Source organism: Carassius auratus, chromosome 1, assembly GCF_003368295.1.
Source record: "Carassius auratus strain Wakin chromosome 1, ASM336829v1, whole genome shotgun sequence".
NCBI lineage: Eukaryota > Metazoa > Chordata > Actinopteri > Cypriniformes > Cyprinidae > Carassius > Carassius auratus.
In genome coordinates, this window is record NC_039243.1 from 34,682,458 (window position 1) to 34,754,546 (window position 72,089).

Consider the following 72,089-nt stretch of genomic DNA (forward strand, 5'->3'; position numbering starts at 1 on the left):
TCACAGATCCCTGAAAGATGCTTCTAAATATTGGTAAAAGAACAGCAAAGGCTAATGTATCCAATCCAGAGAGCTTGTACTTGTTTAAGAGTGTCATGTTGCCATGCATCAGCATTAGTTGTGTTAGGGTGTGATTGAACTGTAGCTGATTTGATCTGCTTGCAATGAAGCCACTGCAATTGGGTCTGACTCCTTTGCAGACAACAAGGGTTCTTTAGTGCTGATATTGACAACGCATCATCTTACTAATTTAGCCTGACAAGTAGGCCGATGTACACTGGTATGACAGGTAATGGAGTCTCCTGGAAATGCTTCACTAAAGATCAGGTTCAAATGGATTTCTGGTTAGTGTCCATTTAATGTGATTTCAAAAAGGAACACGCCACAATAAAGTGCTGCTTAAGGTAGGAAAATGTGTTTAAAGAACAGCAAACTGAGAACAACCTTGAAGCAATGGAATGTAGAATGGGACTCTGAAACACTTTAATGGCCCATTTGTCTGTATTACCTCGAACTAAGCGGAAACTTCCAAATGCGAGATGATGAGAGGGAAAAAATTATGTGGTGGTGGCTTACTTCATAAGGTACATCAAGGTATCATTGAATTATATAAAATAACTTATCAGAACATTACTTCATCTCTTTAAGACCATTCCATTACTCCTTTATTACATTTAATCCATTAATGATATAGGAATATTTTTATATGAATATCCAACATTTCTGACGCAATACAGGGTTACTGTCAGTGGTACTACAGTAAATCCATGGTAAACTTTGGTGATTTGTTGATTGAAAAGCCTTCTAATTGGATCATTGTGGCAGAATGTTTCTGCTGGTTTCTGTATTATTGTTGTTAAGAGGGGCTTTAAATAAGTTTAAACCACCAAGGCAACTATTCTGCAAAATCTTGATGCTCCACTGTTTAGTGTTTCTTAAAAGTGTTCCAGCTCTTTTTAAATCTGCCAAGATGTCAGGGGCTCTGGATTCCGGTAAACATTGGACTATGGTGGCTAGTGTCTCTATTTACATGTTCCATACAATTATAGAATTGCGAGTAACTAGGACACTTTTATCAGGTTTCTCAGTGGCTGCATCAAGTGGGGAGAATCTGTTTAATGTTTTGATCGAAACGGAAGAGCACTCTGCCACCTCACCGTCACCCTGCTGCATTTATAACATTTGAATGTCACCCTGCTGACAGCCTACACTAAATACGTGGCAAGCAATACAAATGACAATAACAGTAGAAGCCAGGACTCACTGTGTTTGTTGAATGATTCCCACTTACCACAGTTGTTTGATGAACTCATTAAAAAAGAGAGAAAACATCAAGCAGTTTAAACTAGATAAAAAAAGTTTGTCAAGACAAACTTTAAGTTGGCTTGAGAAAGCCTGACCAGAAAGTTTGAAAAGTTTAGAAAGTTGAAGAGTTTGAAAATGTGAAAAGTTTAAAAAGGTTTAAAAGTTTAAGAAGTTTAAAAAAGACAATGATTAACATATTGCTAGCATTACAAGCAAGTGACTAATATGTCATTAGCATGATTAACAAAGTTGATAGCATGTTGTTAGCATGATAAGCAAGTGACTAGCCATGTCGCTAGCATGATTAGCAAGTTACTAGCATGTCTCTAGCATGTTTCTAGCATGATTAACATGTGACTAACATGTTGAGATGATTTGCATGTGACTAGCATGTTTCTAGCATGATTTGCATGTTGCTAACAAGTCTCACAATGTCGCTAGCATGATTAGCAAGTTACTAGCATGTCACTAGCATGTTGTTAGCATGGTTTAAGCATCATTAACATGTTGCTAGCATGTTTCTAGCATGATTAGCATGCGACTAACATGTTGCTAGCATGTTTCTAGCATGATTAGCATGTTGCTAACATTTTTCTAGCATGATTAGCATGTTGCTAGCATGTTGCTAGCATGTTTCTAGCATGACTAGCATGCGACTAGCATGTTTCTAGCATGATTTTAGCATGATTTTAGCATGATTATCATGTTGCTATCATGTTTCTAGCATGATTAGCATGCGACTAGAATGTTTCTAGCATGATTAGCATGTTGCTAGAATGTTTCTAGCATGACTAGCATGCGGCTAGCATGTTGCTAGCATGATTTTACCATGATAAGCATGTTGCTAGCATGTTTCTAACATGATTTGCATGTTTGCTAGCATGTTTCTAGCATGATAAGCATGTTGCTACCATGACTAGCATTTAACATGCATGTTTCTAGCATGATTAACATGATTTTAACATGATTAACATGTTGTTAGCATGATTCTAGCATGATTAGCATGCTACTAGCATTTTGATATCATGATTTTAGCATGATTAACATATTTGCTAACATGTTTCTTGCATGATTAGCCTGTTGCTAGCATGTCGCTAGCATGTCTTTAACATGATTAACATTATTAGCATGCGACTAACATGTTGCTAGCATGATTTTAGCGTGATTACCATGTTGTTAGGATAGACATCCTCTGTGATAATTCCAGAGTAAATTATTAAATTACCTCTGAGAAAACTAATCCTGTCCGAATGCGAATGTCTGTGATTGCCAGCGAGATTTTATTTCAATACGCATTTCCTTGTGTGTTTTGGGCAACGCAAATTACCATAGATGCTCTTAACACACTTATATATTTGCTTCTAATAATATAAATAATATATAAATAATAATAATAATAATAATAATAATAATAATAATAATAATAAATCAAGGGCCAGATCACGTAAACTGTTAATACTGGCTATTGTAATATCAGCATCAGGTTAGATTACTCACATTCATTTATGCACACTCAGTTACATAATGTTTTAATTACAGATGTACCTTTATGAAAATTAAACATGGGTTTAGCCTACTACAAAAGAAAAAAGAAAAGGTAAACCAGGTATCCTAGCCATTTAGTATTTATTGTGTAATAATAATAATCAATCCAAACGACTGTATGCAATGCACGCATATGGAGAGCGTGATTTCTGTGACACCCAGATGCACAAAACAGACCCTCCCACCTCTGTAATAAACAGAGATATGTTAGTCCCATCCAAATTGGTACACAAAAATCGCAGACGTCAGGTGGTAAGAATCCGAATAGGGCTTTAGATGAATGTAGCTTTTACAGGTTTGGAACGACATGGGGTAAGTGATTAATTAAACAAAACATTTGGGGGTGGAGTATCCCTTTAAAAAGTGAACAACGTCAAATCAGTTTGATAGAAAATATCAGAAATATGGTCATAATGAAGTTATGTTTTAGCTGTTTAAATACCAGATTCCACCAGAAAAACAAAGCTGCAAAGAGCTACAATCACAAACCACTCAGCACCGTGACAGACAGGAATAGAAATATATATATTATATATGTGTGTGTGTGTGTGTGTGTGTGTGTGTGTGTGTGTGTGTGTGTGCGTGTGTGTGTGTAAGCAACATTCAGCCTAGTATGGTGACCCATACTCAGAATTTGTGCTCTGCATTTAACCCATCCAAAGTGCACACACACAGCAGTGAACGCACACCTGGAGCAGTGGGCACCCATTTATTCTGTAGCACCCAGGGAGTAGTTGGAGGTTCAGTGCCTTGCACAAGGGCACCTAAGTCATGGTATTGTCAGCCCAAGATTTGAACCCACAACCCTAGGGTTAGGAGTAACCACTAACCACTAGGCCACGACTTCCCCATGTGCGTGCGTGCATGCGTGCATATATTTATATATATATATATATATATCGGGTGTAACGATACCGTTTCGGTACAGGGTTTTCAGTTCGGTACACGTGTGAGCATGGCGTTTCTGCTGTGTGTCAGTTGCGTGACGGCTGCTTCGCGTTTTCTGTGTCTTTACACACCAGAATCGTACCTGACGCGGCGCTGGCGCGCTGCTGCTACTATAGGTCACATATGCTGCGTTTCCACCGAAATTACCTGGAACATTTGTACCAGGAACTTTTATTCCCAGGAACTTTTTTCCCCCCAGACCTGTTGCTTTCTGCGTTTCCACCGCGGTTTAAAGTACCGGGTAGATTAGGCAAATAGACTGGTGACATAGGTCTGCGCGCGTTTCTCAATACAAAGTACCGCTGATAAAAAATAAAAAAAAAAGTACGCTGATTTTGGACGTGCATCCTCGGTAGTTGGTTCAGACTTTGTGCATTCGTCTCGGGAGTGTGATGTCTGCGACGACGCAAGTCCCCTAAATCTATAAACAGCAGCGTACTTGATATCTTCAGTCTGCTCGTCATGGCTACTGCAATTTTCCTTACTGTATATTTACAATAAAACTAAATATGATATCAAATACCACTGCCTCCTTTCGTTTTCATTTAAGCATAATAACAACTGCAGAAATGTTCTTAGTTCAGGGAAATGTGTATATGCAGCCATTACAATGAAACGAAATATTATATAAATTTGCCTTTTTAATTTTCATTTTAACATATGGATAAATTGAATACAGACCAAAGAAAACCTGTTAGATTTACCCCGCAGCTGAATATGTTATGTTTAACCACTAAAGACACATCAGAGCCAGCGGCACACATCAGAAGGTCTATCCAAGCTGAGGCTGCTCTCTGCGGATACATGAGGACTGAGCTCCCGCTGATCGAGTGGAGCTCACCGTCTACGAGATCGGCGAAACACATTTTTAAATAGGCGCTGTCTTTATAAATAAACCATAGATTTGAGTTTTAAACAACTACATTCTCGCCTGAAATACTTTTAAAATTACATTTCATGATACAATAACAGTAATATTTTGAAAATGTTGATCCGAATAAATGGTGGTTGAACTCAACCAATGCTGCGTGAACTCAACCAATCAGCATGTTTAGCGCCAAAGTCCCGCCCCCGAAAGTTCCGGAACTTTAAAAAAGTACCACCTCGCCAGCAGGGACTTTCTGGGGGGCATTTTTTTACCCGGAACTTTTATTTAGTTCCTGGTTCCTGCGGTGGAAACACACTAAGTACCGGACCAAGTCCCTAGTTCCTGGGTAAAGTTCCTGCAGTGGAAACGCGGCTATAGAGGGAGGCCGCCGACAGACCAGGATCTTGTCTTCACGACAACAATATCTATACTTCATGTTGAGCATAAATACAAAGCCTACTGATAAAGGACACCTTCAACAGTATTGACGGCAAAATAGACAATGTTTGACCAATATGCCAGTGTGTCACTGGCCTAAGGTTTTCAAAAGGAATCACACAAGTGACATCAAAACGCAGCTCCCATCGGCATTTAAACAGACCTTTGCTCTTAATTCCAATCGGTCCAACGGAATAACGAAATCTGAGCAGGTCTAAAAACTGAAACTGTTACTGCTGCATTTTAAACTTTGAAAAAGTTATATATATATTTTTTAAATATAAGCAGGCCTACATGCTGGGATTGGTAATGCTGCACTGTAATCATAATTATTTATTTATATTTTTCATTATATGATATTGGTTTGAGACTGAGAGTATTTTATTTAGTGGAGAACTTTGCAGCAGTATTTTATTTCTTATTCTTTTTTTTATTTTATATATATATATTTTTTTAAAGTATTTTAAAAAAGTGCAAAAATTAAAAAAAAAAAAGTTTATAGTAATAAACAACCTGCAGTTTAATGTTTGCATTTTTTTCCCTTACTGTACCGAAATTGAACCGAACCATGACTTTAAAACTGAGGTACGTACCAAACCAGTGTGAGTACTTAATGAGAAAATTTTTATTTTTTAGTGAACTGTCCCTTGAACAGGAGCAAGGGAGATAATGGAAATTAGTAGTGGTTGAAATGTTTAGTCTTTGTTTGATATTTTTTGTGAGAATCAGATGTCTTTCTTCCACAGCTTGTAATGTTCTAAATCAACATGCAAACACAATATATTTTACATCAAGATAACAAAAGAGTAAGATAGATTTTATTTGTATGTATTTACAACCTGAATCAACATTTGGGTGCTACCCTCAGGGTGAATTACACACTATCACTGATGCTGGAAAATAATAAAGGTGTGCAGGAAAGCTATTTAGCCTAGCATTTATCTGAAGGTTTTAAACTTCAAATATCCATATACAATTTCTATCCTCCCTGAGAGAAAAAGTTAGGCTGGCAAAATTCAGAAGGATTCAGAAGTAATAAATCTTTGAGATGCCATCTTCCTTTTCCTCTTGCTAGGCATCATGCCTGCAAATGCCACTTCTGATTAGTCCTGCCATCCCCTCACCCAGAAACTGTAGACAGGAACAAACTGATTACTGAAGATCCTTAGGGGATTTAAAACACTTTTTTAATGTATTAACAGCGAATCTCTCACTAGCTTCCTTCTCACCATTTTTTGCATGTATTTATGTATTTTTCTGTTTAGACAGAGAAGAGTGTGGTGTTTTTTTTTTATTATTGAGTGCAAATGAATAAATAAACTCAGCTATTCCCTCACTTCCCAAGGTGCAGTAACTGTCATTGATGATAGGTGAAGATGAGACAGGATCTTTGAAGTTTTTTGACATAAAAGTGCAAATAACAGAAATAGATCCTTTCGGCTTCTCATGAAATTAGGACCAATCTTTTAAGTAAGAGACGGAGTTGGCCTCCACAGCCACAACTAATCACTCTGACTGCGGTGTGTGCTCCACTGGGAATGTCAGAATTAACGGGAAATACTTTAATCTGCCTCAACTACTTTACTAATTTCAAGCAATATTCACAACTGAGGGGGGGAAAGATACAGTTTGCTATACTGAAATTGGTGGGGAAAAAAAGAAAAAAAAAAGTTGTGTTTGGGGTTGAATGGTTTTATGAACCTCACAGACACACACACACTAAATAAATCATAAAAACTATTTTTTAAGCTTTTATTATTATTATTATTATTAATAATAATAATAAAAATTAATTTGTTTATTTTTTATAAATCAGATATGGGGACAAACACAAAGAAGAATAAAAAAATGTCTGTTTTAGTTAATGTTAAAATTCTGCTTCTCAAAACAAAACTATAAATATCATAATGAACATAACTGTAAAATATTTTGTTATATAGCAAAAATATGTAATAAAAATGGTGTAAAATATAAAAAGTAAAATGTTTACATGAAAATTAATTACTGACACAAGCTGTCTGATTACTCAAAATATTAACACTAGAAGAGTCATTTTAATTCATAGTAAAACAAAAGCTAGAAAATAAAACAATGAATATGCTGAACAAGTATAGCCTCTTCTCAAAATGGATCAATACTGTAAAGTAAGGGCTTCAGGTTGTAGAGGGCTCTGCTGTCTCACTTGTTTAGGCACAGCCAGACTTTTGTGAAGGTTAGGGATTGTAACTGTCAGTTCATGTCAATCACTTCACTCAAAGGTCACAATGAGTGTTTTATAATAATTAGCCACCCAAATGTATGTTGTTGTTGCTCATTGTACCTCTCTCCATCTCAGGGATGATCTCAATTGAAGACCTGAGAAGTAATAAAATGTTTTCTTTATCACAATTTAGACAAATGTGCTAAAAAAGTGGCGGCAGCTGCAGCTCATTCCACCAGCCTACTTAATGCCCTGTCTTTCATCTCTTGTTTGTCAGATCGTTGTTTGAGGTCCTCTGTGAATCTTGTCTGTGTCCCATCTGCTCAGCTACTCCTTGTGTCTTGTTCCTGTTCAGTCGTTGTGGATTACAATTCATCTCATGGATCCCTCATCATCACCCACCTGCGCACTCAATCACCTTCTAACCAGTCTGTGCTGCCATCGATGTCCCTGCGTCACCCACCATCAACCCAGCCTGACCATGCTTCTCAAATAAAGGATTCTTCACTTGCAACTTGCTTCCTGTCCTTTATGCGATCGTGACAGAATGATCGGACCACCCATGGAAGCAGCGAGTAACCCATAATCGGCATCGGAAGAGTTCCTCAGTGCCAGTGCTCGAAGGATGGACTCCCAGGAACGGAATCTTAACGACACTGGTCGCGCTGTTCAGGCTTTGGTGGTGCAGGTGTCCGAGCTCACCCAGCAAATACAGCTTCTGCGAGCCCCCACTGTGACGCTCACACCGTCCGTTCGTCCCACACCATCGGAGAACACCTCCCAGCTGGAACTATGCCTTCCAGTTCCGGAAACTTCTCTCTTCAACCCAGGACCTTCTCCAACGAACAAGCCAAGGTAGCGTTCATGTTGACACTGCTCACTGAGAGGGCGGCATTATGGGGAACGGTGGAATGGGAGAATCAAGATCCATGCTGCGCCTCATTCCAGACACTCGCCGCTGAGATGAAGCAAGTTTTCGATCGGGCCATCACCAGGAGAGAGGCGGCTAGGAGGCTAGCCATATTTACGACAAGGAGAGAGATCAGTTTCGGATTTCTCTATCGAGTTCCGCACCCTGGCGGTGGAGTGTCAATGGAACGCGGAGGCGCAGTGGGACATGTTCCTGCATGGGCTAGCTGACCGCATCCAGAGGCAGATCTACGTTCTGGACCTTCTGTCCTCACTCAATGGACTCATTGAGCTGGAACTAAGGGTAGATGCACGACTGACACGAGCGGAACGACGTAACCTACCCAATCCCACACCGAGAGCTCCTACGGATGCCCGAGTCAGTGGCGGGGACGCGGCCAGCCCCACCTACGATCACGAGCCCATGCAGGTAGTCCCTGGCCTTTGCCTCTACTGCGATGGGACCGGTCATCATGCCTACATCTGTCCGGTTAAGACCAAACCCGGTAATAAGTATGAGGCTAATATCGGGTGGGATCTCTGCCGAGAAGACCTCATGATCATCTACCCTCCTCTCGGTAAGACTAAGATGGTCAGCACGAATTTCACGACTGTCAAGCACTTCTGGACTCTGGGGCTGAAGGTAATTTCATGGACTATGTACTTGCACGCAAACTTCAAATTCCCATCTGACCCCTCACTCACCAGATCTCGGTTCACGCCCTCAATGGACAAAGACTGCCGGTCATCTCACTCATCACTGAAAACATTACCCTCATCACATCAGGCAACCACTCAGAAATCATCTCATTCGACATACTAGACTCTCCCCTTGCACCCATAGTTCTTGGTCACCCCTGGCTCCTCCGTCACAACCCCAAAGTGGACTGGCAACTGCATTCCATCCTGGCCTGGAGTAACAAATTTCATGAGTCTTGTCTCGTGTCTGCTTGTCCCGTCTGTCTCTATGTCTATGTTTCAGGAGGAAGCAGTGGATTTGTCTAACGTGCCCACGGAGTACCACCACCTGAAGGAAGTGTTCCGTAAGTCTTGTGCTGCTTCTCTCCCTCCACATCGTCCCTATGACTGTGCCATAGATTTACTGTCAGGTAAGTCTCCGCCTAAAGGCAAATTATATTCACTTTCTGTCCCAGAAAGGGAGAAATATATTTCTGATTCTCTAGCTTCTGGGTTCATCCACCCTTCCTCTTCTCCAGCGGGGGTGGGGTTCTTTTTTGTGGGGAAGAAAGACGTGTTGCTGTGACCTTGTATTGATTACTGGGGACTGAACAACATCATGATAAAGAACTTATACCCTTTGCCTTTGATGTCTTCAGCCTTCGAGAGGTTTCAGGGAGCGTCGATCTTCACGAAATTGGACTTACGTAATGCTTATAATTTGGCCCGTATTAGAGAGGGGGATGAATGGAAGACCGCTGTTAACACCCCTAGGAGGCACTTTGAATACTTGGTCATGACCTTCGGGCTGTCCAACTCCCGAAGCGGTCTTCCAGGTATTCATCAACGACGTGCTGTGAGATATGATCGATCAATTCATATATGTCTATCTGGACGACATATATAGATTTTTTCCTCTTCTCTCCAGGAACACGTGCAGCACGTTCGACGAGTGCTTCAGAGGTTGCTAGAGAATGGGCTTTTTGTCACGGCGGAGAAATGCGCTTTTCATGCTCAGTCTCTTCCGTTTCTTGGAGATATCGTGTCGACTGAGGGCATACGCATGGATCCCGAGAAAGTTAAGGCTGTGGTAGAGTGGCCAAGTCCAGATTCCCGTACGGCCCTACAGAGGTTTCTGGGATTCGCCAACTTCTACCGGCGTTTTATTCACAACTTCAGTCAATTAGCCGCACCTCTGACCGCCTTGACCTCCCCCCAAACTACTTTCAGGTGGTCAGACACAGCCAATGCTGTGTTTGCCAAACTGAAGGGCTGCTTCGTTTCAGCCCCTATCCTAATCACCCATGATCCATCATGTCAGTTTGTGGTGGAGGTCAATGCTACGGAGGTGGGGGTAGGTATGGTGTTCTCCCAACGTTCTCCCTCAGATGACAAGATGCACACGTGCGCATTTTTTCATATCAATTATCCCCTGCTGAAAGTAATTATGATATTGGTAACCGAGAATTGTTGGCAGTCAAGATGGCATTGGAAGAATGGCGCCACTGGTTAGAAGGCTAGGGGGTTCCTTTTATAGTATGGACTGACCACAAGAATTTAGAATACATTAGTACTGCCAAAAGGTTGAACTCCAGACAGGCTCGGTGGGCACTTTTTTCGGATGTTTTGATTTTACTTTCTCATACCGCCCGGGTTCCAAGAATATCAAACCCGATTCTTTGTCGCGCATTTTTGACCGTTCCGAACGACAGTCTACTCCTAAGTGTATTTTACCTGAGACATTAGTGGTCTCCACACTCACATGGGAGGTTGAATCGTAGGTCAAGGCGGCCTTAGAAGGGGTAACGCCTCCGCCCGGGTGCCCACCAAAGCGATTATTTGTGCGGAGGGAATGGTCCAACGTCATTCAGTGGGGGCATTGTTCTAATGTGGTTTGTCATCCAAGAGTTAACTGTACTAAATTTTTGGTCAAGCAACCATTCTGGTGGCCACTTATGGCTCGCGACATTCACAGTTTTGTTTTGGCTCGCTCGGTTTGTGCCACTGGTAAGACTTCCAGTCGACCCCCTGATGGGTTACTTCAACCGCTGCCAGTCCCTTCGAGACCCTGGTCCCATATCACACTAGATTTTTTTTTTTTTTTTTTCCCAGTCTGGAATCCGAAGTCGCGGTCCCCTCATTTCACGCCTTTGTCCAGAGGTGTCACCACACTTGGACTAGAGCCCGCAAATCTCTACTCCACGTGGGGGCGCGCACCAAGGCTAAAGACGACCACCACTGGTCTAGGCCTCCCGTATATGTCATGGGTAAAAAAGTGTGGCTTTCTACCAAGAAAATTCCTCTCCGTTCCGTCTCTAATAAGCTTGCTCCCAAATTTATTGGCCCATTCACTGTCACCAAGATCATTAGTCCGGTGGCAGTCCGCCTTAAACTTCCTCCAGCGTACAGGAGGATTCATCCCGCATTTCATGTATCTAAAATAAAGTCTGTATTTCATTCTTCTATTAATCCACCTGGCCAGGTCCCAAATAAAGGATTGTTCGCTTGCAACTTGCTTCCTGTCCTTTATGCGATCGTGACAAAAATATGAGCAACTGTATTTAATTATAATTACACTTTAAATTAGCGGTGATCAGATTACAGTCTTCTGCACAATCTGACTGGAATTGAACTGCTGGTTTCATCTGGTCAGAAGAGAACTGCCCCCCGACTGAGTCTGGTTTCTCAAAAGGTTTTTTTCTCCACTCTGTCACCGATGGAGTTTTGGTTCCTTTCCACTGTCGCCTCTGGCTTGCTTAGTTTGGGTCACTTCATTTACAGTGATATTGTTGACTTGATTCAATGATGAACTGCCTTTAACTATCATTTTGCATTATTGACACACTGTTTTCCTAATGAATGTTGTGCAGTTGCTTTGACACAATGTATTTTGTTTAAAGCACTATATAAATACAGGTGACTTGACTTGACTTGTCTAGAAGTAAGAACCACTTGCATCAGGGACTGGGGGCAGGGTTAATGTGACCAACAAGATGAACAGAAACCTTTGACCGCCATTTTTGAAATGGCAGCTAAACATGAACATGTTGAATTTGCCATGTTTGGATGTCGATGTAGATTTGCAAGGCCATGAACATCAATAGCAATGTAATATCCACCACTGTTGATTGTGTGTTTAGGCTTGTTTGGACTACATCATCACTGTGTGTACCGGTCAGGGTGCTGCAGGTGAGCAGATGACTCTCTTTATGCTTTTGGATCACTTTCATGGTGCTTTGGCGTCATGCACCGATCGGTCTGCATGGCGTCGTTGCATCTCAAACAAGCCTGTTGTGTTTGGCGCGGCTGCTCTAGCATTACTGGAGAAGATGAAGCGTATTCCGTGATGTAAGAATGTAAGAAGGCTCTGTGGTGGCTCTTTAGCCGGTGGAAAGGCAAACCGGTTCTTAGAAGGTTTGCCACTTGAACCAACTCCAAACCGGCAATAGCACTGGCTCTGAACTAGCATCTGGTTCATGCTAGTTGAAAAGGGGTGCAAGTATACTCATCAAGCATTTTTAGCTCAGCTGTCCCACAACTGTTTTACAGCATGGCTCTGCTACAGACCCAGCACTTCACAAACCCATACTCGTCTGTTTTTTGTATTGTTTTGTGTTTCTAATTTTATTTTATTTTATCCATCTTGTTAAGTTGCTACATTCATTACAAAAATGAGATGCCTGACTTATTGGGTGATTGTAAACCTGGTGATTTTATATATTTATATTAATAATTTTGCACATGAATGAGTTAAAAAAAAGTATCTTAGTCTTTTTAAATATGCAGATGATATGGCTCTCATGGGTCTTCTGAGAGTTGGAGACATTGGTAGGACTTCTACATATCATGAGCATATAAAAACCCTTTTTGAGTGCATTTGTGATAAATACAGATAAAATTATAGAGATGGTAATTACTGGAGATAAATATAATACCTTGGAATTGGAACCTGTAGTGCTCTATGGGAATCCAATAGAATTTGTCTGTAATTTTAAGTATTTGGGGATATACATTGATGCCCAACTAATTTTTAAGAGAATACTGACAGCATATGTAAGAAAGGTTGTACTTAATTAGGAGGATTAATCACTTTATTATGAGTTTAAAGCTAGTTTCAACTCTTACGGTCAGGGAGACTCTATAGGCATCCACATGCGACAAGGAGAGTTTACCAATTATATTTCATGCTCTGTGCTGTCAAGATTGTTTCATAAATTGTTGTATATTGCATGTTTTTCTTATGTGTATTCATATGTTGGTGTTCTGTGAACGCAGATACAATGTGGAAAGAAAGATTGCTCTTTTTGTGTGGGTCAAAAAAGACACGGACATCCAACGCAAACGACACAGAAGCAAAAGACAGAGGTACCGACATTAAACAATGTTCTCACAAACACAAGACATGAGACGAACCAATATATAGGGAGAGAGTAATGAGTGACAGCTGCTGCTGATGACAATTAACGGAGACACCCACAAACTAATCAGTGCAGAAACAAAACACACAGACTTCACCACAAAGTGCAAAACCCAGAGATCACGGTTTACCAACCGTGACAGAGTATCAAAAACAAGGACTGATGGGAAGTTGTCGTGCTCCACTTTACAGTTGCTGAGTGAAAGGAGGGTTTTAAAATGACAGGATACATTTATACAACACTTTAATCAAAAGGAAGAACCACTCGTTCCGTGCGTCATTACACTATTTTTGTGTCATTACACATGCACAGTGCTTTCGGTTTTGGGGTTCAATCTAAATGAGTGGTTACATGCACTCTCAATTGTATTAGAAAAGGGATAAATCACCCCCTTCTATCCGATCTAAATTTCATTCCAATCGAGCTCAATCTGATCAAGATGTTTACATGGAGGTTTTTCAGTCCGATTGAGCCATCTGTCCGATTACACACAGATTATTTGGTTTCATGTAAATGCAGCCAACTGTGAGGGTATGAATTGAGTGTTAATTCCCTGAGAGTGTACTCATGCAGCTGGTGTTGCTTTTCATTGGCCACTGACTAATCATAGTTTACCGATCAAAGCCTGAGTTGACAGAGAATGTTGATGAGCAGCATCATGGTATGAATAAAGCCTGATTGGATTTGTATAGTTTTGTCAACTTAAAACTAATCCCATAACTCTTGAGTTTGTTGAGTTACCATCATGGTGCAAACAAGCCCTTGATCCCATTTGTCATGGTGATGGCACCAAAGTCACCTCCATGTCAAGGCTAACTTTTAAAAAAAACTTTAAAAACAAAAAAAACATAAATACAAAATAGACACACTCACATACACATATGTTTGTGCACACACAAACACAAAACTTGTGTTACGGTAACATATAACAGTTTTTTTTTCTTTGCATAATTAAATTCAGTAACTCAGCCACAATTTAAAAAAAGACATACAGCCATTAATTGGTTAAACCAACATCGAGAGTGTAAAACAGAGTGGGTTTTTGTATTTTAAGAGGTCTTCCAAAAGACAATAATTTTTGTCCTGTACAAACTTCACATTCAGGCTTCTTTCCTCATTGAGACAAAATTCATTCTTAGTATAGAGAATAGTCAAGTCAAGTCACCTTTATTTATATAGTGCTTTAAACAAGATACATTGTGTCAAAGCAACTGAACAACATTCATTAGGAAAACAGTGTGTCAATATTGCAAAATAATAGTTAAATGCAGTTCATCATTGAATTCAGTGATGTCATCTCTGTTCAGTTTAAATAGTGTCTGTGCATTTATTTGTAATCAAGTCAATGATATCGCTGTAGATGAAGTGACCCCAACTAAGCAAGCCAGAGGCGACAGCGGCAAGGAACCGAAACTCCATCGGTGACAGAATGGAGAAAAAAACCTTGGGAGAAACCAGGCTCAGTTGGGGGCCAGTTCTCCTCTGACCAGACGAAACCAGTAGTTAAAATACATGAATATATGAAATACCTATTCAAACTGCATTAAAAAAAAAAAGTTAATTTTGTCATTATTTAATATCTAACTATTAGAGATACAGATTTATTTTTAGAACTGATAGGGATTATTTGCATGCCCTTTTGAGCAATAATGATATGCAGGATGGCTATTTATTTATTGTTTTACTTCTAATTTTGACATCATGTTAACATCAGTACTGAACTAAATTATAACCTTGTCAGTACAGTAATTTCACTCCCTTTTTGCAAATAAGGGTTAGGTAAATGGAGTAAATCTAAAAATGTAAATGGAGGGATCTAAAATTGAAAGAAAAAAATAAATATAGAGCACTATCATTAAGTTGTCTTTGTTACATAAAAGCTATGATCTGTTAATCAATCAAGTAACAAATAAAGAATATAAATAAAGAATGCAAAACATTCTAAACCATATGAATAAATAAAGCTTGGCTACTTTATTGTGGCTTAGTACTCTCATTTGAGCAAACTTGGTTCTGGTATGGAGTCTTTCAGCATTCTGCCAACACTAATATTAACAATACACAAAATAGATTTACAAAGTTAGATGTTTTAAACAGAGAACATAAACATTGTAAAGAAATTAACAAACAACCAGTGAATACATCTTTGAAAAAACAGATTTGATCTCAGCTGGTGTCTTATCAGAATGATCAGCTTAACAAGCGAATAATTACATTGCTTAAACCAAGCATAAACTACATATCAACCAGTGATTGATTGCAAATCAGTCATTTATGTGCATCTCATATGTGCATTATTGGCTGATACGTTATAAATAAAACAATTGCATCAACTGTCCTGAGCATATTTCACCAAGCCCTGGACTCTCTTGCACTTGGGAATATTTATAATAAGTCCCAAAGGCTTTTAGTTTTGAAAAACAGATTAGCTTTGTTGTAAATCAGTGTTGGATTAAATCAAGCCCTACCTGCTGTGTAAGGAGTTTGATAGAGTAATTCATATTTTTGTAACATCTACACTAGACTGGATCAGTCTTCTCTTCAATGCTTACAGTTAGTCAAGAATAAAGCAGCTTGGCTCTTAACTGGGACTAAAAAGCATGAGCACCTTACCCCAGTTTTAGCTTCGCTCCACTGGCTTCCTGTCCACTTCAGGATTGATTTTAAGATTTTGTTGTTTGTTTTTAAGATCTTAAAAGGGTTGGTGCCTTCTTATTTGTCAGAGCTTTTACATGTCCACTATCCTGTCAAAGCACAGGTTGTCTAATCAGATACTCCTCAATTTTCAGAGATCCAGGTTAAAAATTAAAGGTGATCAAGGTTTTTTCAGTGGTTTCTCCTAATCTAGGAATAGTTTACCAGTTCACATAGGAACTGCTCAGACTGTTGTAACATTTAATTCATTGCTAAAGACACACGTGTATTTCTTAGCTTTCATTTCGAGATGAATTTGCACATTGTGACTTTTTCGACTGTGTTTGTTTTTGTTTGCATGTGTATCCTGATATTTTTAAGCACTTTGGTCAACCATGGTTGTTATTAAATGTGCTATATAAATAAAACAGAAATTGAAGTCCAAATGAAAAATGCCATGTCCATGACAAGTCCAGGTTCACTAAAGTGTTTCTCACACTTGCACTATCAGGCTGTGTTCCACTTCGCTTTCAGATATACTTGCAAACTTCCCTAAGCACTTTGGGGGACTCCTCACTGTCAATTTGAAGTGCAGCCACAGGACAACAGCACCAATGCACTCACCACACACCAGCTATAGGTGGACAGGAGAGAGAGTCATAGAGCCAATTAAGTGGTTGGGGATTATTAGGAGGCCATGACTGACAAAGGCCAAGGGGACAATCTGGCCAGAACACCAGGTTTACACCCCTACTCTTTTACGAGAAGTGCCATGGGATTTTTAATGACCACAGAGAGTCAGGACCTCGGTATAATGTCTCATCCAAAAGACAGATCTTTTTTTAATTAATTAATTTATTTATTTATTTTTGCTTATTAGGGTAAAGTTTATCTGTTAACTATGACACTAGCATATGATTCATGTTGTAGTTAATGTTAGTTCTTGATTAGCTCACCATTAGTTTATCTTAAAGTAATGTTTAATTTGGTTATTAGTGTATAATTATTGATGGACTGTTATTGTGAAGTGTTACTGCTTATAGTCGCTGTTTTGATTTACTTCGTGGGCACAGAGGTGATAGTACATGTTTTGGTTGATTTAACTTGCTACGTCTATAGAGTCTTTATTTTGAATTAACTGATGTGGGGCTTGTTTCTGTGTATGCTCTGTGTTTCTTTTATGATGCTCTTGCTCCTCCTACTGTCTGCTTGACAGGATGATGGGTGCCACCTGATTCCTGTCCCAGCTCACTAATTGGAGTACAGAGGAACCAACAGAATTCCAGACCAGAGACAGGGACTGAAGCTTTCCTCTTTGAGAGATGCTACTATTTTCTGGTCCCAAAAAGTAAGTCTGTAGTAAGTATGCTCTTTTATTTATTGTGTTTATATAGACAGACCCTTGACCTCTTGATTTTCACAAAGGGAGTGTGTCTACTTCATAGATACTCTTCTGGCAGCAAAATGATTGTGACATTATCACAGATCACAATTAATTAACCTTAGAACATTCCAGTTCAGCCCATTGCAATGGTTCCGCCAGTAGTGGGCACCCAAGCTATGTAATCAATGACATACATCTAAGTTAACAAGATGGAGGGAAGTTAGTGAGGGACGGGCATAAAAAACAAACTGAAACACAGCCTAGAAACATCTGGGCAGGTGTGTTAAAGCAAGTTGATGTTCAAAACTCCTGTTTTTTTGTACTTTAAGTATAAAAAAGGCATTCATACACAAAAATGAATAACAAATTGTAGTCTTACGCCATTAATTGTAAGAAGTTTGACAAGATTAAATACACATTTTCAAGGTAATGTGTGTAACTACTATCTAAAGGCTGTCTGCAATCCTTTCAATTACACAGTATTATTCTTCAAATTTCATTCAAGCTTACTTGACAAAACACTGCAACTGAAAATGGTAAATTCTGGTAATATCTGAACATGGTAAACTAAAATGTAATTTCAAGTTTGCTGGATGTATGTGGAAAATAACTGAGCCAAGTAACACAGAACAGTAAATTTCCAGAAATACCCAGATACTTGGCGTACTTAAACATATACAGGAATCCATGAAGTTTCATCGACATACACAGCTGAAACACTTCTGGTTGTGAGGACATTGTCAAAAGAGAAAAGATGCTTTATTTGGGGAATTTGTGATGCCACAGTACTATAGCTAACTGCACACCTGCCCTAAAGGGTAATTTTAATGAAAGCATTCAAAAATGGGTATCACTATTCAGAAACAAGGTGTGGGGGAAATGTAAACATTAAGTGCAGGAAAACAAAAGAAGATATCCTTTAAAAAAGCACTGCCCACTCAGCATCTCTGTGATGTACTGCCATAGGCAAAGTTCCATCTAGGGCAAGATAGGTGTACTTATAATTTGTAGAGTTCGGTGCAGATGAGTGACAAATATGCAGCTTTCACATATTAATAATTCATTGGTACTTTACCACTTCTCAGAAATACCAGAAGCATACGAGCTGTTTCCCAGACAGGGTTTATATGAAGCCAGATCTATCTATCTATCTATCTATCTATCTATCTATCTATCTATCTATCTATCTATCTATCTATCTATATCTATCTATCTATCTATCTATCTATCTATCTATCTATCTATCTATCTATCTATCTATCTATCTATCTATCTATCTATATATATATATATATATATATGAAATATGTTAATGTATGTTTACATGTGTGCTTAGTTGTGCTTTTTAGCGCAATGCACCAGCACCGCTTAAAATAAAAATCATATGTTAAGTTTCTTCCAGTTCTTTCGAAGATTAAAAGCACTGTCATTTTTATTTCATCCCAATTGTGTTGGGGCACATGTGTTTTCCCATAGCACAAGCACAAGACTTGGTCCCCTCTGTGCCACCTCATTAAAAAAAATCCTAGAATTGCCCCTTCTGCAGTGTGAAATATGCTTTGACTGGACATCGATTTTGACATCGGTGACGACTGACAGCTACTGAGAGAGTACGATACATTTCAGAGGGTGTAGTCATAGATCTGCAATCAAACATCAGCAATCATGGCTTCTGCAAGCAACTAACTCTCCCTCATATTCTTCTTTGTTTATGTTTTATTTTCCCTAGCAAAAGATAAACAGACAACTTAGATTGCAAGCTGTTAGTGTGAAGCATGTGTGATCCGACCACTCTGAAAATTGTGCAGTGTGAATCCGGCATTAATCTAGAATAATTACTCTCACAAGGCAAATGTTAAAGTTACAGTTTTACACAAAAAGTGCATGTGATACAAACATTTTTGAGAAATATTATGTTTATTGAAAAGTAATTGTGCAATAATGTTTACTTGTTTTTATACATAGTCTAAAGTTATTTTGTTTGTTTTGCAAGGTTTTATGTTTGAAAATTTGTATTTTTGTCACGGTTGGTATATTCACTGTCTCTTTTCCCGTTTCATGTTGTGTGAGTGTCTGGTGGGCGTGGTCACTGTTCATGGCTGCTGATTCGATCAGCGCACCAGCTGCAATGGATCAGCATACCCCATTTAGTCTCTCTGTTGTTGCCTTGTCTTTGTCAGATCGTTGTGGATATTCCCGCTCATGTTGCCCAACCAGTCTCCTGTGATCTTCATGATTCAGCACTCCTGCTTCCAGGAAGCAAGGTCGTTCTGGTCCGCTGTTCTAGTCAATGTAAGAGAGCATCCACCCTCAGCGTTAAATCAATGAGTCCGTCAAGCTTCTTAGGCAGGTCCAGGGTGAAGATCTCCTTCTGGATCTGATCAGCAAATCCATGCAGGAACATGTCCCACTGTGCCTCCTCGTTCCAGTGGCACTCGGAAGCCAGGGTACGGAAGTCAAACGAGTAATCCGATACAGATCGATTCCCTTGGTGGAGGTCAGTGAGTTTCCTCCTGTCCTGCAACTGTTCGATCGAATACTCGCTTCATGTCGTCAGAAAGTGCCTGGAATGAGGAACAGCATTGATGTTGGTTCTCCCATACCACCATTCACCACAAAGCCACCCGTCCTGAAAGTAGGGTCAGTACGAAGGCCACCTTAGATTCCTCCATGCAGAAAGCCTGTGGTTAAAGGAAAAAAAAAACATTGAGCATTTCATTAAAAATGCCCTACAATAGATTGGCTCGCCGGCTTATAATTCAGGAGTAGGTAAGCATGGTTAAGGTTGGCCGCCAGATGTAACAGGAGTGGGGGGAACAGGCGTTTTAGCTAGATGTTGAAAGTGTTGGGTGAGCTCGGACACCTGTGCTACCAAGGCTTGCATTGCTCATCCCGTAACGGCCAGGTTTTCCTCTTGTTGATCCATTTTGGAAATGCTTCAGGACAAGAACTCATTCAAGTCTCCGGTATTTGCTGAATCCATGTTGGTCAGATCGTTCTGTAATGATAATAAAGATTCAGTAGCAAATACAAAGTATCTTTACTGAGAGAATATCAGATGTGGGAAGCGTGAAGGTGAAATTCCGGCATTAGCCCTTGGCAGCACAGGAGCGCTGAGGACTACCCAATCTCTCTGGAGACAAAGAGAGGAAGCGATTTGGGAATGGAGATCTGGCAGATGGTGACGTGAAGAACCAGAAGAGCTGAATCGTGAATATCACAGGAGACTGGAAACACGACCGGGAACATCCACAACGATCTGACAAAGACAAGGCAACAACAGGGAGACTAAAATAGGGTACGCTTATCCATTGCAGCTGGTGCGCTGATCGAATCAGCTGGCGTGTGGATCAGCAGCCGTGAACAGAGACCATACCCACCAGACACTCACACAACATGAAACAAGAAAAGAAGCAGTGAATATACCAACCATGACAGTACCCATCACCCTAGGAGCACCGCCTGGCACTCCCAGAGGAACTTACCTGTCAATCGTAATCATCGACAAGGGAGTGATCCAGAATGTCCCTAGCAGGAACCCAACTTCTCTCCTCCAGATCGTAATCTTCCGAGTCCACCAGGTACTGAAATTCACATCCCCTCTGTCTCGAGTCCAGTCAATTTAGAGACATGAAAAAACGTAATGAACCCTCCTGTACGCCAGAGGAAGTTTGGGTTGGACTGCCACTGGACTAAGAACATTGGTGACAGTGAACGCGCTGATGAATTTGGAAGCTTATTTACTAGACACAGAGCAGAGAGGAATGTTCTTGGTAGGAAGCCATGCTTTTTGACCGACAACGTATACAGGAGGCCTTGACCGGTGGAGATCTGCCTTGGCCTTGGTGCCCGCCCCCAACTGGAGCAGAGTCTCGCGGGTCCATGTGCGATGGCACATCTGGATGAAGGTGTGAGTGGAGGGGACCGCAACTTAGGATTTCAGACTCAGAAAAATTGGTGGCTGGTACCCTATGCTACACTCAAACGGAGAGAGGCCAGTGGATGACACTGGTAATGATAATTCATCACGTTAATTCTCTGTTAGTACTTGTATTTATCAGTTGATAAGTATTGCTAAATTGAATCTAATTGCATCTAAAGTAGGAGATGATTATACATGGTTGTTATTTCCTCATACCTTTACATGAATACAAGTGATTAAAAAGCTTTTAACTAAGTCACCAAAGAGGTCATATGTAACACCAACTTTGTTGCATTGACAAAATATTATTTAATTTAGAATTCCTTAAAAAATTTGTGTGATATATAGAGAGCATTGCATGGTCAAACTTCTGCTTATATAAAAGATATTAGATTTAAAGCTCTCTGTGATGTTTGCCCTAGAAGGTGCTATAAAAAAACCCTTTCCTAATACTGTACTTTTTTTTACAATAAGAACTTATTGAATACAATTGATAAACTAATGATAAAAATAATGAACTATGTAAAAAATAATAATAATAATAGTTTATTCCTTGCAGTGGGTGTTAGATGGTCACAAGATGAATTCATTAGGGCAAAGTATTACACACTACGCTGGGATTACCACATCCCAAAAGCCCTAAGGCACTGCAGAGTTGGCTGATTAAGGAGACAATGGGCTTCCCACTGGCAGGAAAAGAGAAAAAGAGAAGTGCTCATTCACTCAGAGGACTGCAGAGGCTGCAGCCCTATGGTTCACATTGCCACAGGCTTCCTTCGATCAGAGCAGGACAATCACACAGGTCTGAGGGCCATGCACACACACTCAAAACAAAACACATTGTTCACTAAAACTTATCTCAAAACACGTGCTTTGTCATGAGGTCCAGCTTGAGTCAGGCAAGATTAACAACACTGAAGACAAAACAACTTTGCCACCATAACCTCACATTGTTGAATATTTATGAGAGTATTGTGTAGATTAAAGCTGTGTACAATGACAACACAACCATGAACAATAGCAACCTTCCAAGTCACCTTTTAACACTGTTTTGTATTGTAAAGTTATGAATCTAGATGGATTGATGATTGCTGGTGTAATCTAAATAAACCACACCATTTATTTCCAGGATTGATTCTTTTTAATGTTCTTATGATGAAAGTGATTTAACATTGACGTCATCTGGAATTACATCGGCTTGTTTAAGGCAAGTATTAAACTGATGTTAAATTTGAAATGCTTTCAAGGCAGGGGAAACACACACACACACCAGAAAACAAATGGTCTTGGTCTTTGGCCACTATTTAGTTTTAGTATAGTATTTTGTTATTTGCATGTTTAAATATTTGTCGCCTACTGTTGTGATATGCATGTGCATGTGACTTTTAGTTATCTTGTCTTTCAGTTTCATTTTCACTGACTCTTAGTTTGTATTTTAGTTCCTGTTTGTTTATTTTTCCCACACACATATCACTTGTCATCATGATTAATTTACTCTCACAGGTGTTTATCATTATTTTCCTCATTTTCTTGGTATTTAAATTTCAGTCTTTTCAGTGTTAATTTGTCTGTTCACTTTAATGCACTAGTTAATCTATTGTGACTGTATTTGTTAGATTTATCTTCTTAGTGTGTTGTTAAACACTTTTCACATAATTTTCTTCATCATCATCATTTGCTTCTACAACTACTGTATGTGTGACAGAGAAATATGCCCTAAATGGAAGATGGAAATCACTTCCATTAATGTTTCCCCATTTTTGGAGACACAAACTTTTTAGAGGAGTGACAGTATGCCTGTTCCAGTATGGCAGAGACCTGGAGGTTTATGTGTAGGAGTTCCTCTACCTCTGCTATCATGCCACGTGCCATGACCTCTGACTGATAATACCTACAATATCAAAATCAACTGTGTGCGGCAGATCCTTTTCCTATTTAGCACCCAAACTTTGGAATAATCTACCTAATATTGTTAGTTTAGATATTAAAGACCCATCTCTTTAACCTGGCTTAAACATAACACACTAACAAATATCTAATATTCAAATTCGTTAAGGATTTTTAGGCTGCATTAATTAGGTAAACCAGAACCGGAAACACTTCACATAACACCCGATGTAATTTCTACATCATTAGAAGAATGGCATCTACGCTAATATTAGTCTGTTTCTCTCTTGTTCCGAGGTCACCGTGGCCACCAGATCCAGTCTGTGTCCAGATCAGAGGGTCACTGCAGTCACCCGGATCCAGTACGTATCCAGACCAGATGGTGGATCAGCACCTAGAAAGGACCTCTACTGCCCTGAAAGACAGCAGAGACCAGGACAAATAGAGCCCCAGATACAGATCCCCTGTAAAGACCTTGTCTCAGAGGACCACCAGGACAAGACCACAGGAAACAGATGATTCTTCTGCACAATCTGACTTTGCTGCAGTCTGGAACTGAACTACTAGTTTCGTCTGGTCAGAGGAGAACTGACCCCCAACTGAGCCTTTCTCCCAAGGTTTGGAGTTTTGGTTCCTTGCAGCTGTCACCTCTGGCTTGCTTAGTTGGGGACGCTTAATATCCAGCGATTATTATTGACTTGATTGCACAGATACTATTTAAACTGAACTGAGTTGGATGATGACACAAAGAGACCTGCATTCACAGTGGGTGAAGTGCACCCAACAAGCCAAAGGAGACAGAAATGGAGAAAATACTTTGGAAGAAACCAGGCTCATTTTGGGGGCCAAACCTCCTCTGGCCAGACGAAACCAGCATTATGTGGTTTAATTCCAGGCTGCAACACAGGTCAGATTGAGCAGAGGACTCATCTGGTTTCCGTGGTCTTGTGCTGATGACCGTTGAGGTGATGAGATCTTCACTGGGGATCTGTCTCTGGGCTGCATCTAGTTGACATGGTTTCCACTGACATTGGTTTCATAGGAAGTGTTCCTGGTTCCGGTTGGATGGGGAGGAAAATGTATTCCACATGTTTGTTAGACCCCAAGAATGAAGGTAAACAGGGAAAGATAGTGCTGAACAGCTGAATGATAGAAGTTACTTGATATGTATTGCATTTAATCAATCTTGTATTCTCCACCTATTGCATTAATTGATCTATTGTCTTACTTATCAGTAGTGAAATTACTGTAAATATAGTAGTCAAATTAACGTAAATGTCCTCAGTGGCTGATCATGGACAGCAGATAGGATTGTTTGATTACTGTGAGAATGACAAGTAATGAGACTATTTCATTGGCCATGAATTACTGAAGTTGTCCTACTCCTTGGGGAGAAGCTGGCCTCCTGTTTCCGTGTTCAAGGGGTTAAGGAGATTAATCAATGTCAACGTCTGCTTTTTTGAAGGCAATAAACTACAGACTTTTGACAATGCCCTACAGAGCACCACTTTGTTCAGTCACACGTTCAACCAAACCCCCCCATGCCTGTCAAGCTGGCTGCTAGAGCCTGCCTTTCTAAGGGCTCCCACTCTGCTCTTCCCTGCTTGACCTATTATTTGATATTTGACCACTCAGTTGCAAGACACTTGCTCTTTGGAGCTCAAATGTCACTGGGGCATCTTGTCAGTTCACAGACACCTCTGGCTGACAAGTGATTTTACTTTACTGTGTTACAAGGCAGGAAATACTAGGAGGCAGTGGCTATGTCACCACAGCTGTAGGCACTGCCAGGCAGGCCATGATAAAATTTGAGAATCACCAACAGAAATACATCAACATAAACATATATAGATCTTGAGTTAGTTAATTTTATTTGATAAGATACTGTTTAAGAAGACGTATTGAATTATTAAGTACATCTTCATTTCTCTACCCTCAGCCATGATAGCTTGAATTAATTTCTTCATAGAAGATTGGGGCAATGACTCTAAATCAGTTTGCCTTGTGCTATGAGTGACAGTGCATTTTATAGGAGGAAGATTTTAAATGGAGATAGCTAGGTGATACAGGATAGCAGTCACATTATTTCTGGTCTTTGCAACCTCTTCAAAGACTGCAACTAAATGCTTGTCTTCTGTGGAGCTGACATGGAGAAGTGGGTGCTCAGTGAACCATGGCTTGGCTGCCACGAAATGACAGGAATCATTGGCATACATTTCAAACAGCTTGCATGATCCCATTAAAGTGCCACACATCCCACTTTAAAACAAAAAACAGAGAATCCACTTTGATAGATTGAGTCTAGAATAGATTATTGATTTTTTTCCCTCCTCCCATTGTTTAGAACTTTGGACAATTAAAACAAAATCTAAGGTGAATTATATTAGCCAAAAACTATAGAAATCTAAAAAATAATCAAAGACACACTTAAAGTAACACTCCACTTTAAAAAAAAAAAAAAAAAATGCAAATTTTCAGTTGGGTTTTTACCATTTTCGAATCCATTCAGCCGATCTCCACGTCTGGCCGTAGCACTTTTAGCTTAGCATAGATTATTGAATTTGATTAGAGCGTTAGCATCTTGCTAAAAAATTATCCAAAATTTTCAATTCTTTCCTTTTTAAAACTTGTTTCTTCTGTAGTTAAAGTAAAAGGCAAATAGTTTATTTATAAACAATGATAATCAGGGCTACCAACACTGTATTTATCATACTGTAAAGGTAGGTTTAGGGTTGGGGTAGGTGTACATGTTAATAAAGCCTCACACTGAGATCTGATAGGTAGCACTTTTCGCTATCGAATTATGGTACCATTTATTTTAATAGGAAGCAGCTAAATATGACAGGGTAGCACAAATTGTCAGAACACCGGTTCTAGACATTAGGAGGCTCTAGCTGGAAGAGAAAAACTACTAAGCAGCATTTTTTTTTAATTAAATTAAAAATTACAAAGTTATTTTCTAGTTAGTTGAAACTGAAATTATAAATGTTCTGTTCTGTTCTATTTTCTATCTATGTTCTCTTTTATTACTGTAGAGCAGTAATATATTATCATCAGCAGAATTTAGAAGACACACACATATGAGATCCTTTATTTGAAATTTTTAAAAAAAATTCTAGTGTGTTTGCTTTTTAACTTGAATACAAACTTCTCTGCTTTTACTTCTGTAGCTATTTTGACAGCCAGCTCCCGATGCGCCGTAATTCACTGTTCAATGCTTTTTTAAACTCGTAATTAAGCGGTGAATGATCTCTGATCGCTGATCGACAGGAAAAGTTAATAGTTAGAATACACTGCAATCACTCTAAAATAGATGATGACAACTCACACACCTGCATTAGGAGCTGTACTTCTTTGTGGGTCTATTTAGCCGTTTGCATCACACACTTCGCAGCACCTGATGGATGCATTCGTTACGCACACATTCAGAAGACTGGGCCCGCTTTAAACGGCAACATTAATTGGTTTAATTTGCAGGTGAGTGACAATTCAACTATATCCAATGAATAATAAGGCTAAAATTTCCTGCCGGTCTTGACTGGTGGACTAGTATATAGCAGATGCTTTAGTTATGGAGGCCTCTCCTCAGAGCCGAATCCCAAGGCAATCGCCTGCTCTGTCTACAGACCAAGAGGTGAGTAAAACAGACACCATGCCATCCATTTGAGTTTCTAGAGTGGGCCTTAAAGGGTTAGTTCACCCAGATAGCAAAATTATGTAATTAATAACTTAACCTCATGTTGTTTCAAACCCGTAAGACCTCCATTTATGGTAAATGGACTGCATTTATATAGCGCTTTCAACAGACCACATGGCCATCCAAAGCGCTTTACAATTTGCCTCGCATTCAACCATTCACACACCGACTGCGGTGTCAGCCATTCAAGGCGCCATCCAGCTCGTCGGGGTTAGGGTGAGGGAGTGTTAGCCACATTAAAAAAGTTAACAGCTTAAGTCATTTGTGGATTAATGCGTATTAGAGACGCGAACTGTTTAAAACGATTCAGTTCGATTTGGTGAACTGAATGATTCATTCACGAACCGGATATCCAGACTGCTTTGATTTGAACTCTCTCTCACAACAGACACGGAAGAGAAGACAATGCTGAATAAAGTCGTAGTTTTTGCTATTTTTGGACCAAAATGTATTTTCGATGCTTCAAAAAATTCTAACTGACCCTCTGATGTCACATGGACTACTTTGATGATGTTTTTCTTACCTTTCTGGACATGGACAGTAGACCGTACACACAGCTTCAATGGAGGGACTGAGAGCCCTCGGACTAAATCTAAAATATCTTAAACTGTGTTCTGAAGATAATTGGAGGTCTCACGGGTTTGGAACAACATGAGGGTGAGTTATTAATGACATAATTTTGCTATCCGGGTGAACTAACCCTTTATCTTTAATAAAACTTAAGCTCACTACAGTAATAATGAACACAAATCTGAAATTAATGTTTTTTAACCATCCTGTTGTGTTTAAAAACTGGGTAAAACTGTTTTGGGGGTCAAGGTGACCTACGTTAGTTTCCATGCAATTTGCCAAAAATTGGCATATTGAAGAAAAAAAAAATCTAACATTTTTAAACAAAAGCAGAAAATGTCATGATGGAGGAGGAAGAGGAGCTGAGGATCAAAACAGAAATCCAACAAGTAATGAAAACTGTCACATCTTCACACACAAAGACATACAAAGGAAGCTGATGGCATATAAATACACAGGTGATAGTCTTTTAAACAATGGTCTTTTCATGATATCTCATGATTCTGGTTCTAAATATATCTAACAAGATATGCACAAGATATGCACTATTCTCACACTGAATTACATTTTTAGTGGGTGTCTTCTGTAAATCATGGTAATAATTACCTTTTCATCCATTGATTTCTATAATCCAGCATTTGCACATCATCCCAGCAGATGGCAGTGTGTGCATAGTATTAACTGCAGGGGCATTACATTATAATTGGTCTCGATTCACAAAGGAGTGAAAGGAACTGAGAAAGTGGATGAGGTGGTGTTAAAGAAGGAAAACATGCAAATAGAAATCAGTAAGCACAGAGGTGAAATACTTTATCTAGGAAAAGCAGTGAAAACAGGAGAGAAGAAATGTAATTTAATTGTATTAAGGTCAAGGCTATGGCATTGGCACTAAAAAACATTAACAATTTTAGATACTAGACTGGTTTGTGTGAGGATTGTTAGGAAGAGGAATCAGTGGAGCATGTAATTCTAAACTGAGGGAAATACATGGCACAGAGAGATAATCATCTGAAGGCATTGGGGTGCAGAAACTCACTTTAAAAACAGCCCTAAGGATGACTGTTCAGTTAAATAAATATACAGGCGTTTAATATATTGTTACACTTTGTAAAGGGAACAGGATTAAGCAGTATTTAATAAATAATTTATTTATTTAATTATTTAATGTGCCCCATAAGATCAACGCTCCACACTCCATCCCAGGAGGTGGCGATATTTGCACCAATGGCGGGTTTTTCAACCGCCATAAAACGACAAAGAAGAAGAAGAAGAATAGCTGCAGGAGCTGGAAGCTTTTTCTTTTGGGTTATTGCGTTATCATAATAATAATAGATAGAATATAATATAAAATAACGCAATTCTGTTAGTAAATTACGAGTATTTCAATTAAAGCCAGTTAAAACCAGAACCAGTGTTTTGTTAGCGATAGTTCAGGCTGCAGCGCGATGGCGAACCGTAACCTACAGCAGGTGAATAATCCGAGCAGCGCCAAAGATGCATCTCCGCAGCCGCAGAACGTGAACTCTCCAGCGGATCCCAGCGAGGTCACGGACGCTCCCCCGCCTCCGGACCCGAGTCCTGCCGACACCGAGCCTCACGAGATGACCGTGAACCTGAAGAACTTTCGGAGACCCGGGGAGAAAACATTCACCCAGCGGTGCAGACTCTTTGTCGGTAATCTCCCATCGGATATGACGGAGGACGATTTCAAGAAGATGTTTTCCAAATATGGCGAAGCAAAGGAGGTTTTCATCAACCGAGACCGAGGATTCGGCTTCATTCGGCTGGTGAGACACTTAACGTTAAACGCACTGTATCCAGCACAGCAAATGTAGTTACATAAATAGTTGCATGTTCAGATTATTTTGGATTGGGGTTTTCTAGGCAAGTGGTGTAATAATTTTATAATTATTAAGCTGATATATTAAAACACTAGTTCGAGTCCGTTTCTTTCCCTTCTATAATTCCCGTGTTGGGCGATTTAAACAGGCGTCAAAGATCGGTCAGTGGTCAGTATCTGATTATTTTCAGCGACCCTGCGATAAAAATAAAAAAAATAAAAAAAAAATTATAAATATATATATATATATATATATATATATATATATATATATATTATTTTTAGATGTCCCGATTCAACCCTCTACGGACACCTTGGCAATTGAATCGCCATTGGCTAGTAAATTTATCATTTTACCCGCCAGACTGCCAGACTTCCTCCGTTATTTTGTCAAGGAAATACAACAAAGGACATTGTTTACATGTAACTCTGTGCTAAACTTATACCTAGCCTCAAACTCACATACTGGCGAGTAAAAACTGAGAATTTATTAGCAATTGGCTAATATTATACATCATTTAGTCGCTAGAGTTAAGATTTAGTCGCATATGCAAGTGATTTACTCGCAATGTAGAGGGTTGCGATTCGAATCGATTCACAAGCTTTCGATTCTCGATCTTTTTATTTTATTACATTTAGTGACTATAGTTTTAATACAAATGCTACTGATATTTCTAAAAGAATTAACATTAAACATCAGTTTACAAATGTGGAATTAATAAAAATAATAATAATAATCACAGGCCTGTATTATAAACCTACTCTATTTCTTTATTCTACTACTATATTCTGATGTTTCTTAAACTTTTATTCGGACAGGTTGCCTAAGGATGGAACTTGCAGCTGCTGTGTATGTGATGAGACGGTAGTTTTCTCAAATTATGCCGCGTTTCCACCGCAGGAACTTTACCCAGGAACTAGGGACTTTGGGCTGGTACTCGTGTGTTTCTGCAACAGGAACCAGGAAATAAATAAAGTTCCGTGTAAAAAAAAATGCCCCTCAGAAAGTCCCTGCTGGCGAGGTGGTACTTTTTCAAAGTTCCGGAACTTTCGGGGGCGGGACTCGGGCGCTAAACATTTCAGGCGAGAATGTAGTTGTTTAAAACTCAAATCTGTGGTTTATTTATAAAGACAGCGCCTATTTTAAAATGTGTTTCGCCGATCTCAGAGACGGTGAGCTCCACGTGATCAGCGGGAGATCAGTCCTCATGTATCCGCAGAGAGCAGCCTCACCTCGGATAGATCTTCTGATGTGTGCCGCTGGCTCTGATGTTTCTTTAGTGGTTAAATATAAAATATCATTCGTTTTAGGTAAATCTAACAGGTTATCTTTGGTCTGTATTCAATTTATCTATATGTTAAAACGAAAATAAAGGCAAATTGATAACATATTTCGTTTCATTGTAATGGCTGTATAAATACACATATCCCTGAACTAAGTACATTTCTGCAGCTGTTATTATGTTTAAATGAAAACGAAAGGAGGCAGTGGTATTTGATATACTATTTCGTTTTATTGTAAATATACAGAGAGGAAAATTGCAGTAGCCAAGGCGAGCTGACTGAAGTTATCAAGTACGCTGCTGTTTGCAGATTTACTGGATCCGCGTCGTCACGGACATCACACTCCCGAGTTGAATGCACAAAGTCTGAACCACTGTGGATGCACGTCAAAAATCAGCATACTTTGTCTTGAGAAATGCGCGCAGACCTACGTCACCAGTCTATTTGCCTAATCTTTCCACCGCGGTGGAAACACAGAAAGCAACAGGTCTGGGGGGAAAAAGTTCCTGGGAAAAAAAGTTCCTGGTACAAATGTTCCGGGTAATTTCAGTGGAAACGCGGCATGAAATGGTAAAATGCGAATGAAGTGAATCTCAGAGCAGCTGGAGATGATATTTGTGTATTCATATCATCATAGTGAGACAGCAGAAGCTGAAAACACCACAAGTGTCGTCCACTCTTTAATATGTTTGTACATTAGTAAACAAAACAGTGTGCCACACCATCCACCATTCAGTCATTAATTGCAGAAATCATGGCGCCTTATGTGTGACATTGAAAGCTTCTGCAGATTTATAGTATTCCTATAGCATTTCACCTGAAACGATCTCTGCATCAAGGACAAGGATTCAACCCTCTGCTTACACTTAGAATGTAACTGACTGTGTTTATGTGAATACTTGCCAAAAAACTTGTGTTTTGATACAATTTTGTGTGAATTTGACTTTTTATGTGTAATAAGATTATTCTGTATTTGCGTGCTGTTTGAGAGGCTGATTTATGTTTGAGCTTTGGGTGGAATCCATATTTGTGCAAATTATAATTTTTTTTGACTGAAATGCATTTTATTTAATGGACTCTTGCCATGATGACCATAAAAGACGTTTGACTGACTGTGCTCAGCTGTGTTGGTGAACGAGTTGATTGCAGCATTTAAGCATTCGTTGTCATTTATTAAGCAAATTATCACCATTTTCATTATTAGGAAACAAGAACACTTGCAGAGATTGCTAAGGCTGAGTTGGACGGCACGATGCTGGGGAACAGACCCATCCGTATTCGTTTTGCCACACACGGGGCTGCGCTCACAGTCCGAAACCTCTCTCCAGTGGTGTCCAATGAGCTGCTGGAGCAGGCCTTCTCCCAGTTCGGCCCAGTTGAGCGGGCAGTTGTGGTGGTTGATGACCGAGGTCGACCCACAGGAAAGGGGATTGTGGAGTTTGCCAATAAGCCTGCTGCCCGGAAAGCCTTGGACCGCTGTGCAGATGGAGCCCTTCTGCTTACAATGTAATAACTTTTCATTTTCACAGTATGATCAATGTATATTAGCGATCGATCTTTCTGCATCTTCATTTATTACACGGCTCTGGAATACTTGATCCTGATCAGTCGTGACATTCCAAGGTGTGTTATTCCCCGATAACAACCGATAAAACTGATAAACTGCACCGGAGTAAAAGTCGCATCAGTCCAAAAATATGTCATGATGAGGAATAAAACGTATATAAGTCGCACTGGACTATAAGCCGCATTTATTTAGAACCAAGAACCAAGAGAAAACATTACCGTCTCCAGCCACGAGAGGGCGCTGTGTCTTCAGTGTAGACTACAGGAGAACTGAACAGCATAGAGCGCCCTCTCGTGGCTGGAGACAGTAATGTTTTCTCTTGTTATCACAGATTAACCCCCTTCAGAGTGATACAAGACCCCTGATCACACGGTCAGCAGTTATTCTGTAATAACAAACTGCTGCATGTACATTATCCCTTAATCAAATATGTCCAATTAGAGAATATTTGAATTTGACATGGTTGGTCTTTATGCCTCGTCTAATTTATTTATTTATTTTCCACATGGATCTGTTTTGTTTTTGTCCCTCAGGTCTCCTCGTCCAGTCATTATTGAGCCGACAGAACAGTTTGATGATGAAGATGGGCTACCAGAAAAGCTGTTGCAAAAATCAGCACAGTATCATAAGTAATTCATAAGACATTTAGAATAATTTTATTTTTAATGTTTACAGTATAATTAAGGAGAAAAAAATAATGCCTCAGTGGAGTTTTTAAATTGACCATAAATTAATCACAACAATCTGCAATCCAGGGAAAGGGAGCAGCAGCCACGCTTTGCTCAGCCAGGAACCTTTGAGTTTGAGTACTCCTCGCGCTGGAAGGCTTTGGATGAGATGGAGAAACAGCAGAGGGAACAAGTGGAACGCAACATACAAGAAGCAAAGGAGAAACTGGAGGCCGAAATGGAGGCTGCCAAACATGAGCATCAACTCATGATGATGAGACAAGGTAGCTTTCTGAAAGAAAATGAAGTTGTTGTGCTTGAGAAAACAGCTATGGATTGTTTCTATTATATTGATACTGTGATGGAAACTACAGACTGGAGTGGAGATTGACCGATACATCAATTTACCGATATTTTCTCCGATATTTAAGCATTTTACCATAATCGGATATCGGTTTTGTAATATCAGTTTCACCGATAAACGCCGCCATCTTGTGGGTGTTTTGAGAATTGCACGCAGGATCGCCATTGCAGTGTGTCTGAGGGGAGACGAGACAACAACAACAGCATGCGGTTACTTGATTTGATTGTATTTAGTAAACTTAATTTAATGTGACAGCCAGTTATAGACAAATTAGATGCATTACATAAATGTCTGATATATAGTTTATGTAGCTTGGCTCTTAGAAATAAAGACTAACTCAAGGAGTCATGTTACATAATCCATCAAGTCCTGTCCCAAAAAAGAAGTAACTTTTCCTGAATTAATAAGCCGCCATGTCTATGCTTATCATTAGGCTTGTGAAGTCAGAGTCACGCATATAATTCGTCAAGATCCTCTCCCAATAGAGACGTAACTTTACATGAGTTAAATCATTGCTTCTCATTTTCAGTCCTCGCTCCCCCCAGCTCTGCATATTTTGCACGTCTCTTTTTTTTAACACACCTGATTCAGATAACCAGAAGAATATCCTGTGATGTCCACTTCCCAGATCACTTAGTTTGAATAGAACAAAAGTCTGAAGCATTAAGAGAAACGTACAAAATGTACAGAGCAGGGTGGCGCGAGGACTGGATTTGAGAACTGCTGAGTTAAATAATACAGCCATGAATGAGTGCATGGGAAAAGAATTTGAAGACATTAGACATTCTACTTTTTTTTTTTTTTGCTTATTGTTAATATTAGTGTTGCTGATGTTGATGCTTTTTATAAATTAAATGTTTTTTTGTTTTTTTTTGTAATACAAAGATTAAATTTAACATGAAATAATAATTTTCAACACTTAAAAAAAAAGCATGTTTGAAAAAAGGAAAAACCGAAGTGAAGTATTTTCTTTCTACACTCATTTACTTTATAACAGTTAATAAATAAAACATTTTCATATCGGTTATTGGGCAAAAACATGCAAATAATTGGTATCGGTAAAAAAAAATATATATATATATATATATATATATATGTCGGTCGATCCCTAGACAGGAGACAGGGCTGGGCAATACAGTTAAAAAAAAATTATCAAGATAAAATGTTTCCTATCGTTCGATATCAATAATTATTGAAAATGTTTTATAAACTTTCTGAAGCAGAGCAGTAGAAAAAAGTTTACATTTAACCACTGTCTTTTTAATTCACCCAATTTATTAAGACAAACAACAATAATCTATTTTAGTCTTAACAGACAAAATAAAAAAATAAACTCAGACAAATATTTCCTTTATATGCAGATTAAGGAAGTTTTAATGAAACAATTGGCCTGTCTCTGTCCTGCAGAGATTAGCTCCAACCCTCAAAAAAAAAAACAAAAAAAAAAAAAAACCTCTCTGTAGCTTTAGTAATCCTGAAGAGCTTGATTAGCTTGTCCGGGTGTGTTAGATTAGGGTTAGATCTGAACTCTGCAGGATAGCGGCACTCCAGGTCCAACGTTGCCTATCCCTGATCTAAACTAATATTTATAAATCAAATATGATTTAGTAAATTGAATAAAGAAAATAAACAAAACATGCATATATTAATATAAACAGCCAAAGCGCCGATCACACAACTGCAAAAACATATGTGATGCAGTGAATAGGAATAAAACCCCAAATTCTCCAGACTCGTTTTCTAAAGTTTAACCTCTTTTAACTTTAGGCTTTCTGTTCGGGCTGTGAAATTAATCGCATTCGACTGTCATGCACATCTCGTCAGTAAAGCATGTCCTGTGATTAGTAGTACAGGTGCTGGTCATATAATTAGAATATCATCAAAAAGTTGATTTATTTCACTAATTCCATTCAAAAAGTGAAACCTGTATATTATATTCATTCAAACGTTTATTTCTTTTAATTTTGATGATTATAACTGACAACTAAGGATTATCCCGTTCAGTATCCCAGAAAATTAAAATATTACTTAAGACCAATCCAAAGAAAGGATTTTTAGAAATCTTGGCCAACTAAAAGTATGAACATGAAAAGTATGAGCATGTGCAGCACTCAATACTGAGTTGTGTCTCTTTTGTCTGAATTACTGCAGCAGTGCGGCGTGGCATGGAGTCGATCAGTCTGTGGCACTGCTCAGGTGTTATGAGAGCCCAGGTTTATCTGATAGTGGCCTTCAGCTCTTCTGCATTCTTGGGTCTGGCATATCACATATTCCTCTTCACAATACCCCACAGATTTCCTATGGGGTTAAGGTCAGGCAAGTTTGCTGGCCAAATAAGAACAGGGATACCATGGTCCTTAAACCAGGTACTGGAAGCTTTGGCACTGTGTGCAGGTGCAGAGTCCTGTTGGAAAATGAAACCTGCATCTCCATAAAGTTGGTCAGAAGCAGGAAGCAGGAAGTGCTCTAAAACTTCCTGGTATACGATGTGTTGACCTTTGACCTCAGAAAACACAGTGGAGCAACACCAGCAGATGACATGGCACCCCAAACCATCACTGACTGTGGAAACTTTACACTGGACCTCAAGCAACGTGGACTGTGTGCCTCTCCTCTCTTCCTCCAGACTCTGGGACCCTGACTTCCAAAGAAAATGCTAAATTTACTTTCATCAGAGAACATAACTGTGGACCACTCAGCAGCAGTCCAGTCCTTTTTGACTTTAGCCCAGGCGAGATGCTTCTGACGCTGTCTGTTGTTCAAGAGTGGATTGACACAAAGAATGCGAAGCTGAAACCCATGTCGCATACGTCTGTGTGTAGTGGTTCATGAAGCACTGACTCCAGCTGCAGTTTCTACCACATCTTTTCCTTCCTTTCTCCTCTCTATTAATGTGCTTGGACACAGCTCTGTGAACAGACAGCCTCTTTTGCAATGACCTTTTGTGTCTTGACCTCCTTGTGCAAGGTGTCAATGGTCATCTTTTGGACAACTGTCAAGTCAGCAGTCTTCCCCATGATTGTGTAGCCTACAGAACTAGACTGAGATGAGAAGGCCTTTGCAGGTGTTTTGAGTTAATTAGCTGATTACAGTGTGGCACCAGGTGTCTTCAATATTGAACCTTTTCACAATATTCAAATTTTCTGAGATAATGAATTTGTGATTTTCCTTAGTTGACAGTTATAATTATCAAAATGAAAAGAAATAACCATTTGAAATATGTCAGTATGTGTGTAATCAATTAATATAATATACAAGTTTAACTTTTTAAATAGAATCAATGAAATCAAAATTTTTATGATTTTCTAATTATATGACCAGCACCTATAAATCTCAATCACTTGCTCTAGCTAAGCGATATTTTGTTCGAAATCAGATGCGATTCATCGGCGATTATGAATGCGATATTGCCTAATTGTCAGTGAACTACGGCTCTGTGTAGCAAATGCAGCTGAAAGCAGGTGATCATGGGACCGGCTTTACTGTAGAGATGTGCATGACAGTCAGATGCGATTAATTGCACAGCCCTACTTTCTGTTCAGTTATTCAGTTAACAGATCCACACGAATCATGCATGTTTACAAAGTCAAACGAAAGCTTTATGTGTTTTACAGATAAACTATTTATTCAAGATGTTCAATAATAATTATTTTTGACTCAGTAATACAAGTTCATGAACCGATTCATGAACAGAAGATTCTTTTGAGCCAATCCTTTAAAATAATAATTTATTTTGTTGAACGAAACAAGTGTGGAAACCAATGGTTCACAAACTGGATAGATCTGAGGTGCAGGGCTCGTAAAATCGCCTGCCCGACATCCCAGGGCTATTGTGTTTTCCACTAGGACTCCAAAATATATCCCCGCCCTGCCCGACGGGCTATCTTGAATAGTGATGTAAAATTCCTAATTTGATTCGCGTTGTTTTCCCGCTTGAAGGGGTGAAACGGATCATTTTCATTGATCATTTGCACTTGTTTCTAAATCTTGCTGATTCAAGCGTTTTAAACCATTCACGCGTTCGGAGCTTGCGCGCACTTATTCAAAGCAGGCGCTGAGAGCAGCATTTCAGACAATGCGTGTACACAGAATTAATTAATCTTTCGTGCAGCATAAATTCTGAATGAACACACACACAATTATCTCAAAAAGTTGTCTCTCTCTTTCTCTCTCTCTCTCTCTGTAAATTAGACGACGTGAAAGGGGGCGAGTTTTTAAGATACGCAATGGAGTTGACCAACAAGGAGCGAGGGCAAAACACTCACATGCAAACAAAACGCACTCCTTGTCGGCCGCGCGATCGACTCACTCATTCATTTGTGTAGAAAAGAGATGTAATATTATGATTTCCATCCTTTAAAAAAAAATATTGGCCAGCGGCCCACCGGGAAAAGCCAGTCCGTCCGTCTATCATCACCACAACTCGTGCGCCACTGATAAGGCTCCTGGACACACACCTACAATTTAAATACGCTCTACACCGTTTTTGCATTCAAATGCAAAATTTTATTTTAAATTCGACTAATATTCCTGTTTTTGTTTCTCCGTATCCTCGCAGGCACTCATTTCAGCATATGTTTGTTTGTTGTGTCTTCTTGACTGTCTGCTTGTCACTCATAATACATGCCTTTAAATGGAAAAAAAGCATCAGACTATCGTGCAATATATCGAAAAAATGTTCTCTCGTTATCGATGATGGTGAACCATTGATAAATATCGATAACATTTTATCGCCAGGCCCACATGAGTGTCATATATCACAGGGCTGCAGATAATTTTCCTGCTTCAGGTAACAGTACTGATGTTCTTCACCTTGTCACAGTAAACATTTGTGGATTTATACCAACAGATCTCATGAGACGTCAAGAGGAGCTGCGGCGCTTAGAGGAGCTCAGGAATCAGGAGCTGCAGAAACGCAAGCAGATTGAGATGAGGTGTGCTTTTGTCTGAAAGAGAAAACATGTATTTGTGTAGGCTATGCTAAACATTTTATATAGAATGTTTTAAATTCCAAATGTTTTTAATGAAACACTCATGCACTGTCAGGTTTTCTGTGGGTGTGCAGAATATGCAGATCATCTGCTGCCTGAGTGAAAGTAGAGCAGCTAGTCAGAGCTGGTGTGATTGAGTAATCAAGTCCACGTATAGTCAAGTCAAGTCACCTTTATTTATATAGCGCTTTAAACAAAACACATTTCGTCAAAGCAACTGAACAACATTAATTAGGAAAACAGTGTGTCAATAATGCAGAATGATAGTTAAAGGCAGTTCGTCATTGAATTCAGTGATGTCATCTCTGTTCAGTTAAATAGTGTCTGTGCATTTATTTGCAATCAAGTCAATGATATCGCTGTAGATGAAGTGACCCCATCTAAGCAAGCCAGAGGCGACAGCGGCAAGGAACCGAAACTCCATCGGTGACAGAATGTAGAAAAAAACCTTGGGAGAAACCAGGCTCAGTAGAAACCAGTAGTTCATTTCCAAGCTGCAGCAAAGTCAGATTGTGCAGAAGAATCATCTGTTTCCTGTGGTCTTGTCCTGGTGGTCCTCTGAGACAAGGTCTTTACAGGGGATCTGTATCTGGGCTCTAGTTGTCCTGGTCTCTGCTGTCTTTCAGGGCAGTAGAGGTCCTTTCTAGGTGCTGATCCACCATCTCCAGCTGATCCAGCAATGCAGTTTTACAAATGCTAGAAACGTGGATTTCTAAGGAAAGATTGCGATCAAATAGCACACCTAGGTTCCTAACTGATGATGAAGAATTGAAAGAGCAACCATCAAGTCTCAGACAGTGTTCTAGTTTATTACAAGCAGAGTTTTTAGGTCCTATAATTAACACATCTGTTTTTTCAGAATTTAGCAGTAAGAAATTACTCATGCAGTTTTTTATATCGACTATGCCTTCCATTAGTTTTTCAAATTGGTGTGTTTCACCTGGCTGCGAATAAATATAGAGCTGAGTATCATCAGCATAACAGTGAAAGCTAACACCATGTTTCCTGATGATATCTCCCAAGGGTAACGTATAAAGCGTGAAGAGTAGCGGCCCTAGTACTGAGCCTTGAGGTACTCCATTCTGCACTTGTGATCAATATGATACATCTTCATTCACTGCCAAGAACTGATGGCGGTCATATAAGTAAGATTTAAACCATGCTAATGCACTTCCATTAATGCCAACAAAGTGTTCAAGTCTATGCAAAAGAATGTTGTGGTCAATTGTGTCAAACGCAGCACTAAGATCCAATAAAACTAATAGAGAGATACACCCACGATCAGATGATAAGAGCAGATCATTTGTAACTCTAAGGAGAGCAGTCTCAGTACTATGATACGGTCTAAATCCTGACTGGAAATCCTCACATATACCATTTTTCTCTTAGAAGGAATATAATTGTGAGGATACCACCTTTTCTAGTATCTTGGACAGATAAGGGAGATTCGAGATTGGTCTATAATTAACTAGTTCTTTGGGGTCAAGTTGTGGTTTTTTGATGAGAGGCTTAATAACAGCCAGTTTGAAGGTTTTGGGGACATATCCTAATGACAATGAGGAATTAATAATAGTAAGAAGAGGATCTATGGCTTCTGGAAGCACCTCTTTTAGGAGCTGAGATGGTATAGGGTCTAACATGCATGTTGTTGGTTTAGATGATTTAACAAGTTTATACAATTCTTCCTCTCCTATAGTAGAGAATGAGTGGAACTGTTCCTCAGGGGGTCTATAGTGCACTGTCTGATGTGATACTGTAGCTGACGGCTGAATGGTTGTAATTTTATTTCTAATAGTATCGATTTTAGAAGTAAAGTAGTTCATAAAGTCATTACTGCTGTGGTGTTGGGAAATACCAACACTTGTTGAGGCTTTATTTTTCGTTAATTTAACCACTGTATTGAATAAATACCTGGGGTTATGTTAGTTTTCTTCTAAAAGAGAAAAAAAGTAATCGGATCTAGCAGTTTTTAATGCTGTTCTGTAGGGTAGATTACTTTCCCGCCAAGCAATACAAAATACCTCTAGTTTTGTTTTCCTCCAGCTGCGCTCCATTTTTCGGGCTGCTCTCTTTAGGGTGCGAGTATGCTCATATTACCATTTATCAGAATCTACTGCATTTTATGAATTTACACTACAACCTCATAGGGCTGGATGATTAATCGAAAAATAATCAAAATTGAAATTCATAACCTCTAACCAACATTAATTTTCCCATGTCGGTTATTTCGTTTTTTTATCCTGTTAAAACTTCCCCATTAAAATCATACTAGCGATTGTGTAGCCACGTGACTCTGTCCCGTCCAGTCAGTGGCATAAAATCAAAACTCTGAGGTGAACGCCGGTTCAACACATAGTGATGGCGCGTGAGCGGTGAGCCTTGCGTCTTGCGTCTTCACTAAACTTTGTCAGTTGTATTTGTTTTATGGTTTGGACATTCAAGCGATTAGATGATCGAATGTGTATTATTATATTGATATATCATGTTCGCGCAGCTGCATTGTGGCACGAACACTCATATAAACAGTAGATGTGAAGATCAAAGCTGATCTTCTACGTGAGAACCACTATGGATAAGTTCAGTGTGCCGCCTTGTTATTATTTTGTCTTTAATTAATTTGTAACGCCAAGAAAGAGTTAATCTCTCATGTTTGAGAAGAGCGCGATGCCGTGTAGCAGCCATTAAATGTGTGGGACACCAACTCCATTTCTATTTAATTTCATGGATTTAATGAGCTATCCAAGTCAAAGCGGACCACTTGCACGACTACACGCGGGCGTGTGTGTGTGTGTGTGAAATGTGGTGATATTATTATTATTATTATCTAATACATTAATAGGAGAATGAGCCTAATATCGTCTTTATTATCGACAGAGAAATCTGCTTATGTTGATATCTCTGACTATCGTCGATACACGATACAATCGTCTATCGGCACAACCCTAATTGACACCCTTCACAAGGAGGATAAGCCAAAAACATTCATTGACAAAGAAGCTGGCTGTTCACATAGTGCTGTAGCCAAGCATGTTAACAGAGTTGAGTGGAAGGAAAAAGTGTGGAAAAAAAAAAAAAAGATACACAACCAACCAAAAGAAACGCAGCCTTATGACGATTGTCAAGCAAAATCGATTCAAGAATTTGAGTGAACTCCACAAGGAATGGACTTAGGCTGGGGTCAAGGCATCAAGAGCCACCAAACACAGACGTGTCAATGAATTTGGCTACAGTTGTCGTATTCCTCTTGTTAAACCATTCCTGAACCACAGACGTCAGAGGCATCTTACCTGGGCTAAGGAGAAGAAGAACTGGACTGTTGCCAAGTGGTCCAAAGTCCTCTTTTCAGATGAGAGCAAGTTTTGTATTTCATTTGGAAACCAAGGTCCTAGAGTCTGGAGGAAGGGTGGATAAGCTCATAGCCCAAGTTGCTTGAAGTCCAGTGTTAAGTTTCCACAGTCTGTGATGATTTGGGGTGCAATGTCATCTGCTGGTGTTGGTCCATTCTGTTTTTTGAAAACCAAACTCACTGCACCCGTTTACCAATAAATTATGGAGCACTTCATGCCTCCTTCTGCTGACCAGCTTTTTGAAGAAGCTGATTTCATTTTCCAGCACGATTTGGCAGCTGCCCACACTGCCAAAAGCACCAAAAGTTGACTGGCCAGCAAACTCACCAGACCTGAACCCCAGAGAGAATCAATGGGCTATTGTCAAGAGGAAGATGAGAAACAAGAGACCAAACAATGCAGATGAGCTGAAGGCCACTGTCAAAGAAACCTGGGCCTTCATTCCACCTCAGCAGAGCCACAAACTGAACACAAAACTGGATTTTTGTTAAATGTGAGCCAAAATCATCACAATTAAAATAACCAAAGACTTTAACTACTTCAGTCTTTGTGCATTTAATTTATTTATTATTATTATTAACTTTTCGACGACATTCTAATTTGCACCTGTATAACCATGACTGGATCCTCAGCATGTGCAGTTTAACTAAATTTGAGTTTTTGAATATTTGCTTAGGCATGAGGAAGAGAGACGTAGACGTGAGGAGGATATGATGCGTCATAGAGAGCAGCTTGACACGAGACGCCAACCAGATGGATTCAAGCCCAGTTTCATGGAGAGTGTGAGTACAGGGAACATGCTTCACATTCTCTTTAAGATGATCTTTTAAAGATTTCTTTTAGCAGGGTTCTAGACTATGACTGTGGGTTTATGAAGTGAGATCACATTTTCCATGATCTTTTTTCACATATAAGCGATCATTGTACTTTGTAAAAATCTTTTTTTTTTTTTTTTTTTTTAAACATACTGTAATAATATTTAGAACTATTCAGAAAATGTTTTTTATTGCAAAAACACCTTATTTCAAAACCAAGCTGCTGACTGTTTTCTATTTTTGGATATTTATGACATAATATATAAAAACAAGACCGATCAAGGACAGCGTTTTCATCATTGTCTCTTTGGCCACGTATTTCTGATATCTCAGGTACAGCCAGCTGTTTTTTGTTGCAGAACCATTTATTGTTGTATACTTCACATTAGTAGCATTAAAATTTTGTTATTTAAGTTTGTTAAACTATTGCTATGTTTATAATCAGTGCAGGTTTCTCTGACTGCACTCACCATTTAATTCAGGTTTGATGTGATAAGGCCTTGATTTACTGCCTTGAAGCAAATTTGTAGAATCAATGGGTGTGATAGAAATATGATAATATTTTGTCATTATAATTTAAATCTGACAAATTATTAAACTGTGTATAAATCAACATCTCAGGAAATTTTTTGGGGGTTTCAAATTAAAATATGACTTTGTTATGAAACAGGACATTGATTTCATGTCTTCATGTGAGAACACCGGGACTAAAATCATGTTTATTACGCATGTTGGAAGACACAACAAATGAATTGAGAAAGAAACTATTTTTTATTATTATTGTGTGATGATTAGTATGTATAAGTGAAAGTGACATACAGCCAAGCATGGTGACCCATACTCTGAATTCATTATCTGCTTTTAACCCATCCAAAGTGCCCACACACACCGTGAACACACACACACCGTGAACACACACACACACACACACACTGTGAACAGACACTGTGAACACACAGACACTGTGAACACACACACAGACACCGTGAACACACACACCGTGAACACGCACACACACACCGTGAACACACACACACACACACACACACACACTGTGAACACACACACAGACACTGTGAACACACACACACACACACCGTGAACACACACACACACACACACACCGTACACACACACAGACACTGTGAACACACACACACACCGTGAACACACACACACACACACACACACACACACACCGTGAACACACACACACACACACCGTGAACACACACACACACACACTGTGAACAGTGTCATTTTCATTTCATCTCGCATGTAATGTCTGATAAACGCTTCTTTGTGTACAGCCGTTACCATGGAAACTTTGATCTCTTGGTAGAGAATGAATTGGTATATATAATATTTATTTATACACACACACACACACACATATATTCCGCTACAAATAGAGTGCAAGTCTGTGGGAAACACTGGACTATGGTATAAACAAATTCTACTGTATAACAGTTTCCTAATTATGTATACTTATAACTACATAGTGTTTTGCATGAATAGTCCATGCTGAGTCCACAATGACTTCTAGCTGTTGTTTAATACTGCTATCTTGCTCTAAATCCTTGCTTATTTGTACATGATAGCCTTGTACTTTGTGTACTTCTGTACTCAATTGGGCATATTTCTATTTCTGTGTGGACTGAGACTTCTAACAATTAAAATGCCTCCTTCACTTTCAGAGAGAACAGGATATGAGAATGAATGAAATGGGAACCCGTGGAGGCATTAATATGGGAGGTATGATCATACTGAATATGTCTTTTATTTGATGTCATTTGGGGCAGTGCATCACTTTCATGTGCATTTAAAAGTGAAGCTTTGCATCTTTTTAGTCAATCTGAAAAAAATTCTTATTCTCTTTAAACTTAATTGAAATAATTGTATTTCAAAATAATGATAATTAATAAATATATATTAATTATCATGATAATTAAAATACATGTTTAGTAAAGGTAATTGAGTTTAGGATGCAATCATGTAATATTTTGATGCATGGGTACAAACATCACACTTGCTGCCTGTTTAACATAGATTTCCAAGTTTGCCAAGTTTCATCAATTTTCTATTCTATTTTATTTTTAATAATTTTATTCATTCTTTTTTTTATGGTGTGTAAATTGTAGTAAAGTACAATATTTTGCTTTTTTGATGATTTGGATGAAAACGACACACATTTACACATTGCATCATATTGCAATGCACTGTAGTTTCTTTAACCCTTTCAGTGAATTAGCCCTCTCAGTGTATGTTGGATGTACTTTGTCTTACATAGATTCATTTAACCCTGTAGCTGCGGTTAGTGGAAACCCTTCACAAATGGGCTTAGCAGGGCGAGTCGGAGCCATGGGGCCTGATGGATCATCAAATATGGGGACTCCCCTAATTCCAGATAATGGAGTGATGGTAATGTATTGATTTTTGGAATCTTCTTATTGTACAGTTTGTTGTTTAGCCATTTCTTTTCTTATCGGACTTAAGATCTTCAACGAGATGATAAAAATTACAAAAATTGTTTTTTTTAAAAGTGGAGCAGTCAGTCAATTTTACATTATCTAGTAAATTGATTTCCACTTTAAAAAAATATATAACAAACACATATAATGTAACAGTTTTTTTTAAAGGGTGTTTTGTTATAGCTTTTGGAGCACGGGTGCCACCATCCTGCAGTACCATTGCATGTAATGTCATGCGGTTGGTTTGCGCCGCTGGCCCGTAGAGTAATAGAAACCTATCTTTACTTTTTTGAATGCTTTTGAAACTTTACAATTTTAACTGTTACTTGGATGTTAATTCAACATATACATTATCTATATAATTATCACCTTTTGATCATTGTATCCCAAACATTGTTTTCATAATGCGAGGTGCGAGGTTATTAAAACAAACAATGCTTCATACAGTAGTGTTCTTGCAGCATGTTATGTCAGACCTTTCAGACATATTTGCATTACACTGGCTTGGTTCCCAGTAGTGGTATGTAAAATATTTTATGTTCTCCTTTGAATTTACCTGCTGTTATGAGAATGCAGTTTAACTAATCACCTAAATGATCTGGCTAGTGCTGCTTTATCATTCTAATGTGTTTTAAGCCTTGTCAAACATTAAAGCCTTTTAAGCCATTCAAATGCGCCTCAGCACAAAAGAGATTTCAATGCAGTACTCACGCGCTGTGACAGAATGTTTCTCTACACAAACACAAACACACACACACACACACATGCAAAAAGCGCTCTGCTCGGACTCTACTTGAGTACCAAATTGAGTCGTCTTTCTAGTCTGCTTGAGCAAATGCTCTGTATATTATGTTAATGGCGGTTTTGATGAGTATCCACGTAAAACATATTTTGTTTCTGACCCGCTCTTCACCCCGAACTAGATCAGGTTCATGACTTCTTCTGCCCGTAGCGGCAGTAATGCTCAGTCTCCTCGACTAAACATTTGCACTTATTATGGGCCCAACAGTCTTTTCAAGTTTGTCTTCCTCCATTTAATCAAGCGTGTTTTTAAAAAGTGAAGAAATGCTTATGTTACTTAACTGGCCAGTGGAACAAACCAACCCTGTGACGTCACACGCCGTGTTACTGCAAGATAGTGGCACACGTGCTCCAACAGCTCCAACAAAACATGCTTTTTTCTTTAAAATGGTAACATTGATCGAGTTTATATATTTTTTTAATTAAAATGGATATCACTTTACAAAATGTAAACTTGGCTGATTGCTTCACTTCCACTTTAAGGTAATTTAGAAATATCTTTAAACAAGTTTTTGTTTTTTAAAGTGAAGAACAAGTGGCCCACGGTGACTTTAACACATTTGATCCATTTAGCCTTCTCTAATCAACACTATAAAATCCATAGATAAACACTTCAAGCATAATACAATTTAAGTTTAAACATTTAGCTTAGATAATTGTGTGCTGTTAGGTTCATATCCAAGTGTTTGTGCCGAGTGTGGAAGCTAAAGCGCTCTTTTAATTCAGACTGTAAAGTCTAATTTTATTTGTGTACACTCACATTATCAACAAAATATTGTGCTTTCAGTAAAATAAAGCAAACAGGAATGTGCTTTCTGCTGTCTCTGTGTCCGTTAACTGTGGAGCGCATCACAAAAATGAACTGAAACTCAACATATATGTTACTTGCCTCAGACATTAAAAAAAAAAAAATAATCTATAGAAAGTCATTAACACTTCTGCTTAAGCTTTGCAGCAAGCTTTATGCTTGTGCTTGAGGCTGGAATAGGCTAGCTAGACAATTTATTAAAAGGCTCCTAACGGTTTAGTATATATTTAAGTAATTAAATTCATATAAATGTGCGATCAGTTGAATAATGGCTTACTTGAACTAGAAAAATCTATAGTCGAGACAGCTGTAGTTTTAATTTCAGTCCTCCTTTCTTCTAGAACTCTTCCATCTGCGCTGAAGGCACGCTGGCTGCTGCTGCTGGCGGGGACACTAAACACAGAGCATCATTTCCAGCACCTTAAAATATAAAAAGAAGCTTAAATAAGCCCCGATCCCTGGCCAGTGTGAGCTATGATATGAAAATTGGCCCAAAGCCTGGCCCTACAGGTGTAAAAGACAACGCGGTTACTGTATATAGGAACAGTACAATGATAAAATGTATTCAATGTAATCTTATTTGATAACAAAAGTATTACATAAACTGCAGTAAAACTGTTGAGCAGCTGCAGGGGAAGCTTTTGTTCATAGCGGCGCTGTACTCTTAGGTTCTGAAAGCTGTCCTCGCGCACATAGAAACACTGAGGTTATAATGTTTAGGAGCACTGGGCAGAGATTATTCAAATGAGTGACATTGTTACCTCACAATATCCAGAAGCAGCATACTGTATTCTGAACCAGCTGTTCGAGGTAGTTCTTGAAAAGGGTTTTCTGTTAAAGAGATCTTCTGCATATGGAGTGGAGTTTGAGCTTAGGGTTAGGTCCATTTAAACTCACTTTCACTAATAAAGCTTAATGACTATAATAGGAACATGTTAAAGGGTTAGTTCAGCCAAAAATTAAAATGATGTCATTAATGACTCGCCCTCATGTTGTTCCAAACCCGTGAGACCTCCGTTCATCTTCGGAACACAGTTTAAGATATTTTAGATTTAGTCCGAGGGCTTTCTGATCCTCCATTGAAAATGTATGTACAGTATTCTGTCCATGTCCAGAAAGGTAATAAAAACATCTTCAAAGTAGTCCATGTGATATCACAGGGTCCGTTAGAATTTTTTGAAGCAGTGAAAATACATTTTGGTCCAAAAATTATGACTTTATTCAGCATGGTCTTCTCTTCTGTGTCAGTTGTAAGCGCGACTGCTGTGACAGTTGACGTACGACGCTAATGACATTTATTATGTTACATAATGTTATCTTTGTTATTGGGCACACCAGAAAACATGTCAGTAGCATCGTGAACGCACTCACTCAATGCTACTAGTGTGCTTAAAGATACTAGGAGCCTGTTAAATTATCCTACCAATGTGCTTAATCAGATTGCCATAGCAGCTAGTCTTTTATTTAGTATAGTAGTAGGTCTTATTGTATTTAACAGACACTTTTATCCAAAGCAACTTACATTGCATTCAGGGTTAGGGTTAGGTTAATAATATGTGTGTTCCATGGGAATTGAACCCACAACTTTTTGCGCTGCTGACGCAGTGCTCTACCACTGAGCCACAGGAACATTGTCAGCTATCTTATTGTTATCAGTGCTATACCAACATTTAAAAAAGACGGACATTGTGCACTTGGGAGAGGGTGCACAGGGATACATTTATATACTCTGCTCATATACTGGTACTCATATTAATAAAAAATGGTCCAATATTTAATGTAATGTGAGGTGCACAACACAACCTAAATGTTACAGCATTAAGAACACCCAGAGCAACAGAATACAAAACAGAAACAATTTGAAGTTAGTTTAAGTTAGGTGGTATTTTGAAACCCTAATTAGTAAACTGTGCAGTTGTCGAGCAATTCCACAGTTGGCCAGTGGGGCAAAGAATTACTATACAGCAGGAGTTGTTAGGACACCCACTTAAGACATCTTTACAATAAAATTTAAGATGTACAATTTAACATAAACCTTTTTTTATTGCTTTGAGTGTACTTTGTGCATATTTTCTTACTCTTGTTGTCATTAAGATTTTGCATGCTTTCTGTACTAACTAAATAATTCCTTCTTTTTTGTTTTTTCCTCTTTTGGGTGTTCCTGGACTCTACTGCTTATCTTTCACATCCACTGAACTTCGTGGGAAAATAAATGACTTTTTTTGGGCTGTTTCTGCAACAACTAAAATATTATATGATCAATTTAAAATTCAGCATAATGATCGTTTTTCTGAGGGATCGCCTCTTCAGATGGGTTCCTCTGTGGCTGGGCGGTCTGGTGTTGACTCTCCTCAGCAGCAGCACTCACCCATGGTGGCTGGCCCAGGTCCTGTTCCTGGTGTGGTTGGCCAGAGTGGCTTTGCCAGGGGAAGTCCAGTAGGGGGAAACTTTGATGGGCCTAATAACAAACGTCGTAGATACTAATATTTCTTTTCACCGAAAATTGTGTTTCCACATGTTCAGATTGAAACATATTGACTAATGATTACTGATATATTCTCTTTCTCGTTGTTTTGTTCTTAAGCAGCATTTATGTCTAACATGGACAGAAATTGCATGAGTCTGGCCCTGTGTTAATGTGAAACACTGTCATAAATTATTAAATGTCATTGAATCAGCTTGTGTGTAACAAAATATCCTAAGCCATTTGTAGATTACTTACAAGTACGGTAGTGGATTCCTTTTTTAGTTTTTTTTTTTTTTTTTTTTTTTTTAAGATCTTCATTTGTTTTCTGCTTTCTGTAGAATGTCAGTAATTGAATAAAAATGTTTTAAGATAACTGCATTAGTGTTTGAGTCAAAGATTTGAAATAAATTTCCCAGTTGTCACTATTGAGTAACTTTACTTCACTTGATCAAGTCATGAGTCTGATGGCAGCAGTGTCTTCCACTAATTGTGCTGGGCAGTGTGGCACTGGGAAGAAGTAGTTGGATTCTGCTTAAATGGCCTTAAACAAAGAACTGGGTAATGCTGATATTCTGCAGCACAGAGAAGTTCTTTGTAGTGTGGAACATGCAGATGATGGTGAATGTTCTGAAGTTGGTGCAGAGATCCCTGACAATATGAAACATGCAGATGTTCCTGGAAGAGAAGGTTTGTTTGTGGGGGGCAAATGCTTGTCGTTGCTGCTGCAGTGTTATAGTTTCCAAACTCCCAGAACTATCACCTTTCCTGAGCAGGAGAGATTAGAAATTTGACAAACATGGTCTTTGAACGCCTCTTTCCCGAGTGTTGATGTGTTCTTGGAGACTCATCCAGACCTCACAGGTATAATCTCATGAATTAGATGAAAAGCATTTTTTTATGTGGACATAAGCGCATTTTAAATCTTTTTTTTTTAATTCTCATTTTAATATTTTTCTTTGTTTTTGTGATTGTTTTATGATTATTTTGATGCATCTTTATGTAAATTACTTTGAATTATCATTGTGAATGAAATGTGCTAAATAAATAAACTGGCCTTGCCATAAAAATGAAAAATAACTTTATTTTTTACATTGTGTTGGTGGGAAGGCAATCCTTGATAATTCTTTTAAATAATTTTTACTTTAAATTTTACTTAGAAAATGTTTTATACATTTTCATATTCATTTTATAAATGCAGCCATTCTATGGCTCATTTGTTTTTGAGTGTCATGTTTCACTTAATACTTTGTAATATGAGTGCTTTTATATGTTGTTGATTTTGTAAATCGCTCATTGATTTTTCCATCTCAAAAATATATCTAAATTACGGCCTATGCTCTCAATGTCAAATGCAGAAATGTTAACCCATGCATTTATGACTTCAAGGTTAGACTACTGTAATGCTTTATTGGGTGGTTGTTCTGCACGCTTGGTAAACAAACTACAGCTAGTCCAAAATGCAGCAGCAAGAGTTCTTACTAGAACCAGGAAGTATGACCATATTAGCCCGGTCCTGTCCACACTGCACTGGCTCCCTATCAAACATCGTATAGATTTTAAAATATTGCTTATTACTTATAAAGCCCTGAATGGTTTAGCACCTCAGTATTTGAATGAGCTCCTTTTACATTATACTCCTCTACGTCCGCTACGTTCTCAAAACTCAGGCAATTTGATAATACCTAGAATATCAAAATCAACTGCGGGCGGCAGATCCTTTTCCTATTTGGCGCCTAAACTCTGGAATAACCTACCTAACATTGTTCGGGAGGCAGACACACTCTTGCAGTTTAAATCTAGATTAAAGACCCATCTCTTTAACCTGGCATACACATAACATACTAATATGCTTTTAATATCCAAATCCGTTAAAGGATTTTTAGGCTGCATTAATTATGTAAACCGGAACCGGAAACACTTCACATAACACCGTACTTTCTACATCATTAGAAGAATGGCATCTACGCTAATATTTGTCTGTTTCTCTCTTGTTCCGAGGTCACCGTGGCCACCAGATCCAGTCTGTGTCCAGATCAGAGGGTCACTGCAGTCACCCGGATCCAGTACGTATCCAGACCAGATGGTGGATCAGCACCTAGAAAGGACCTCTACTGCCCTGAAAGACAGCGGAGACCAGGACAACTAGAGCCCAGATACAGATCCCCTGTAAAGACCTTGTCTCAGAGGAGCACCAGGACAAGACCACAGGAAACAGATGATTCTTCTGCACAATCTGACTTTGCTGCAGCCTGGAATTGAACTACTGGTTTCGTCTGGTCAGAGGAGAACTGGCCCCCCAACTGAGCCTGGTTTTTCCCAAGGTTTTTTTCTCCATTCTGTCACCGATGGAGTTTCGGTTCCTTGCCGCTGTCGCCTCTGGCTTGCTTAGTTGGGGTCACTTCATCTACAGCGATATCGTTGACTTGATTGCAAATTAAAACAGACACTATTTCAACTGAACAGAGATGACATCAATGAATTCAATGATGAACTGCCTTTAACTATAATTTTGCATTATTGAGACACTGTTTTCCAAATGAATGTTGTTCAGTGCTTTGGCGCAATGTATTTTGTTTAAAGCACTATATAAATAAAGGTGATTGATTGATTGATTGATTGATTCTAAATTAAATAAATTACAGTGTGTTGTACCTTGATCGGTTTAAGAAATATTGTTGTATTGTGCTGCAGTGCACGTTTTATCAGCTGCAGTTCTAACACTGCAGAATTAATAGACTGACCGCGACATGCAGAATTGCTGCTCCCTACATGCAGAGTATGCAGTTTACATAGGGCACCAACTCCCAGGGGGGCACCATCCTAGTTGCTTACATATACAATGAAAGGTTTTTTGCTTTATTTTACTTTAACATAAATGTTTACTTAAATAAGCATGTAAACATGAACATATATAAACATAATTATAAAAAATGCATTTTACAGGGAAGGCAGTAGACAGGCAAAACACACGTGATGCGCCATTCCTGCATCCGCGCCTGCACTCGCTCACACTTTATGTTTGCATCTGTCTGCAAATAATCATAACAGATGGTCAACTATGCCTGGGAAAAGACAACAGTAGTAGTACAGAGCTGTGGTAAAGAAAAAAAAAAGCCAAGGATGGGCCCGTGCATCACTTTAACCCTTGTGCGTTGTTGGGGACGTTTTCGTCCACTAGGGGGTAAAGTTGAGTCTTATTTTGGCCACAACTTCATTGATTTTTGGTGACAAATCTAATTTTGACCCATATTTTGGGACAATGCTTTGAATTTTTTCAAAAACTCAACGGTACACTCTGGGCAAATTCACTACCCTTTCGAGTTGTTCGTGGATGAAAACATCCACTAAATTAAACTGCTGTAAAAATGTACCAGATAAATATTTTTTTTCACATTTTTTTGCATAAATCTATTAATCAACCTCGGTCCTGATCAAAACTACCAAATGTTTGAAAAAATTCCAAGATTTTAACTTTTTAATTACCAAGTTCATAAATGATGTCACTGATTTTGGGGGAAAAAAAACACACAAAATTACATATTTTCAATATAAAAAGTGATTGTGGACTGGATATTTTTTTTACCTTTTATCACAGTCTTGGGCATGTCAAAGATTAGAAACAAAATTGGCTTTGATGCATTGTTAGTTTTTGTGCAGCATTAAATTTAAATTTTTTCTCCTCTTATTAGTTGTTGGTGGCTGTTTTTGCCCCATTGACTTCCATTATAAAGACATTTTTTGATTGCAAAGCCATGACACCATATAATCATGCATTCTTGATTGTTTGTGGTTTTCTCCTTTGGGAAGAGGTAAAAAAATATATTTTTTACAGTTGATCACTAGGTGGGACCATTAACCCTTTAGATAGGCCTGTGCAGAAAAAAGGCTTAGTTTCTGGCTTGTATATGGAGTTATATGGAGTATAACAGCAAATTATATTGTTTGTGTGTGTGTGAGATTCTTGATTGTTGGTGGTTTTCCCTGTTGGGAAGAGGTAACATTTGTTATTTTTTACAGTTGATCACTAGGTGGGACCCTTTATTCTTTAAATAGGCCTGTGCAAAAAAAAAAAGGCTTAGTTTCTGGCTTGTATATGGAGTTATATATACAAACTGGGCATTGTTTGTAAAACAAGCATCTTCGAAATGCAGGGAACAAACACAAACACTTGCACAACTCCATTGATGCTCTGTAAAAATAAACTCCATCCACTGCTCCCTTTAATACTGTTTTTTCTTTGGTAATCTGTGCAGGGTTGTCTTGCCCTGGCAATCAAAAACACACTCCTTTTGTGACATTTCGCGACGCTCTCGCTCTGATCAGTGATTGTCTGAGCTCAGCCTCTCAGTGCTCTGCTATACGGGAGCGCGCGCTCTTCCGGCAGAAGTGCCTCAGGACCCATATAAGGAAATTCCACTCCATCTAACGTCACACAGAGCCATATTCGAAAAAAAAACTTTCCGAAACTTGTGACAAACCGGAACGAGTATTTTTGGAACAGAAATACTCCTTCAAACGTACAACTTAATTTTTGAAACTTTGTCCATGTTTAGCATGGGAATCCAACTCTTTAACAGTGTAAAAAACTCAGTATGCATGAAATAGCATTTCACCCCCCCTTTAAATCTTTCATTTTGGCCACCTTGTTGCAATAGAAATGCTAGCCTCTTTAATTTCTTCAACAAAAATGTGGACATCACAACCCTTACAAAAACTAATCTTTGTTTTTATTGAAGTATTTTTTGTGTCATTGCTTAAATGTTTGAGAAACTATAAAAATCAATCAGAAAACTGTATTAGTAAAAGCAAAGCCATAGGGGACTGTCTAGCTACAATTGTAATTTGTAAGTAATAAATTTAATTAGAAGTTAGTTATTTACTTTTATATTTTATCAAAGTTATATTTTGACCCCTATAGTATGTGTTTTTTTTGTTTGTGATTATGTTTGTGATTATGTTATGTCTAACATAATATTGTTTTTGGAACTCAATAATTTGTTTTATTAGTACTTAATCTGCCTTGATCATGTGGACTAAAAGAGAAAACAATTTTTGGTGTGAGGAGAAACAGGCCAGGCCGAAGCAGACAGCTTGGATGGACGTGGGGAGGATGTATTTTGGCTGCAGCCTTGTTGTGGATGGAGGGAGAGAGAGAGAGAGAGAGAGAGAGAGAGACAGAGACACACAGAGAGAGAGAGAGAGACTGTGTTCTGTGTATTGCTATCATTGTGCAGTGCATTCCTGCTGCAAGATCAGCCTTACATGGAACACTGTGCTTTAGGTAGTAGTTTCCTTTAGTAGCTTAGAGTCACCCGAGGCAAACTTGAAGATTCAAATTCTATAAGTAATTACAAAGTTTTCACTTTAGCTGAGAGCATTTTTATAATGATGAAGTAATGTTTATATATATAAATATATATTCTTTCCTAGGTTCTTTACTTTCTTGTGGCATTTTAAGGTAGTCGTGTTAAACCCTTGAGTATTCATCAACCATTATTCAAGGAAGTGTAAGACTGGTAACACTTACCAGATCAACAAGGAAAATGTCTTCACATCCTTCTTTAAACAGTTGCATTTTGTTACAGAAATATTTAAAAAAGGGAAAACAGGAGACCTCATTAGATATTAAAAATTTTGTGTGGAATTTAAAGTAGACTGATCACAGCTTGCTAAAATAATCTAATTAAATTACACAAGTTAAACATCTATTAAGCATTTATTGAAAATCTGAAATAAAAATGTTTTAAGGGTTAGGTTTATAATTAGGTATTTGTTAGTGGAAGGCATTTTTTGCCTTTATTCTTTCCTGTTACCTCAAATCAGATAGATTGAGGGAAATGTTCAAGACAGTCTTTTCAGTTGTGTAAGTAAGGATCATAGAGGGTTTCAGCCTTTAAACACTATACACTCTCACATTGATCAACCCCAAACGAGTGTCTTGTAAACAACTGTTGTGACCACCATTTGCTTCACACAGTGTAACACATCTCCTTCACATAGAGTTGATCAGGTTGTTGATTGTGGCCTGTGGAATGTTGGTCCACTCCTCTTCAATGGCTGTGTAAAGTTGCTGGATATTGGCTGGAACTGGAACACAATGTCATATACGCTGATCCAGAGCATCACAAATATGCTCAATCGATGACATGTCCGGTGAGTATGTTGGCTTTGCAAGAACTGGGATGTTTTTTTTTAGCTTCCAGGAATTGTGTACAGATCCTTGCAACATGGGGCCATGCATTATCACGCTGCAACATAAGGTGATGGTCATGGATGAATGGCACAACAATGGGCCAACTTTGACATCAGCAAACTGCTCACACACACAACATCATACATGCTGTTTGCCAACTGCCCTGTATGGTGAAACCCGGGATTCATCCATGAAGAGAACACCTCTCCAAAGTGCCAGACGCCATCAAATGTGATCATTTGCCGACTCAAGTAATATACGATGACGAGCTGCAGTCAGGTCAAGACCCAGATGAGGACGATGAGGAGCATGAAGATGAGCTTCCCTGAGATGGTTTCTGACAGTTTGTACAATAGTACAATGCCACAGATGTTGCAAGTTTTAAGGGAGAATGCAATGGGCATGCTGACTGCAGGAATGTCCGCCAGAGCTGTTGCCTGTGAATTGAATGTTCATTGTCCAATGGCATTTTGATTTAGAGGTTGGGGGGAAGGTGTGATGCCAGGCCGGGATTACTCAGTCTGGACCTTCAGGCTCAACACTCTATGTATACACTACTGAAGAGGTTATCTTGAACATTTCCCTCAATCTAGCTGATTTGAAAAATGTGGGGCATCACACTTCCTTCAGACTTCCCTCCTAGAAGTTTCACATGATGGTTATATAAGTTATTTTAAAGATTATACTCATAGTTTTTCACTAATAAATAGCTGTATTTAACATATGAAACCAGCATTCTTGACATCTAATTCAAAATGGGGATTCATGGTCTAATGACATTTCTGGGGATTTAAGTGTATTTCTCATAGTTTAAACCCTGTTTCCTGATCCCTGTGGCCTAAATGTTAAGTTGGTACTCTTAGTTTGCTAATGGTAGCGTCCTAATGTTGATATTATTCAACGTATCTTTAATACATTACTATTGAAGACTATATGGTAACCTTAAATAAAACCTAACCCCAACCCTACCCCTAACCCTGCCCCTACCCCTACCTCTAACCCTACCCCTAAACTCTAACCCTAACCCTAACCCTACCCCCTAACTCTAGCCCTTAGGGTTAGGAACGAATGAGATCCAGTTAGGGTTAGGTTAGGGTTAGGGTTAGAGTTAGGTTAGGGTTAGGTTTGGAAAAGTACAACAGCTCCCCCCAACCTAGCCCTCGTCTAGGCCGGTTTGGGATAGGGTTAGGGTTAGGGTTAGAGTTAGGGTTAGGGTTAGAGTTAGGGTTAGAAAAAAGGAGAGTTTTCCCAGGATAGGACCCTGAGGGTCCCACTCTGGGTTGTGCACGGTCCATCCCTCCACTGGTCACCCCCAAATCACATACAGACCAAGAGAGGTCACAGCAGGCCAACAGTTAAGGGCTGTTCATAGGGCTATTGAGTCCAGGGCTATTCAGTTTAGGTCTGGTTAAGTTTAGGTTTGTGCAGGATGGGTCTGTAAAATCCAGGTATGAATCCTGGGGTGTCTGGTAGGTTTTAGGTTTTGGGTATGGTGGGTTGGTTAGGTTTAGGTTGTGTTATGGTTAGTCGGTTAGGTTTAGGTTTGGGTTAAGGTCAGGTAGATCTCCTAAGTCTCATTAAGACCTCTTGGGAATTTTGTATCCAGTCTCATGATCCATAATCTTTCAAATTTGAGTCTATCACACAACGACCAGAATGGGTCAGATTGAAGTCCAGTCACCCTGAAGGCCTCAAGGCCGTGGGTGAGGAAGTGCTGGACTACGTGTCTACGTTTCTCTATTTTATTTTTTATGTTGTGTGTGTGCTGATAGACTCGGACCTTTAAAGCATTTTTTGTCTGGCCTACATATTGTTTGGAACACTTTGTACAATAAATCAAATAAATACAGTTCTCTGTTACTGGAGTGAGATGCTGTGAGATCTGAAAGACTTGTTTTGTTGAACGATTGAATACCCATTTTTTCTGATCAAAGTATTTACAGAGTGACTTTTTCTTCTGTGGTGCCATAGGTCTGAGTTTGCTATTTACTAGAACGTCTGATAAATTTGTATTTCTCCTATAGGCAGCTATTTGTTTGTGTTTCTGCAAGAAGGGAGTGTTTTCAAAGAACCTTTCAAAATTAGACTTAGCTGCACGGTTTAATTGTTTGCTCATTAGCGAGAAATTGGACACTAATGGAATAATTTTGTTCTTTTCACCCTCTTTAGGGTCCCTTGGAGTCCCGGGGAGGAGAAAAGTCTTCAGAGCCCTTCTTAAGAAGGACCTTGAGTATCCTCTGTCCCTCAGGGCCCTGAACAGAATTTTGGTTGCTTCCATAAAACAGGAATGTTCTGTGCATATCCTGTGAAATCTGAGTAATTGAGATTTCACTATCCCTTTAAATGTATGTTTAGGATGGAAGCTGTGTTTGTGCAGTAAGGAATGCGTGTCCGTTTCTTTGAAATACACTCTAAAGTCTAGCTGTCCTGTCTCTTCAAATTTCTGTCCCTTATATGACACCACATCTAGAAAGTTGACCTCTGTGGGGTCAATTGTATATTTAATTGTAATAGATCTCTGATGGGCATTCAAGTGTTCTGCAAAGTCCTTAAAATCATCCATGGAGTAAGACCACACTCCCCATATGTCATCCAGAAATCTAAAGTAATGCAGAGGCCTTTTTGTGCATGAACCCAGAGCCGATTGTTCCCATCTCGCCATGAAGATGTTGGCGTAGGAAGGGGCAAACTTTTTGCCCATGGCTGTGCCTTTAACTTGCAAATAATATTTAGAATTAAATTCAAAGTCATTTTTAGTTAGGTTTATATCTAATAATTTTAAAATATAATCATCAGGCCTTTTTGGGTCTGGATATTGGAGCATGCACTCCTGGACCGCCTGGAGGCCTGCTTCAGTTTCTATGTTCGTATATAAGCTGTCAATATCTATGGTGAACAAAAAGGCTCCTCTGGGAATACTGATATCTTTAACTTTCTGGATGAAGTCATAAGTGTCCTTCAGATAGCTCGGGTGTTTCTGAGAGATGGGGTTCAGATAATACTCGATGTACTCAGCTGTCTGATAAGTTTCACTGTTGCAATCAGACACTATGGGTCTGCCGGGTGGAATCTCGTGTGGAATACTCCATTTTTCAGGCTCCTTGTGAATCTTTGGTAATAAATAAAATCTTCTCATTCGAGGAGTACCACTGCCGCTTAAATAATCCCTCTGTTTTGAGTTAATGATACCCTTGTCATACATCTGTTCTAAGATTTTTCTAACCTGTTTCATGGTTTCAAAATAAATGGGTTCTTCTAAGGGTTTGTAGTGGTCACTGATGTTTAATTGTCTCTCTCCCTCCCAGACATATTGCTCTCTGTCCATGATGACAATGGCATTTCCCTTGTCAGCAGGTTTAATCACAATTTCTCTGAGGTTTTTTAGTGTGTTCAAGGCCCTCAGTTCCTCCCTCTGGAGGTTGGGCCTTGATTTCAAGCTCCAATTCAAGTTCTTATAAGCATACTCATCAGCTGTGATCAGCTGGCCTACTTGTTTGGGAAGTCTGCTCAAGGCCGGAGTCCAATCTGAATTGTGTGTGAAAGGTAATCTTTGTTTTTTAATCTTTTTACCCTCAAAATAAACCTCTAATTTTATTCTTCTATGAAATTTTTGTAAATCTAGTCTAAGTTGATGTTTAAAATCTTTCATCTTTTGGACAGACGGAATAAATGTGAGGCCTTTCATGAGCAGGGATGACTGTGAGGGAGAGAGAGTAAAGTGTTTGGAAAGATTCACAACAAGCCTGTGTGCACCCTTTCTCGGGTGTTCACTCACTACAAGTTTAAATATCGTGCCCAGTGTTCCAACATGTTCCTGGCTGTCTCTGCAGTCCAGTGCAGGCCGTCACTCTCTACCTGAAACTGATCCTCTGGCAGGAGGGGGATGAAGGAATAATTTTCCTCTATGTAATTGTTTAATTCATCTAAAAATATTTTTTCTCCTTCTGGGAGAGATTGGGGGATATTGATCAGGGGGATCCACAGTTGGGCCTCTGGCAGTCTCTCTTGTGCCACCTGACTCAATCTGGCACACTCTCTCATCGCTGAGATGCGTAATCTTTGTGTGCGGTTATTCAGGCCGAATGCCAAGACTATTTTTTCTACTTGTGTGTCTACTGTAGCTTTTTCTATCAGATTGGCAGCGTGCTGCAATTTAGCCCCTGGAAAACTGTCAATCTGTAAATCAGGAATGTCAAAAGCGGGAATCCTGCTCAAATTGGAGTCCCCGATGACCACGTGTTTCTCTTTGAGTGCCAGTTTCCACTCATTGAACTTCTTGTTAGTTCTAAGGTGCGTGTACGGCCTACGTAGTGCCCTTTGACCTTGAGTGTCGGCTACAGAGGTTTCAACTGTTTTACTCATTTTCTCTGCTTGTCTGTTTTTTTCTGTTTCAGAGATAATGTTTTCCATTTTTTTGGAAGTTTCCCCCCTCTCTGTCTCCTGAGGAGCCCCTGGTTGAAGAGATGTCACAGAATATTCTGAAAAATCAAAGTCTGAGAGATTTGGTGACCCTGACGGATTTTGGAAGATCTGGGCACTCTCAGCTGTGTCCCTTAGAGGATTTACTCTATGTACTGCATTGGCTACAATGGGGACCAGAGAAGGCAGGCCTGTGGTTATCGGGGCCTCAGCCTCAGAGGGGGCAAAAGGAGAGAAAAGTTCCTGTGACAGCTGACCCGTAAACTCATCTAAATCATCCAGTCTGTCACCCTGTGCAGGAGTTAACTGATCCTCCTCCTCATCATCATCATCAAAACTCACTAAGAGATTTTTCTCAGCTTGTTCTGTAACGACTGGTGGAGTTTTTGGTCTCTGTTCTGTCAGGTGTTTTTTCTTTTCTGGTCTTTTCCCCTTAGGAGACTGTATAGGGGCCTGTATAGGGGCCTGTATAGGGGCCTGTACAGGAGGGTTCAGAGGTGGAAAATCATCTCCCAGAAGCCAGTCGTTCCTCATAGGAGACCAGCCTGACATTAAAGTGGGCGATGTTTGTATCTGGATGTGTGTGACCCCTGTCTTAGGTCTGACGACCCCTGTGTTGACCGTTTCTGTCCCCTGCTGAGCTGAGGCTAGATCTGCACCACTAACCACCTGAGCAAATGTTCTGTTGCTACTGGTTTCAGAATTCGATGGTACTCTAGACCCGGATGGAGTCCCAGAACGCAATTCGGTCAGGACCAAAGTTTCGGCCTGCTGAATTGCCCTCTGGGAGATCCTTTTGCCAAAATTTCTCATCGCCCATTTGACAGCGATCTCAAAAGCGTGTAACCAGTCTTTTCTCTGTGTCTCTCCCCGTAAGATCCCCAGTGTGTGCTTTATGATATCCTCATAATGTTGCTGTAACACCAACTGTGTCGTAAACGCCCAGTTCTTTGCATTACCCTCCAGCAATTCTTTTGTGGACATTGTGGGGGCAAAGGGTTTGATCACACTTTTAAGAAGCTCTGTTAACCTTTTAAGAGTGACAGGCTGGTTATCTTCTATCCGTGTGTCAATATTACTGAGGTGATGGACAGATCTGATCAGATGATACATATTCTTAATAATTCTCCGAAAAGTGGGAGAAGCAGGAGAGTATTCTGAATTTTTTTGTGAATCAAAGTGAGTTTTTTGGCCCATTCTTTTTTTCTGGTGAACATATTTTGGTGCAAACTGGCCATTCTCACGTCTCCTGTTCTTTTCTACATTACGAGGAGAATTTTGTGTGTTTCTGTATCTCTGGTCAGTAAACCTGTTCTGTTCAGTGGGGTAAAAAATCCTATTTTCCCCAAAAGTCACTCTCTTTTGTTTGGGTTTAAATCCCCGATTTAAAGGGCGTCGATCACGTGACTGACGACGGAAAGGATTTACAGTATTCTCCGATCGAGTTTCATTCTGTACTCTGTTACTGTAACCCGCGAGTGATTCTCCGTGTCTGATGACCTCATATGGGAAGTCACGAGATCGCTCGACAAAATAATCGTCCCTCATAAATCGTCCCCGTCTGGGGAAATCCCTGTTATCTGTGTGAGGGATCAGACGCGCTCGAGGGGTCGTGAAACGACCCTTGTTCTGAAAAACGAACACCATCCTTATTTTACTGAACGATCAAATCCACAACTGTGTATTCTTTTAATCTTTTATTCTATTTCTGAAAATTTAAAAAAAATGTTTTTTTGTCCTTTTATATTTTTTTAACTTTTTTTTGGATTTTCTTGTGTTTTTTTAACAATAAAGAGATAAACCAACTTTTTTTGGATTTTGTAGTGTTTTTTTTAACAGTATGAAATGAACCAGATGTGTGATTTTATATGAAATCAAAAGAAAAAAGATCAAAGGATCAAAATAAAATTTCAAAATAATGGAAAAAAACAAAAATATATTTTCTTTTAGGGAAATAAATGTTTCTGTGTTCAAGCCTATATCGCGACGTTTCGATACTTTGATGTATCTTCTTCAGGCAGGCTTGAACTTTTCAATTTTCTGTTTTATCTCGAGATACAAAATAACCGTTTTACTAAATCACCAACCAAGATGTTACTGCAAGCAGTGCAACAATCCTTCTGACTCAGACTGCGTTCCGTTAGGTATATCAAAGCCAGTCGATGACGTCATCGGCACGCCATCCTCCAATCCCTTCAAACCAATACAAAATTCAAACCAAACAAGCACACGATGCATTTTTCAAATTTGAATTATGTACGTTGCATTTTTTATTTTTATTTATTTTTAGTCGAAGCATGTTGCTTTTTTTATATAGAGAAATTTTTTTCTTTGCTTTTTTCAAATTTAAACGATGCTCTTTGCCTCTTTCAATTTGAAAAATGCAGCTCCTCAGTCTGCATGTAACAAAGAAAACAATGCATCCCTCGAATGTGCTCCAAGTAGCCATAAATAATGTTTTTTAATCATTTATGACTATTAAAGCCCTCTAGTGCCTCATAATATATGTATTTTTATTTATTGTATATTTATGTATATTCAGTTCTGTTTCTGTATGTTTTTCACAATCATCTCTTTCTGTTTTATAGATAGATACTGAAAAAAATATATTCTAGTGCCCATGAAGTATTTATAATTTTATCTTTATGCTTTTTTATGCTTTTTATATTTGTATTATATTTATCCTCGTGTGTCTTTCTAAGTAATCCATGAAAACCATGAATTCTAGTGCCCATGAAGTATGTATTCATATTTTAATTTTTTAATATGTATTAGGGTGTATATTTATTTATTTTAATAATAATAAAAAATAAGAACATATGAAAGCCCATAAAGTGTGGTTCCGCTGAGTACCCACTAGAGGTCATGAGAAGAGAGGGCCCAGAGAGGGAGGCTCAGGCTGGGTTAGGAAAAAGGAGAGTTTTCCCAGGATAGGACCCTGAGGGTCCCACTCTGGGTTGTGCACGGTCCATCCCTCCACTGGTCACCCCCAAATCACATACAGACCAAGAGAGGTCACAGCAGGCCAACAGTTAAGGGCTGTTCATAGGGCTATTGAGTCCAGGGCTATTCAGTTTAGGTCTGGTTAAGTTTAGGTTTGTGCAGGATGGGTCTGTAAAATCCAGGTATGAATCCTGGGGTGTCTGGTAGGTTTTAGGTTTTGGGTATGGTGGGTTGGTTAGGTTTAGGTTGTGTTATGGTTAGTCGGTTAGGTTTAGGTTTGGGTTAAGGTCAGGTAGATCTCCTAAGTCTCATTAAGACCTCTTGGGAATTTTGTATCCAGTCTCATGATCCATAATCTTTCAAATTTGAGTCTATCACACAACGACCAGAATGGGTCAGATTGAAGTCCAGTCACCCTGAAGGCCTCAAGGCCGTGGGTGAGGAAGTGCTGGACTACGTGTCTACGTTTCTCTATTTTATTTTTTATGTTGTGTGTGTGCTGATAGACTCGGACCTTTAAAGCATTTTTTGTCTGGCCTACATATTGTTTGGAACACTTTGTACAATAAATCAAATAAATACAGTTCTCTGTTACTGGAGTGAGATGCTGTGAGATCTGAAAGACTTGTTTTGTTGAACGATTGAATACCCATTTTTTCTGATCAAAGTATTTACAGAGTGACTTTTTCTTCTGTGGTGCCATAGGTCTGAGTTTGCTATTTACTAGAACGTCTGATAAATTTGTATTTCTCCTATAGGCAGCTATTTGTTTGTGTTTCTGCAAGAAGGGAGTGTTTTCAAAGAACCTTTCAAAATTAGACTTAGCTGCACGGTTTAATTGTTTGCTCATTAGCGAGAAATTGGACACTAATGGAATAATTTTGTTCTTTTCACCCTCTTTAGGGTCCCTTGGAGTCCCGGGGAGGAGAAAAGTCTTCAGAGCCCTTCTTAAGAAGGACCTTGAGTATCCTCTGTCCCTCAGGGCCCTGAACAGAATTTTGGTTGCTTCCATAAAACAGGAATGTTCTGTGCATATCCTGTGAAATCTGAGTAATTGAGATTTCACTATCCCTTTAAATGTATGTTTAGGATGGAAGCTGTGTTTGTGCAGTAAGGAATGCGTGTCCGTTTCTTTGAAATACACTCTAAAGTCTAGCTGTCCTGTCTCTTCAAATTTCTGTCCCTTATATGACACCACATCTAGAAAGTTGACCTCTGTGGGGTCAATTGTATATTTAATTGTAATAGATCTCTGATGGGCATTCAAGTGTTCTGCAAAGTCCTTAAAATCATCCATGGAGTAAGACCACACTCCCCATATGTCATCCAGAAATCTAAAGTAATGCAGAGGCCTTTTTGTGCATGAACCCAGAGCCGATTGTTCCCATCTCGCCATGAAGATGTTGGCGTAGGAAGGGGCAAACTTTTTGCCCATGGCTGTGCCTTTAACTTGCAAATAATATTTAGAATTAAATTCAAAGTCATTTTTAGTTAGGTTTATATCTAATAATTTTAAAATATAATCATCAGGCCTTTTTGGGTCTGGATATTGGAGCATGCACTCCTGGACCGCCTGGAGGCCTGCTTCAGTTTCTATGTTCGTATATAAGCTGTCAATATCTATGGTGAACAAAAAGGCTCCTCTGGGAATACTGATATCTTTAACTTTCTGGATGAAGTCATAAGTGTCCTTCAGATAGCTCGGGTGTTTCTGAGAGATGGGGTTCAGATAATACTCGATGTACTCAGCTGTCTGATAAGTTTCACTGTTGCAATCAGACACTATGGGTCTGCCGGGTGGAATCTCGTGTGGAATACTCCATTTTTCAGGCTCCTTGTGAATCTTTGGTAATAAATAAAATCTTCTCATTCGAGGAGTACCACTGCCGCTTAAATAATCCCTCTGTTTTGAGTTAATGATACCCTTGTCATACATCTGTTCTAAGATTTTTCTAACCTGTTTCATGGTTTCAAAATAAATGGGTTCTTCTAAGGGTTTGTAGTGGTCACTGATGTTTAATTGTCTCTCTCCCTCCCAGACATATTGCTCTCTGTCCATGATGACAATGGCATTTCCCTTGTCAGCAGGTTTAATCACAATTTCTCTGAGGTTTTTTAGTGTGTTCAAGGCCCTCAGTTCCTCCCTCTGGAGGTTGGGCCTTGATTTCAAGCTCCAATTCAAGTTCTTATAAGCATACTCATCAGCTGTGATCAGCTGGCCTACTTGTTTGGGAAGTCTGCTCAAGGCCGGAGTCCAATCTGAATTGTGTGTGAAAGGTAATCTTTGTTTTTTAATCTTTTTACCCTCAAAATAAACCTCTAATTTTATTCTTCTATGAAATTTTTGTAAATCTAGTCTAAGTTGATGTTTAAAATCTTTCATCTTTTGGACAGACGGAATAAATGTGAGGCCTTTCATGAGCAGGGATGACTGTGAGGGAGAGAGAGTAAAGTGTTTGGAAAGATTCACAACAAGCCTGTGTGCACCCTTTCTCGGGTGTTCACTCACTACAAGTTTAAATATCGTGCCCAGTGTTCCAACATGTTCCTGGCTGTCTCTGCAGTCCAGTGCAGGCCGTCACTCTCTACCTGAAACTGATCCTCTGGCAGGAGGGGGATGAAGGAATAATTTTCCTCTATGTAATTGTTTAATTCATCTAAAAATATTTTTTCTCCTTCTGGGAGAGATTGGGGGATATTGATCAGGGGGATCCACAGTTGGGCCTCTGGCAGTCTCTCTTGTGCCACCTGACTCAATCTGGCACACTCTCTCATCGCTGAGATGCGTAATCTTTGTGTGCGGTTATTCAGGCCGAATGCCAAGACTATTTTTTCTACTTGTGTGTCTACTGTAGCTTTTTCTATCAGATTGGCAGCGTGCTGCAATTTAGCCCCTGGAAAACTGTCAATCTGTAAATCAGGAATGTCAAAAGCGGGAATCCTGCTCAAATTGGAGTCCCCGATGACCACGTGTTTCTCTTTGAGTGCCAGTTTCCACTCATTGAACTTCTTGTTAGTTCTAAGGTGCGTGTACGGCCTACGTAGTGCCCTTTGACCTTGAGTGTCGGCTACAGAGGTTTCAACTGTTTTACTCATTTTCTCTGCTTGTCTGTTTTTTTCTGTTTCAGAGATAATGTTTTCCATTTTTTTGGAAGTTTCCCCCCTCTCTGTCTCCTGAGGAGCCCCTGGTTGAAGAGATGTCACAGAATATTCTGAAAAATCAAAGTCTGAGAGATTTGGTGACCCTGACGGATTTTGGAAGATCTGGGCACTCTCAGCTGTGTCCCTTAGAGGATTTACTCTATGTACTGCATTGGCTACAATGGGGACCAGAGAAGGCAGGCCTGTGGTTATCGGGGCCTCAGCCTCAGAGGGGGCAAAAGGAGAGAAAAGTTCCTGTGACAGCTGACCCGTAAACTCATCTAAATCATCCAGTCTGTCACCCTGTGCAGGAGTTAACTGATCCTCCTCCTCATCATCATCATCAAAACTCACTAAGAGATTTTTCTCAGCTTGTTCTGTAACGACTGGTGGAGTTTTTGGTCTCTGTTCTGTCAGGTGTTTTTTCTTTTCTGGTCTTTTCCCCTTAGGAGACTGTATAGGGGCCTGTATAGGGGCCTGTATAGGGGCCTGTACAGGAGGGTTCAGAGGTGGAAAATCATCTCCCAGAAGCCAGTCGTTCCTCATAGGAGACCAGCCTGACATTAAAGTGGGCGATGTTTGTATCTGGATGTGTGTGACCCCTGTCTTAGGTCTGACGACCCCTGTGTTGACCGTTTCTGTCCCCTGCTGAGCTGAGGCTAGATCTGCACCACTAACCACCTGAGCAAATGTTCTGTTGCTACTGGTTTCAGAATTCGATGGTACTCTAGACCCGGATGGAGTCCCAGAACGCAATTCGGTCAGGACCAAAGTTTCGGCCTGCTGAATTGCCCTCTGGGAGATCCTTTTGCCAAAATTTCTCATCGCCCATTTGACAGCGATCTCAAAAGCGTGTAACCAGTCTTTTCTCTGTGTCTCTCCCCGTAAGATCCCCAGTGTGTGCTTTATGATATCCTCATAATGTTGCTGTAACACCAACTGTGTCGTAAACGCCCAGTTCTTTGCATTACCCTCCAGCAATTCTTTTGTGGACATTGTGGGGGCAAAGGGTTTGATCACACTTTTAAGAAGCTCTGTTAACCTTTTAAGAGTGACAGGCTGGTTATCTTCTATCCGTGTGTCAATATTACTGAGGTGATGGACAGATCTGATCAGATGATACATATTCTTAATAATTCTCCGAAAAGTGGGAGAAGCAGGAGAGTATTCTGAATTTTTTTTGTGAATCAAAGTGAGTTTTTTGGCCCATTCTTTTTTTCTGGTGAACATATTTTGGTGCAAACTGGCCATTCTCACGTCTCCTGTTCTTTTCTACATTACGAGGAGAATTTTGTGTGTTTCTGTATCTCTGGTCAGTAAACCTGTTCTGTTCAGTGGGGTAAAAAATCCTATTTTCCCCAAAAGTCACTCTCTTTTGTTTGGGTTTAAATCCCCGATTTAAAGGGCGTCGATCACGTGACTGACGACGGAAAGGATTTACAGTATTCTCCGATCGAGTTTCATTCTGTACTCTGTTACTGTAACCCGCGAGTGATTCTCCGTGTCTGATGACCTCATATGGGAAGTCACGAGATCGCTCGACAAAATAATCGTCCCTCATAAATCGTCCCCGTCTGGGGAAATCCCTGTTATCTGTGTGAGGGATCAGACGCGCTCGAGGGGTCGTGAAACGACCCTTGTTCTGAAAAACGAACACCATCCTTATTTTACTGAACGATCAAATCCACAACTGTGTATTCTTTTAATCTTTTATTCTATTTCTGAAAATTTAAAAAAAATGTTTTTTTGTCCTTTTATATTTTTTTAACTTTTTTTTGGATTTTCTTGTGTTTTTTTAACAATAAAGAGATAAACCAACTTTTTTTGGATTTTGTAGTGTTTTTTTTAACAGTATGAAATGAACCAGATGTGTGATTTTATATGAAATCAAAAGAAAAAAGATCAAAGGATCAAAATAAAATTTCAAAATAATGGAAAAAAACAAAAATATATTTTCTTTTAGGGAAATAAATGTTTCTGTGTTCAAGCCTATATCGCGACGTTTCGATACTTTGATGTATCTTCTTCAGGCAGGCTTGAACTTTTCAATTTTCTGTTTTATCTCGAGATACAAAATAACCGTTTTACTAAATCACCAACCAAGATGTTACTGCAAGCAGTGCAACAATCCTTCTGACTCAGACTGCGTTCCGTTAGGTATATCAAAGCCAGTCGATGACGTCATCGGCACGCCATCCTCCAATCCCTTCAAACCAATACAAAATTCAAACCAAACAAGCACACGATGCATTTTTCAAATTTGAATTATGTACGTTGCATTTTTTATTTTTATTTATTTTTAGTCGAAGCATGTTGCTTTTTTTTATATAGAGAAATTTTTTTCTTTGCTTTTTTCAAATTTAAACGATGCTCTTTGCCTCTTTCAATTTGAAAAATGCAGCTCCTCAGTCTGCATGTAACAAAGAAAACAATGCATCCCTCGAATGTGCTCCAAGTAGCCATAAATAATGTTTTTTAATCATTTATGACTATTAAAGCCCTCTAGTGCCTCATAATATATGTATTTTTATTTATTGTATATTTATGTATATTCAGTTCTGTTTCTGTATGTTTTTCACAATCATCTCTTTCTGTTTTATAGATAGATACTGAAAAAAATATATTCTAGTGCCCATGAAGTATTTATAATTTTATCTTTATGCTTTTTTATGCTTTTTATATTTGTATTATATTTATCCTCGTGTGTCTTTCTAAGTAATCCATGAAAACCATGAATTCTAGTGCCCATGAAGTATGTATTCATATTTTAATTTTTTAATATGTATTAGGGTGTATATTTATTTATTTTAATAATAATAAAAAATAAGAACATATGAAAGCCCATAAAGTGTGGTTCCGCTGAGTACCCACTAGAGGTCATGAGAAGAGAGGGCCCAGAGAGGGAGGCTCAGGCTGGGTTAGGAAAAAGGAGAGTTTTCCCAGGATAGGACCCTGAGGGTCCCACTCTGGGTTGTGCACGGTCCATCCCTCCACTGGTCACCCCCAAATCACATACAGACCAAGAGAGGTCACAGCAGGCCAACAGTTAAGGGCTGTTCATAGGGCTATTGAGTCCAGGGCTATTCAGTTTAGGTCTGGTTAAGTTTAGGTTTGTGCAGGATGGGTCTGTAAAATCCAGGTATGAATCCTGGGGTGTCTGGTAGGTTTTAGGTTTTGGGTATGGTGGGTTGGTTAGGTTTAGGTTGTGTTATGGTTAGTCGGTTAGGTTTAGGTTTGGGTTAAGGTCAGGTAGATCTCCTAAGTCTCATTAAGACCTCTTGGGAATTTTGTATCCAGTCTCATGATCCATAATCTTTCAAATTTGAGTCTATCACACAACGACCAGAATGGGTCAGATTGAAGTCCAGTCACCCTGAAGGCCTCAAGGCCGTGGGTGAGGAAGTGCTGGACTACGTGTCTACGTTTCTCTATTTTATTTTTTATGTTGTGTGTGTGCTGATAGACTCGGACCTTTAAAGCATTTTTTGTCTGGCCTACATATTGTTTGGAACACTTTGTACAATAAATCAAATAAATACAGTTCTCTGTTACTGGAGTGAGATGCTGTGAGATCTGAAAGACTTGTTTTGTTGAACGATTGAATACCCATTTTTTCTGATCAAAGTATTTACAGAGTGACTTTTTCTTCTGTGGTGCCATAGGTCTGAGTTTGCTATTTACTAGAACGTCTGATAAATTTGTATTTCTCCTATAGGCAGCTATTTGTTTGTGTTTCTGCAAGAAGGGAGTGTTTTCAAAGAACCTTTCAAAATTAGACTTAGCTGCACGGTTTAATTGTTTGCTCATTAGCGAGAAATTGGACACTAATGGAATAATTTTGTTCTTTTCACCCTCTTTAGGGTCCCTTGGAGTCCCGGGGAGGAGAAAAGTCTTCAGAGCCCTTCTTAAGAAGGACCTTGAGTATCCTCTGTCCCTCAGGGCCCTGAACAGAATTTTGGTTGCTTCCATAAAACAGGAATGTTCTGTGCATATCCTGTGAAATCTGAGTAATTGAGATTTCACTATCCCTTTAAATGTATGTTTAGGATGGAAGCTGTGTTTGTGCAGTAAGGAATGCGTGTCCGTTTCTTTGAAATACACTCTAAAGTCTAGCTGTCCTGTCTCTTCAAATTTCTGTCCCTTATATGACACCACATCTAGAAAGTTGACCTCTGTGGGGTCAATTGTATATTTAATTGTAATAGATCTCTGATGGGCATTCAAGTGTTCTGCAAAGTCCTTAAAATCATCCATGGAGTAAGACCACACTCCCCATATGTCATCCAGAAATCTAAAGTAATGCAGAGGCCTTTTTGTGCATGAACCCAGAGCCGATTGTTCCCATCTCGCCATGAAGATGTTGGCGTAGGAAGGGGCAAACTTTTTGCCCATGGCTGTGCCTTTAACTTGCAAATAATATTTAGAATTAAATTCAAAGTCATTTTTAGTTAGGTTTATATCTAATAATTTTAAAATATAATCATCAGGCCTTTTTGGGTCTGGATATTGGAGCATGCACTCCTGGACCGCCTGGAGGCCTGCTTCAGTTTCTATGTTCGTATATAAGCTGTCAATATCTATGGTGAACAAAAAGGCTCCTCTGGGAATACTGATATCTTTAACTTTCTGGATGAAGTCATAAGTGTCCTTCAGATAGCTCGGGTGTTTCTGAGAGATGGGGTTCAGATAATACTCGATGTACTCAGCTGTCTGATAAGTTTCACTGTTGCAATCAGACACTATGGGTCTGCCGGGTGGAATCTCGTGTGGAATACTCCATTTTTCAGGCTCCTTGTGAATCTTTGGTAATAAATAAAATCTTCTCATTCGAGGAGTACCACTGCCGCTTAAATAATCCCTCTGTTTTGAGTTAATGATACCCTTGTCATACATCTGTTCTAAGATTTTTCTAACCTGTTTCATGGTTTCAAAATAAATGGGTTCTTCTAAGGGTTTGTAGTGGTCACTGATGTTTAATTGTCTCTCTCCCTCCCAGACATATTGCTCTCTGTCCATGATGACAATGGCATTTCCCTTGTCAGCAGGTTTAATCACAATTTCTCTGAGGTTTTTTAGTGTGTTCAAGGCCCTCAGTTCCTCCCTCTGGAGGTTGGGCCTTGATTTCAAGCTCCAATTCAAGTTCTTATAAGCATACTCATCAGCTGTGATCAGCTGGCCTACTTGTTTGGGAAGTCTGCTCAAGGCCGGAGTCCAATCTGAATTGTGTGTGAAAGGTAATCTTTGTTTTTTAATCTTTTTACCCTCAAAATAAACCTCTAATTTTATTCTTCTATGAAATTTTTGTAAATCTAGTCTAAGTTGATGTTTAAAATCTTTCATCTTTTGGACAGACGGAATAAATGTGAGGCCTTTCATGAGCAGGGATGACTGTGAGGGAGAGAGAGTAAAGTGTTTGGAAAGATTCACAACAAGCCTGTGTGCACCCTTTCTCGGGTGTTCACTCACTACAAGTTTAAATATCGTGCCCAGTGTTCCAACATGTTCCTGGCTGTCTCTGCAGTCCAGTGCAGGCCGTCACTCTCTACCTGAAACTGATCCTCTGGCAGGAGGGGGATGAAGGAATAATTTTCCTCTATGTAATTGTTTAATTCATCTAAAAATATTTTTTCTCCTTCTGGGAGAGATTGGGGGATATTGATCAGGGGGATCCACAGTTGGGCCTCTGGCAGTCTCTCTTGTGCCACCTGACTCAATCTGGCACACTCTCTCATCGCTGAGATGCGTAATCTTTGTGTGCGGTTATTCAGGCCGAATGCCAAGACTATTTTTTCTACTTGTGTGTCTACTGTAGCTTTTTCTATCAGATTGGCAGCGTGCTGCAATTTAGCCCCTGGAAAACTGTCAATCTGTAAATCAGGAATGTCAAAAGCGGGAATCCTGCTCAAATTGGAGTCCCCGATGACCACGTGTTTCTCTTTGAGTGCCAGTTTCCACTCATTGAACTTCTTGTTAGTTCTAAGGTGCGTGTACGGCCTACGTAGTGCCCTTTGACCTTGAGTGTCGGCTACAGAGGTTTCAACTGTTTTACTCATTTTCTCTGCTTGTCTGTTTTTTTCTGTTTCAGAGATAATGTTTTCCATTTTTTTGGAAGTTTCCCCCCTCTCTGTCTCCTGAGGAGCCCCTGGTTGAAGAGATGTCACAGAATATTCTGAAAAATCAAAGTCTGAGAGATTTGGTGACCCTGACGGATTTTGGAAGATCTGGGCACTCTCAGCTGTGTCCCTTAGAGGATTTACTCTATGTACTGCATTGGCTACAATGGGGACCAGAGAAGGCAGGCCTGTGGTTATCGGGGCCTCAGCCTCAGAGGGGGCAAAAGGAGAGAAAAGTTCCTGTGACAGCTGACCCGTAAACTCATCTAAATCATCCAGTCTGTCACCCTGTGCAGGAGTTAACTGATCCTCCTCCTCATCATCATCATCAAAACTCACTAAGAGATTTTTCTCAGCTTGTTCTGTAACGACTGGTGGAGTTTTTGGTCTCTGTTCTGTCAGGTGTTTTTTCTTTTCTGGTCTTTTCCCCTTAGGAGACTGTATAGGGGCCTGT

General features: G+C 39.3%; 1 protein-coding gene across 4 annotated transcripts; it reads left to right on the forward strand.

Moving 5' to 3' along the window:
* Positions 1 to 28,642: 28,642 nt before the first annotated feature.
* On the forward strand, positions 28,643 to 50,120 carry LOC113108658 (paraspeckle component 1). 4 transcript variants are annotated; one of them, XM_026271923.1, is made up of 9 exons: positions 28,643 to 29,190; positions 31,732 to 32,033; positions 32,628 to 32,723; positions 32,850 to 33,046; positions 37,976 to 38,060; positions 42,141 to 42,246; positions 43,977 to 44,034; positions 44,570 to 44,700; positions 48,634 to 50,120. In XM_026271923.1, the coding sequence occupies exons 1-9, from the start codon at positions 28,849 to 28,851 to the stop codon at positions 48,841 to 48,843; spliced, it is 1,527 nt and encodes a 508-aa protein (XP_026127708.1). In that variant the 5' UTR covers positions 28,643 to 28,848; the 3' UTR covers positions 48,844 to 50,120. The 4 variants fall into 4 exon arrangements, with proteins under 4 accessions (XP_026127708.1, XP_026127717.1, XP_026127724.1 ...); XM_026271932.1 differs by having other exon boundaries at positions 44,588 to 44,700; positions 48,634 to 50,119; XM_026271939.1 differs by lacking the exon at positions 48,634 to 50,120 and adding an exon at positions 46,701 to 47,408.
* The last annotated feature ends 21,969 nt before the right edge of the window (positions 50,121 to 72,089 follow it).

Coding starts and splice junctions, on each gene's coding strand:
- LOC113108658 (XM_026271923.1), top strand. CDS start 28,849: ATGGCGAACCGTAACCTACAGCAGGTGAATAATCCGAGCAGCGCCAAA. Junction 38,061..42,140: donor CGCAAGCAGATTGAGATGAG/GTGTGCTTTTGT, acceptor ATATTTGCTTAG/GCATGAGGAAGAGAGACGTA. Junction 42,247..43,976: donor AGCCCAGTTTCATGGAGAGT/GTGAGTACAGGG, acceptor CTTCACTTTCAG/AGAGAACAGGATATGAGAAT.